The 72089-nt window shown below is 35.8% G+C and overlaps 3 protein-coding genes, 1 long non-coding RNA gene and 1 pseudogene across 5 annotated transcripts; 3 read left to right on the top strand and 2 right to left on the bottom strand.

Moving 5' to 3' along the window:
* Nucleotides 1-732: 732 nt before the first annotated feature.
* LOC130053819 (uncharacterized) lies at nucleotides 733-4344 on the bottom strand. Its single transcript, XM_056161417.1, has 2 exons — nucleotides 4012-4344; nucleotides 733-792 (listed from the first exon to the last, which is right to left on the bottom strand). The coding sequence occupies exons 1-2, from the start codon at nucleotides 4342-4344 to the stop codon at nucleotides 733-735; spliced, it is 393 nt and encodes a 130-aa protein (XP_056017392.1).
* An 8798-nt stretch (nucleotides 4345-13142) lies between these two features.
* LOC125669074 (uncharacterized) lies at nucleotides 13143-19756 on the bottom strand. Its single transcript, XM_048903520.2, has 3 exons — nucleotides 19472-19756; nucleotides 17272-17384; nucleotides 13143-14628 (listed from the first exon to the last, which is right to left on the bottom strand). The coding sequence occupies exons 1-3, from the start codon at nucleotides 19754-19756 to the stop codon at nucleotides 13143-13145; spliced, it is 1884 nt and encodes a 627-aa protein (XP_048759477.2).
* A 9301-nt stretch (nucleotides 19757-29057) lies between these two features.
* On the top strand, nucleotides 29058-31214 carry LOC125671630 (uncharacterized). The gene is made up of 3 exons (XR_008802518.1): nucleotides 29058-29615; nucleotides 30454-30557; nucleotides 30805-31214. It is a non-coding gene; the product is annotated as an uncharacterized LOC125671630 (long non-coding RNA).
* A 10194-nt stretch (nucleotides 31215-41408) lies between these two features.
* LOC130054227 (RE1-silencing transcription factor B-like) lies at nucleotides 41409-42066 on the top strand (annotated as a pseudogene).
* A 6395-nt stretch (nucleotides 42067-48461) lies between these two features.
* On the top strand, nucleotides 48462-61341 carry LOC125671622 (neurogenic locus notch homolog protein 1-like). Of its 2 annotated transcripts, XM_048907450.2 has the most exons (7): nucleotides 48462-48584; nucleotides 48753-48878; nucleotides 49207-49383; nucleotides 52425-52634; nucleotides 53020-53244; nucleotides 56424-56544; nucleotides 56649-61341. In XM_048907450.2, exons 1-7 carry the CDS (start codon nucleotides 48524-48526, stop codon nucleotides 56764-56766), a joined length of 1038 nt encoding a protein of 345 aa, XP_048763407.2. In that variant the 5' UTR covers nucleotides 48462-48523; the 3' UTR covers nucleotides 56767-61341. The 2 variants fall into 2 exon arrangements, with proteins under 2 accessions (XP_048763407.2, XP_056019220.1); XM_056163245.1 differs by lacking the exons at nucleotides 56424-56544; nucleotides 56649-61341 and having other exon boundaries at nucleotides 53020-56238.
* Nucleotides 61342-72089: the final 10748 nt, after the last annotated feature.

Raw genomic sequence — 72089 nt, 5'->3', positions numbered from 1 at the left:
TGAATTCTGTTAAATCTCGTTTGAAAAGTTGTTTAAAAGTTTGGGAAAATACTTTGGATTCAAATTTTTTTGTGAAAAATACTATTCAGTTTGATTATGCTATTCCTTTCATTATGTCTCCGCCAAAGATAATTTTAAAAAACAATAGATCGGCTCTGATTCATAGTGATTTCATGTACACAGCAGTTCATGATCTTTTGACTTTTGGGTGTGTATATGAAGTTTCTAAAGAAAAATAATTTGTAGTTAATCCGCTTACTGTGTCAGTGAACGCCACAGGTAAGAAAAGGCTGGTCTTAGATCTACGGCATGTCAATCAATTTGTGGGAAAACAAACGGTTAAATTCGAAAGGGTAAATGAAGCATTACAGTAGGTGAAGCAAGGCACACATATGATTAAATTCGATTTGAAATTGGGTTATCACCATGTTGATGTACATTCAGAATTTCATAATTATTTGGGTTTCTCGTGAAAATATGGTAACAAAACCAGCTTTTTCGAATTGAATGTATTACCATTTGGTTTGTACTCGGATGGGCACGTATTTACAAAAGTAGTGAGAGTGTTAGTAAAATTTTGGAGATCACGTGGTATACCTGTGATAATATATTTAGACGATGGCTGGGTGTGTGATACTTTTGAGAAGTGCAAGTCTACATCAGATGTGATGCAAGACAAGTTACAGAAATCGGGTTTTGTTGTACATACAGAAAGGTCTATTTTTTAACCTACTAACAGTATGATGTGGTTAAGGTTTGTATGGAATTTGAGGTGTAGAAGATTAGAGGTTCCTGAAGAGAAAATCAATAAAATCAAAATTTTACTGATCGATTTATTAGAGAAAAAGACAGTAGATCGGCTAGAAAATTGTCATCTTTTGTAGGGAAAATTATTGCATTGAAACCATCTTTTGGAAACATATGTCAATTCATGACCAGACGACTTAGTATTTCAATTTGCTGTAGAAAAGGTTGAGATTCAATTCTAACTTTAGACAATGAGATCATTCAAGAGTTGGAAGTTTGGCACCACAATATTCAACAACTTCCTTTCAAATTTTTCACATGTGTTGATAAGATGCCAGAAAAAAATATATTTTCAGATGCAAGTTCTTACGCTGGGGCGGGTTTTACGTGTGAAATAAATAAAAAGGTTATACATTACATGTGGGATGATTCTGAAAAGTGTAAAAGTTCTACTTGGAGAGAATTGAAATCACTGCATATCATTCTGTTAAGTCTGGCGGAGGTGTTGAGTGGTAGATTGGTGAAGATATTTACAGACAATCAAAATGCTGTGCGCATCGCATGTAAAGGTAGCATGGTTAACGAGCTGCTTCAGCTAGCATTGAGTATTTTTGGTGTCTGTTTGCAGTATAGTATTATACTTGAAGTACAATGGATTCCTCGAGAATACAATGTATATGCTTATAATTACAGTCGTTTTTTGGACAGTGATGTTTGGTCCGGAGCGTGTCTGATCACATTTTCAAATATTTTGACAAATCGTGGAGTCCATTTACAATAGATGGATTTGCAAACTGTAAAAATAACAAAGTAGAAAGATTTTATTCAAAATACTGGAATCCAGGTACTTCTGGTGTGAATGCGTTTGTGCATGATTGGCAAGAGAAAACTGTTGGATAGTGACACCCCCCCCCCTTCTCTCACATGCAAAGTTTTAAAACACATGTGTTTGTGTTGTGCTCACAGTACTCTGATAGTTCTTAAATTGTTGTCATCTTTTTTTTGACCAATGATATGGGAAGAAAGGGGACAAGTATACACATGTTATGTTCAGGAATTTATTGAGTATAAGCATCCAACAAAATTCTTTATGCCAAGGTCTGATAAGTCCAGTGTGTTTGTTCAAAAGATGTCTTTGAGTAATGTTTTGGTTTTACGAGTTGATTTTAGATAACAATGACAGCAAGATATGGTCTTCATTTCGGTGTATATTTACAGATGTGTGTGGCACATGGGCTGAAATCAGGAACATGGCGACAGAAGAAATATTTAAATCAGCGGATTCATCAATTTTTCATATAATGAAAAATGGAAAATGTAAAAAATACTGTCAATCAGTACGAAGCATATTTCAAAAGATTTCAACAGTGGTTTATTTCAAAAGAAGTAATCAGTTTTCGTGCAAAGTCGAGTGTGGTCGCTATATTTTTAAGTGAGCAAATTCAACAAGCTGTTTCAGAAGCAGTGTTGCGTTCATTACTCTACATCATTAAGTGGTATCATGATCTGTATTGTGCGCGCTTTAATCCCTATGACGACGGTGTTACTCATCTCCTAATGGAAGGTGGAAAAAGAACTTTAACAAAACCTATAATAAACAAAGAGCCTATTTCTTCGAAAATTTTGGGAAATATTGTCGATGCATTCGGCGTCAGAGAGAAAAATTTTAATTTGCGCAATGTGAGACTGTGGGTATGTTGTTGTTAAGTTTTGCGGGTTTTCTGCGATTCAGTGAATTAGCTAATACTAAAGTAAAGCATATAAGTTTTAACAATTTGTCCATGAATATTTACATTGAATCAAGTAAAACCGACGTTTATAGGCGTGGCAATGAAGTACCAATTGCGGAGAGTGGATGGAAACGGTGTCCCATGTCCTGCATTAAGCATTATTTGATATTGGCCGAAATTAAAGATAAATTAGATGATTATGTATTTAGAGCTGTTAGGTATTACAAGTCGAAGGGAAAATACATGTTATGCAATATCAACAAACCATTATCTTATACATGATCTCGAGAATTGTTGTTAGAGGCGTTGCATAAAGTTGGAGTGAACTCTAGAGCGTTTGATTTGCACAATCTGCGAAGCGGAGGAGCGACAGCGGCAGCCGAGAAAAGTGTGTCGGAGCGTCTTATTAAAATTCATGGTCGGTGGAAAACGGACTATTCCAGGGACAGTTACATGTATATAAAAGATTCCGTAGATAACAAATTGAAAGTGTCAAATGGTATTTTGATGTAATTATCTTCGTAGCTGTACCTGGTCTCTTTGTGGATTCTACATTCTAACGAGCAGCATTCCAAACATGGTGTTTTATGTTTTTCATATTTATACATACCAATTCAGAGTATATATATTTTTTTCATATCAGTCTTTAATTCCAAAATACATTACTATTTCGGGGTAAAGTCTCCGTAGAGACCCCCTTATAATCTTTACCTAGGGTGCCAGGGGCCCCCTGGATTAGATGTATATAGGCATAGGCATACATATACATATATATAAATTTATACATATAAATATCTACATATAGAAAACACAAACATATGTGCATACATACAAACATACACACATATAGTATACTGTTATATAACAAAATTTATTAACATGTTATGGCAAAAAAGGTTGTTATTTTTACGGAAAAACAACACAACAATATAATAATGTACATAAAGAACCTGAAACTGCCATATGCGGGGTTAACAATTCAAAAGTTCATATCACAACCCCCATGGGAGCACTATAGGAGGACAGAATTCAGAGTATATAATTCATTTATATTCGGACGAACAAAGTAAGCGAGAATATAATTAATATTCTTTTCGTTTTGGATATTGATTTTCAATGCAAAGTGCTGTGTGAGCATTCTGGTGTCACGTGGTATGATCAGATGAAGAGGAATGCGTGTTCGAATAGGTCGCTCTACAGCTCGGTTAGAACGTGAGTCGGGTATAGCAGGTATTATGGAAGCCAGTCGAATAGGTCACTCTACAGCTCGGTTAGAACGTGAGTCAGGTATAGCAGGTATTATGGAAGCCAGTTAAATTTAATATGATATATGTGTTGTTGGTGTATTTATAAGGCGGTTGGGAATGGTTTGTGTTTGATAAAAACGTTCTAACGAGTAGCATTCCAAGCATGGTGGTTTTTTTTATTTTCATATTTATACATACAAATTCAGAGTACATGTATAATTAATTTATATTCGGACGAACAAAGTGAGGGAGAATATAACGATTCCCATTGTCCTCGATCTGTTTACCTTGATGGATTTCAGAAGAAGGACGCATGCTTTCGGTCTGGCAATTTTTTCACGGTACCCTGATCCATTATTGTTGAAGACCAGCTTGTCATCTTTGATCTTTGTAATTGTTCTGAGGCGCTTGCGCTTCTCTCTCATCTCTTCGGGATAATGGTTGGAAATCCTAATAGGAACACCTTTGGCTTTGAGTTTAGGAATTTTTTTCATGATCTTCTCCTTTCGGTAAATGTCTGGAAACTGCACAAATACAGGTCTGGGAAATCTTTTACCTTTCGGATCACCCTGTCTGTACACCTTCACGATACCGACTTCGCCGATTTCGTCATCCGACATTTCCAAGTGTTTGAAAAACTCCGATATGCGCTCAGGAAGAATTTTACACTCTCTCTCTCATTTAAGCCAGTAATGATAACCGTATACACTGTTTCTTTATAAAATGATGCGTCTTGATCGTCTTATAACTTTTCCAAATGATTTAAAAACCAATCACAATGGGTTGCATATGAAATTAAATATAAAATTTGAAGCTACATGTACATGGTCAAGTCAATCGGAACCGGAAATGTAGTCCTAATGTAGGTCACGGACGGACGGGCCAATCCAACTGAAATGCAAACTGAACTTGTATTCCTTTGAGAGGAAGCTTAACTGTGTAAATTTCAGGGCAATATCTGTAACGAAAAAAAGTCCGGAAAACTGTTTGACTTACTTTTAGCCCCAAAGTAGGTCAAGGAGAGACTAATCCAGCTAAAATGTAAAATCACTCTTACAATTCTTGAGGGAGAAATTGTGACAAAATTTCAAAGTCGTACAGGCATCTATTACGGAAAAAAGTCCGGAAAACATTACCCCGAACGGACGGACAGACAGCTAGCCAGACGGACGCACCAACTGCGCCATTAAATAATGACGGGTGTATAATAAAAATGTTTTGAATATGAATTTGGTAGACGCATGGACTGTATTTTTCATTGATTTTTGCGATGGTATGCCACCTTTACGCTCCTGTCGTATAACACAAAGCAATTTTGGATCAAATTAAACGTAGTTTGGGTTTGCTTATTCATTCCTTATTTGAATGCCAGATTTTGGGACTCCTAATGAAATCATCCATTTTCTGGATCAGATGACTGTAGAAACAGTACCTGCTTCTTTCTTTTTAAATTGTGCTTTGCATTAGCCCTCTGTAAGTCATGTACATAAAACAGTTTTTAAAGGACAGTATGATATCAATATTGATATTATATAAACATGCGATTGAACAGTGAGAGAAAATTTGATCCATGTAATATACAAAGCTATAATTCAGAGCACTTTCTGTTTGCAAGGTTAACGGTTTGCACAATTCAAAGAAACTAAAGGCAAAGGAAGAAGAAAAAGTAGATATGCAGCTGACTATTTTCTCCTGGGTTGGAGAAGTGGTCGAATCACACAGAAAATCATGATTTCGGTGACAGAACACGAGTACTTAGGGACGCAGGACTTCCTCTCCCCCCTCACTGTATTTTTCATTACCTCCAGGAGTAGGTTGGAGTCAAAACAGGGGCTTAAAGTTTTACATAAATGTCTTTAAATTTCGTCATTCCCAAGGAACCTGATCCCACCTCTGATATATCCAGGGGTCCATGTTTGCCCAACTTTCTATTTGGCATTCTTCTTAGGAGTCATGAGATTGATTACTGTTCCTTATCTTCACCTTCCATCTCAACAACAGCATGTCGATGAATACAATGTAGTTATCTTAATATGGAATCATTCTCCGGTAGTTCAAATTGCATTTCGTTCAATTCAAGTCAAATTTTGAATATACAGGATATCAATGAGGAACTGGAGTCGGTTATCTTATCTTGTATTGATAGAGGGCGCCACAGGCAAATCCGGCCCTGAACAAAAAAAGATAAATGCTGAGAAGATGGGTTATCAGCAACCATTCTCGAATGCGATTTTGGAAAACACAAACACTACCTTTTACTTACGATGGTATCCAGTTATGGTCATATGACAATACCTGAACTTAGGAAAGAGTTAGAAAAGTTTGGAGGAAAGAAATCGGGAAGAAAGTGGGAACTTGTAAGAAGGTAAATAAACATTCAATGTTTTTATTTTCATCCAAGTAAAATATGATTAACGCAGTAAATAATTATCAATGGTGTTTAGATATTATCTAAATATATCATAACAACGTATAATGGAACTAGGTGTTATCAGAAAGGAATTCTTGTAAAATTTTGCAGATTTACCGAGCTAAGCTAAACTTGAATTTCCTCAGCAATTCCAACATCGTTGCTATATTGTTTCATGTTTGCAGCAAAATAGAAACATATTTCTATACTGAATGAAACGATTCAGTGTTATAATTATTTGATTATTGCCACTATGTTTTACATTATAGTGATCATCTGCTAAGTGTTATTTGATTACAGACTTAATTGAAGCATATAGAAGAAATGAACATCGTGCAAGGACCGATATTTCTGGACTTGAATTTATTATGATGTCACCCGATCCACAACCTTCATTGTGATAAGAGCTTTTCAAATTAAAAGGAATGACAAATTCATTGACGAGATGAAGAGAAATTTTAATGAATTTTATGAAAGATATTTTAAGTCTGCTCTGTTAGAGAAAACGTTTTTCAAGACATATGATGGTAAATGTACATGGAATAAATGTTGAAAAAATTAAATAAAGGTTTATTCTTTAATCACACCAATTTTTAATGGTGAATTATGCATATGACGGCACTATGCAATTCTTGAAATTGCACAACATGAAACAGACATAAATAATTTTACAGGAAAGCTTTGTTTCAGAGCTATTTATAGGTTCTGTCAGTATTTTGAAAGTTTTGGTAAGTCCAATAATTCTTTCAATGTGCACACGTTTGCTGGATATCTTTCTGTCCTCTATCACAGTAGCACAGGAGTCGTTCCTAAAAAAATGAATGAATTGTATCAATGATGCTTTTAATCAATTACTGAATTAGTAAGGGTTATGCATACTAAAATATGCTTTAGAACTTGCAGTATAATTTATCAAAGAGTAGCAAATAATATAACTACAAACATCTGCATCATTACGAAGTTAATATATATATACAAAAGGATCACATTTGTTTTTTGATTTAACTGAAAACTGTAAAATTTGTAAACAATGTTTTAAGTAGACATAAATGTCAAAATACAAAATCCCATGCTAGTAGGTATGCATAAATTATCAACAGGGTGGATACTTTTGGACATATTTTGTGATTATATAGTAGTTATGAAATTGATCACTGTTCTTTATCTTCAATTTTTCATTATGGTGTTAAGAGATAATGGGTAGTAATAAATGACCAGTAATTGCAAGTGTCAGTGAGGATTCTACATGTGACAGTGTTTGTAACCTTATCAGATTATTTTGCATGTGTAGTAAATTGCCGATCCCATTAGCGATTTTTTTCTCAGTAAATGCGATATATTTACTACACAAAATACTATATATCAACATTACATTGTACATGTATATTATAAACAAAAATTCAAGGTAAGTAATAGTTACCATGTTGAGTTTCAGTCAAAAAGTCGTCCAATATGAAATGTGCTCTGCAAACAACAGCAAAAGTTGACGGAGTCCAGCTTTGAAAACGAGTTTCACCACGTTTAATTGCGTGAATCAAGGCTTTTCTTCTTAACGAGTCTGATGGAAATACATGACGGCCACCCTATTACAACAATACGGCACACAACAGCAAGTTCCGAGCATGTTTCAAAAGGAAGTGTTTGACAGCAGATTGTTTACGTTTTTCTTCGATCGGTAACTACAGATAAAGCGTGAGGATATTCCGATCCAGGGTCGAGTTTGTCTGTGGCGCCCTCTAATGAAAAGATAACCGGAGCCGGTTCCTCATTAAACATATTCTTTTCAAGAGTAGCAAGGCCACACTAAATCATATAAAAATACAAATTTCCCATGTGTGGATTCAAGTTTTTACCTTTCAAATTATTAAGTTATTACAGGGGCATGGGCATGATTAGAGCAGACAATTTTAAAATTTTATTCTTTTTTTTATTGTTTAAAATGCTTATCTGGAGTATTTCTAATCGTCAACAAAATTTGAATATCAGTTGTTGAGTTATAAGTGAGATGCAGTAGCTGACCTGTTTTTATATTCATATGAGGCAGAATTTATTCAAAAACTTCTACGTGAGAAGAAAAAAATCTCTCGCTGTGACCTTCAATTCGACTTTTAGATATATCGATGACGTTTTGTCTATTAACAATGATAGCTTTCATTCATATGTCGATTTGATATATCCCTGTGAGCTCGAAATGAAGGACACCACAGAGTCGTCCACTTCTGCTTCATATTTAGATATTTTATTGAAAGTAGACATTAACGGCAAACTAACAACTCAACTGTATGACAAACGGGATGATTTCAGCTTCTCCATCATCAACTTCCCACATTTATGTAGCAATATTCCATTATCACCTGCATATGGTGTTTATATATCTCAACTGATTCGATATGCAAGAGCTTGTTCTGGGTATAGTCAGTTTTTAAATCTAGGTAAGCTACTGACAAACAAGTTGATGGTACAGGGATTTCAACAGTCTCGATTGAAGTCAGCATTTCGCAAATTCTATGGTCGTTATAACGATCTAGTTCGTCAATACAACCTCGCATTGGGTCAAATGCTCTCTGACGTGTTTCATACCGATTCTTAAGCCGATCTTGGCACACTGATTTTGACTGCGGATAACTCCGTTTACCTGATCAGGATATGGGGCTCACGGCGGGTGTGACCGGTCAACAGGGGATGCCTACTCCTCTTAGGCACCTGATCCCACTTCTGGTGTGTCCAGGGGTCTGTGTTTGCCCAACTCTCTATTTTGTATTGCTTGTAGGAGTTATGAGATTGATCACTGTTCGTTATCTTCACCTTGCATTCACCTATAGAAATGGCTGATGGAATAATTATAATGTTAATAGGGAAAATAGAACATGGTGGTTATGTAACGTAGATAATGGAGGCGATGAATACCATTATATTTTGCATTGTGAAAAGTTTGAAGATGAAAAAAAAATGTTTGTACCAAAATAATATCGATCATGACCAAATGCTTTCAAATTTTACATATTTTTCTCTACACACAATGATTCGTTGTTAAACAACATATTCAAATTGATAAAAATCGTAAACAAGACGGCCTAGCCTCCTGGTTAGTCAACTGTTATAATATTTGATACTTTCAATACATGTATATATAAACTCTGTCTTCTCTGCTCTGTTTGCGCATACTTATAATTGTATTTAATTATTTTTGTTTATATGTTCTCTTGTGATTTTCAACTGAGAAAAATAAACTCATTCATTCATGAATCTACGCCGTCTAAATCTAGCGTGAAAGGAGTGTACGCGCATTTCAAAGGACTATAAACACGCTTGTCATTAGCCAGGAAGTGAGAACAGGAAGATTTTTAAGAAATATATCAAAAGCGTTCACCATTTCGACATAGATTAGGTACATGCAGAAAGAAAACACAATTACAATTTTTGTTTAAAAACCTCTTTTATTTGTTTTACACCAAAGCTGTCAACTTTGGCGCCATGTTGATAGTTGAGTCGCGGAACAAATAAACATGAACAAGGTTCGTGCCTTTTTTTCAAAATATCTCAAACACATCTTTGAGTCAGCTTTGCAAATTTAGATTTGCCGCTATGGTTTACAAATATCAAATATTATCATATTATTAATCAATATTACCTTAAAAGAATTTCACAACAATTGTGTCTACGCCCCTTTAATTATGCCCCCAATGAATGGTGATTAATCTCATAAATCCCATAAGCAATACAAAATAGATAATTGGGAAATCACGGACCCCTGGACACACCAGAGGTGGGATCGGGTTCTTAGGAGTAAGCGTCACCTGTCGACCGGTCACACCCGCCGTGATATATATATATATATATATATATATATATATATATATATATATAGCTAATAAATAGTCTATTATAAGATCTGCGTAAAACTAGAGAATGTTAGCGTTCAATATCCTGAGAATTTATTGAACGCTAACTTTGCATTGCGTAAAATGTATGCGCCCGAAACATTCCGAGTATGAGCGTTCAATATTGACGTTACCGTAACGACGTAAACAAGCCAAAATGGCAGAAGACGGTCCTCTGAATCTGACAGAGCCGGTATTTGATACATGTGTATTTACTTAAGCAAAATGTTTTACTGTACATAAATTATGATGTCCCCATTTACAAAATCAGTTTGCTTCATGCATTAATGACGGGTTAAATACTGAGGGTCTCTACAGCCCAGTAGCTAAGTACTTCGCTACTAGCTTGAAAATACGGATGTATATTTAATTGCTCTTATAAAATTTAGAAATTCATTTCAAAATTAAGGATTATCTCCCTCACGCATAGCTCTTATCCTTAGACGAATTTAACTCCACTTTTTTGGCACAGTTTTCCCCTATAATAGCTCTAAAGCTTCATTGTCATTTCGGATTTCAAACATTTCGGTTGAGCATCACTGAAGGAACATTATTTGTCGAAATGCGCATCTGGTGTATCAAAATTGGTACCGTATAAGTTTTACATTATGACCCCTGGGTCGAGGCCTCTGCTGGTGGACTGTTAGTCCCCGAGGGTCTCTACAGCCCAGTAGCTAAGTACTTCGTTACTAGCTTGAAAATAAGGATGTATATTTAATTGCTGTTATAAAATTTAGAAATTCATTTCAAAATTAAGGATTATCTCCCTCATGCATAGCTCTTATCCTTGGACGAATTTGGCTCCACTTTTTGGCACGCTGTTTTTGGCTATATTTAGCTCTAAAGCTTCATAGTTATTTCGGATTTCAAACATTTCGGTTGAGCATCACTGAAGAGACATTATTTGTCGAAATGCGCATCTGGTGCATCAAAATTGGTACCGTATAAGTTTTACATTATGACCCTGGGTCGAGGCCTCTGCTGGTGGACTGTTAGTCCCCGAGGGTCTCTACAGCCCAGTAGCTAAGTACTTCGTTACTAGCTTGAAAATAAGGATGTATATTTAATTGCTGTTATAAAATTTATATAGTGAGTGCAATCTGTGGAAATAGAAAAGTCTAGTCCCATCGAGCGTCAGTGTTGCTGGATTATAGTGCTTTACATTATGTAGAAGTTTTACATTATGACCCCTGGGTCGAGGCCTCTGCTGGTGGACTGTTAGTCCCCGGGGGTCTCTACAGCCCAGTAGCTAAGTACTTCGTTACTAGCTTGAAAATAAGGATGTATATTTAATTGCTGTTATAAAATTTATATAGTGAGTGCAATGTGTGGCAATAGAAAAGTCTAGTCCCATCGAGCGTCAGTGTTGCTGGATTATAGTGCTTTACATTATGTATAAGTTTTACATTATGACCCCTGGGTCGAGGCCTCTGCTGGTGGACTGTTAGTCCCCGAGGGTCTCTACAGCCCAGTAGCTAAGTACTTCGTTACTAGCTTGAAAATAAGGATGTATATTTAATTGCTATTATAAAATTTATATAGTGAGTGCAATGTGTGGCAATAGAAAAGTCTAGTCCCATCGAGCGTCAGTGTTGCTGGATTATAGTGCTTTATATATATATATATATATATATATATATATATATATATATATATGGATTATAGTGAGTGCAATGTGTGGCAATAGAAAAGTATAGTCCCATTGAGCGTCAGTGTTGCTGGATTATAGTGCTTTATATATATATATATATATATATATATATATATATATATATAAAACACTATAATCCAGCAACACTGACGCTCGATGGGACTAGACTTTTCTATTGCCACACATTGCACTCAATAATTTTAATATGTAGACGCTTTGTTTATTATCAGCTTTTGTAGTTTAGTTTCCTTTCCTATTTAGTTTTCTTTTCTATGTTTATATTCTATCATCCTGAGGAAGGGACAAAATTTGACAATTCACGGTTGTTGGTGTCGTTGGTATTTTTTTGTGCTTTATATACCGGGGTATATATATATATATATATATATATATATATATATACATATACATATATATATATAGGGGACCGCAAAATCCGAGGTCCCGTGTCACAGCAGATGTGGCACGATCAAGATCCCTCCCTGCTCAAAGGTCATAAGCGCCAAGCATAGGCCGAAATTTTGCAGCCATTCACCGGCAGTGGTGACGTCTCCATATGAGTGAAATATTCTCGTTAAACAATATTCAATCATGGAGATGTCCTGTATTTGAAGTGATACTACACGTGTAAAAATGTGTAGAATAATTCATGACATATATCGAAAGTAGTTATGCAATATGTAGGTGTCACCGTGATTCATAGCAAATAGGCAAGTGCTAATTGCCTTCTGACGAGAAAGTGACTGATTGATAACTACCATTTCAATTCTTTTCAAATACCGTATTAAGCATTTTGGGACAAAGGGGACATCAATTGTAAATTTCAGGACTTTTGTACCCCTAGGGACTTAGGGCAAAAATTGCCACAATTGACCAATTCAAAAAGGATTCTTCTTTATAGAAACTAAATGCATAGTGATGTAGATCAGGAAAACCTCTACCACGTGTAAATTTCATGATTCGCAGGGTAGATTTTCTGACTTGGGGGGGGGGGGACGTTGCATTTAAAAAATAAACTTTAATATCTCTTTTTGGTGAGTACAGGAAATTTTTCTAGATTTCATAGGCCTTGGAACAAATGATACTTATGCATGTAGCTAATGCTTCGGTGACCGATAATGCCTGTGAGTCTCTTATTTTGAAACTTTTGAAACGCCAATTTAGTCATGGCTGTAGGACCAGAATTTTCGCGAAATCAACAATACTTTTAATAAATCTCTCCTTTATAAATAACAAGTATGACACCAATTTATGAAATGAGATTCTCAGACTCTCTCTTTCTCTCTCCCTCTACCTTCAAATGTAAATTATATCTAGAAATACTGGTTCCTGACAATTAGAACCTGTGTGCCAAGTTATAATGATATTGACGCTTAGGTGCATGTGTAAGTAAGAAAGCCAGCAAGACATTATATCAGTTTTCTAAAATCATATTACACTACTACAATGTGAATTAATAAAATTCCATACAAACTGCTAGCCACAATGAAATATTATGGCAATGTTCTCTTTTGAGATTGATGGATTGATACTTGAAATATTATAAGCACTAAGCAAAGCCTCTCCAACTGTGCTTCTGTACATGGATGGCTTGGTAGTACTTATTCGAGAAGAGCCAGAACACTTTTTATATTCAGTAGGAATTGAACGAGTACTAGAGTTGAGACAATAGGCTGTGCACATCTTCCCACACGAATCATGGGCGGTAATCAACACGTGACTGATTCTGTTGTTGTCTGGCTTTTTAACGCCTACTGCGCTTAAAGCAGATGACAAAGGGAATCGTTCATCTAGGAGAGCATGATCAGTGTAAAATCCTCGATAGTCCAGACCAAACGTCTTCACGTATACTTTAGAAATCCCAGATCCGATGTGAGAGCATCTCTCTGTTTTACTGGAACCCATCTGCTCGCTGCTCGGTTTACTTTTGATATTCAAGTCTTGCTGAAATACATCTCCAGATGAGAAATCCGGCACTCCATTTCTAATGGGAAAGGCGTCATAGTTCTGTCCATTCGATCTCTTTTTGTAAATCATCACTGGTATAAAAACCCAATTAGAAATATCCTCTTTACCATTAAGCACGAAGGAATTCTGAAAAGAGTGGTAAAAAGGACTTGTTTTTAAGTTGAACTGGTGGGTGGCATCTATATTTCTTCCCAAATGAGTGTGTTCGTAGTTACGTTTCATAGCTGGATAAGGAGTCGATAAATTAGCCAGTAACTCTCGTTTTGCTCTATGTTGAAAATGCATTCTCTCGTGCTCTTCGATTGTCAAAGGTTGACATAGTTTCCTTTCACACCGCATCAGCACTGATCGACAATCGGAATCAACATCACAGTTATATGGTGGATCATCGTACTTCACAAACAAAGACCATGTTTTGGAATATCCGATCTTATTTTTCAGGTACTTGTCTTCACCATTAGCTTCTTTTCCAATCAATAATGGCCTCATTGGTGCGTCCGGAGCGTGGCCTCCATCCACTAACGGATACCATTCTGGATCAAAGCCACGTTGAATTTGGTTCTCCCGAAATCTTTCCCATAAAGCGTCCACAAAACAATGATGCATGAAGAAAAGTGGATCAGCGGGAGAATAATTGATATCAGAGAGAGTTCCACTAACCCAGTTGTGGACAGAACCGTGGTGAAACTCAAGACTGGTATCTATTTTAGTTCTATCAATGGCAATGTCCTCAATACGATTCTGAGAAAGAAAGAGTTCAATGAATTCCCTGCTGAATAAGCTACCTGATGATCCAATGTTGCGGATTAAGACACCAGCGTGTTCGTGTTTCCAGTCGCTGAACGGACCCTCCCGAATAATCCCTGTTCCAGGACCCACGCCACTAGATGTGAAAATGGCACTGGAAGTGGGATCCTCCAAAAGATTGTCAAAGGAGGAATCCCAAAATGGAATGAACACTTCTGGCTCATATTTTTGTAATTGTCGCTCGAATCTACATATCAAAGAAAAGGAAAGGTGGATATAACGAACAGTGATCAATCTCATAACTCTTACAAGCAATACAAAACAGGCAAGCATGGACCCCTGGACACACCAGAGGTGGGATCAGGTGCCTAGGAGGAGTAAACATCCCCTGTCGACCGGTCACACCCGCCGTGAGCCCTATATCCTGATCAGGTAAATGGAGTTATCCGTAGTTAAAATCAGTATGCAAAGAACGGCCTAACAATCGGTATTGACCATGTCAGACAGCATTTGACCATTAACTATTACTATAGAATGTATACTGTGACTACATAAATCATATGGACCGCCGTAAAATGGCTGAAATATTGCCAGAACGGCGTAAAACCACAATCAATCAATAAATCATATGGATAAATTCCTACACGTATAACATACATATATAAAAACACATTCGTATGCAAGCAGTGCAAATGTTTGTAAAATTAATCGCCATGGACTAGTAGCATGGTTATTTCTTGTTTTCTCGACATTGTGATATATGACGTGGTAGTGAGATTCTAACATTTAAATTCAAAGTAGAAAAATCATACAGGAAAATGAACAATTACTGACAGGTTTAATGATAATTAAAGAATAACAAAAGAACGTTTCTTAAGGTAACTCCATACTCGCAGTTTTATCTGATACAAGTTTAAATTGTGTATTCATTTCCATTCATTAGAGTTAAAACTAACAAATTATCAAATAAAATACATAGGTCAACACACTTTTTAAGATATGAGACGTACATAATCAGAATCATATATCACCGTCAGAAAATTGCAATTTTTATTAAACAGCGTTATCAAAATCTCATAAAAACTGGTTATGATGATATAGTAGCATTCATAACAATTTCATGAAACTGTATCTTCACAAAAATATACAAAATGTATGTAAAAAATAAAGGAAATCATCGCATAATAGACTTGATAAAGAAATCAATAGAAACAGAGTTATTGCCCTTGGATTCAATATTTTGAAACGTATCATTGATTATTCATCTATAACTTAGACTTTTGAAATATTTTATTTTTAACAAGATTTTTTACAATAACTATAGGAAAAGACTCCAACAAAATTTATGTTCCTATCATGCATAAATCTAAATAAATCATTGATTTTGCAAAATCTGATGACATCACAGGAGGGTGGAATTACTTTAAGTGAAGACAATACTCGAATACATAATCTCGATGAATACAAGTAACGTACACACATGGGTATATATATATATATATATATATATCCAAATTGTGTTTTTAAAAAAAATCACAGTGTCCGGTATAAAATATTAAAAGAAATAGAATAAACAGTACACAAAGTTAAAAATTTAACGCAAGCGCTTTCATTTTATAATCCTCAGGCGTTACATTTTAAAATAGTTTTGAAATGGTTTGACGTCATAAAGGCGTCCTAACATTTCACGTACATAACGACGTCATAAACGAATGAAGGGAAAAGGATTTTACGTTAAGCATATTATGACGTCATAGATAATAACAGTAAACATATTTTACAGTAAGCTATTGAGAGCCGGTTTTAAAGTCTTAATAAAGTGTCTTTCTTTTTCTCGTCGGGAAATAGTATTTTCTGTATACAGTTTATAAAACGGAAATACACTAAATTGTCCGTGGCCACACACATCTATATGTTCACTAACTTTAATTTTTCTGTATTCGGGTGCTGAAATGTGTTGTTTATGAACTCGTATACGAGTTCGCAGAGTAGTTCCAGTTTCACCGATATAATGTTTTCCACAGCCAGCACATGTTATAACATAAATTAAATTTTTGGTGGAGCACGTCATATCTGAATTTACCGTAAATTCCTTGTTGTTAAATTCGAACGAACTTCCTTCCCTTAAGTATGGGCACGTTCCGCATCGCCGATCGTCACATTTGGTAAAGTATTTTCCCTTCATTCGTTTATGACGTCGTTATGTACGTGAAATGTTAGGACGCCTTTATGACGTCAAACCATTTCAAAACTATTTTAAAATGTAACGCCTGAGGATTATAAAATGAAAGCGCTTGCGTTAAATTTTTAACTTTGTGTACTGTTTATTCTATTTCTTTTAATATATATATATATATATATATATATATATATATATATAATTTAAATTGTTGCATTTTAATACTATGTATGTTATTTTAAAAATAGACTTGCAGTTATTGTTCTTTTATTCACAGTTGAGGTAAAAGTTGGTGTATATATGATATTAACCCAAGGAGAAAAATGTAGGAAAAGCTCGAATGTTTTCAATATCTGACTTTGTCATACCTGGTGTTACATTGTTATTTTCTTTCTAGTATTTTGCGATCGCACTAACTAAAACTTTCTAAAGTTTGATAGTACCAGCTTATACCAGTGTGTTTAGTACGGTATCTGTCTTGTAAATCTGGAGCCTTCGTCATACTTTCACAACAATTAGCGAAAATAATTTTTCAAAAAAATCATTTGGTTTGATGTGACGTCTATGTTGTGAAAAAATTTAAACCTAATCAATCCTATCAACTTCCATTGCAATATCTAATTAAAACACACAGAAGCTGATTATATGGCGAATTATTTGAATGTTTTTGCAGATAATATGATTTCTTTTAACTTGACAGTTTTCACTTACAAAAAAAGGTAGGTCCGATGAAACCCAAGGAAGGCGGGTCCAAAATGAGCACTGGGTGCAACAGCAGCCGGATGCAAGTTCACAAACCAGTCATAAGCATTGGGCTGTCTGTTCTGAAATATTCAAAATATATTGTTGTTGAACAATCATTTTAATTAGTTCACCTCAGTCACTCAGGTGACCTATTGCTAATAGTCCGCGTCCATCGTCCTATAACAACTTCTTCCCAGAAACTACTTGGTCAATCTTGGCCAAATTTGATAGGTAGCATCGGTAGATGAAGGAGGCGGGGATTGTAAATTTCATGACACTCCAGTATAAGGGGCCTTGATTTTGGGGTAAAAATTGTAAAATTTATGTATTTCTTTAAAAATCTTATTCTTTACTCCTTGACATCTAGCAGAGAAAGTGAGTATATAGTAATGATAAGCAAGGAAGCTTCTAGAAAAACTAAATGCATACTGATGTAGAGCAGGAAGGCCTCGACCAAAATTGTAAATTTCCACCAATGCTTCTGACCCCAGGGCAGAGCCAAGCTTACTATATAGTGATTATTTGTAAAACACTTAAATAACATCTTCTTAAGTGTTGTTGATACTAAATTAAAACTACATGGATATTTAGAAAGAGCAGGTAGTCCTTTACAAAAATTGAAAATTTGATGATTTCTGGAGTAGGGGTTCTGACCCCATGGTGGGGCAAAACTTAGTATATAGTATTTATCTGTAAGTTTCCTGATACTGTATAAAATTGGGATGCATACCTAGGAATAGCAGAAAAGGATGTACAAAAAATGGTGAATTTCACAACCCAGGCTTTTGACTCTAGAATGGTTGCAAATTAGTCATATATTTTAATGTTTTAATGTCAACCTATTATATTATGCAAAGCCTTTCATCGGTGTATGCACTTTTGAGGACAGTGACGTTTTAAGAACACATCTTGATTCTGAACATTAGAATTAAGCTTAGATATTCAGAACAGGAATTTGTTTCTAAATTCCATAGCCTCTGGCTCTGGGAGTAGTGATGCTTTTTCACTTGTACTCAGGAGATCGATAAGGCCTTTGGGCCTCTTGTTGATTTATTATTATAACCAAAAATTGATTTGACTAAATACTAAAGGCAATCTATCAGTGCAACAATAAGCATCTGTACCCACCTCATGTGTATAAAGACGTATTTTGCGTCTCGATTTGCGTAAGAGTTAAACAAATGGAAACAACTATTGCGCAACTCGGAAATTGTGTATAATGTAAACATTTAAAAAACCCAAATATGAATAACTTCATATTAATAATTAGTTTATTGTTGCAGAATTCTAACGCTTTGGAAAAAGAACTCACAACTTCGCAAAGTTCGTTTGTTGATGTCGCCGAGTTAATTTGCCAGTGAATTCAAACCCCTTTGATTTCCATACTCAAACGCTTCTATATTTTCTCTCTCTATTTAGAAACGAAACTGTTCATGTCAACTAATTTCCCCACCAATATTTTATCTAAATATTTTGGACGAAATGTGTCCAGTCCGGTTAAAAAGAATCGTCCAAATAGGTTTGGATATAGGATTTTATCCATAGTTTTGATTTGTCTGGTCCGTTTTTATACTTTTCTATTAAAAAGGGATTGGTGGACTCGGGGATCCAACTAGGCTTTCATAACCTACTAGGATTACTTTTCAATAGTTAAGAGCTGATTAATTATTCGTGTTTATGATAAATGAAGACCGAATATCTACATGTACCATTTATCGGGATTATGAATTAATACAATAATTAACGGAGTTCGAATTGGCTGGGAACTTCACATGGCTACGTCAACAACGAAATTATATGAAGCTGTGATTTGTCGGTTCACAAAGGGTTGTAATTAATTAATTATTTGCAAGAATAGAGTAATAACAGATTTCAATCGTGCGTAGAAAACTGACGCTGTACCATGATGGGTTTTTCTAAGGAGTGGGTCTGTAACACGCTTGGTATGCCCTATCCCCCCCCCCCCGTAGAACTCATTTCTGCAGCTCATTGGTTTACTGCCAGGGGGATTTGTGTCTTTTACATTCTCTAATATAAAGGTATAAGTTCAAATTTCAAAACCATCCGAATGTTTTTAATACATAAAAGTTTCAAATAATAGAAAAGTGTATTTGTATCAGATAAATACACAAGATTCATATCCAAATTCTGAAGATGAAAAAAATACCCTGTCACTGGTGTCAGCCTTCATTGCTTGCAGTGCTCGGTGAAATCGTTCTCTTTCATTGCGGGTCAAGTGTCGATATTCTTTTCTCACAATAGGTGTTGCTCTTTTCATTTTCTTGACGGGATTTGATTCCTCAACATCAAATAGTTCAAATATATCAGAGAACTGTTGTAAACTGTTGATGTTGATCTTCGGAACACCATCTTGGTTCCACGTCTCGTCGGCACGTTGCACTAGATATTGGTTTTGGCAATAGTAATGTATTGATTCTTCTCTCTGGTCCATCAGAACTTTTGTATTTAGTTTTGTTTTGCATCTGCTTATACAGTTCTGTATAGTCGGTGGTAAAAGGTATTCGCACACTTTACTGAAAATGGGACCCAGCATAATCATAAAGATTACAAGATGATTCCATCGTCTATACAAGGTAAGCTTGTATGTCATCTGGAAGGAAAATGTCCATTAATACATAATATAATAATATAATGTACATCAGGGGAAAAGTTCTTAACCAGTACATACATACTCGCATAATATGTACATGTAGTATGCATGCCTACACAAAACTCGAGTTACGTACGTTTGCGTGCTGTGAAAACCATGCATCATGGATTTCGTGCAAAAAGTGTGTAGGATATGCTATCTGTCGCCATCAAACATGATTATGATCTTTTAAGATTCAGATGTATTTATTTAATAATTGCCGATTTGCTACCTATCACCGAGTTTGACATTCTATACAATATACTATACAATTAACACGGCTCGCTCTTTCTCTCGTTGAAAATCAAAAACGTTTCAGATAATAGTGAGTTGTATCAATTATTTAAGAGTTCAGATCCTTTCTTACCTTGTTGCTTTAAACTTGATTGTATAACCCTCATTCATCGATGTCTTATGTTTAAAAGAGTGCATGTGCCTGTATTTAAATCGCAGAAATCACATTCATCATTTCGCCCATCCATGTTTTACTATCGACATCTAATTATGCAATTAGAAATGAAGGAGTGGATATTGATTATTCAGTACTCTGAAGGGAATTCCTGACCCTTCACTAAAACTGTGTCATCTGTATTGAAAATTTGCACGTCTGTAACTTAGAAGAAAAGACAAACCTAATTTGTAAATTATACATATATGACATTATATCAACGTTTTCGTGTTTTATACAACGTATTTGTTTTTAATGTATAAGAAATACATGATGTTATCAATTCTTTCTATCCTATGGATATCCTGACGTGATTCATAACATTTGTTAAGCCGTTCTTGGCACACTGATTTTGACTGCGGATAACTCCGTTTACCTGATCAGGATATAGGGCTCACGGCGGGTGTGACCGGTCGTCAGTGGATGCTTACTCCTCCTAGGCACCTGATCCCACCTCTGGTGTGTCCAGGGGTCCGTCTTTGTCCAACTATCTATATTGTATTGATTGTATTAGTTACGAGATTAAACACTGTTCGTTATATTCACCTTTCATATGATAAAGCATGGTAAATTTGATAGATATAGCAATTTAACAATTTAGCGAGTTTTCTTTGAAATTACAGAAAACAAAGTGACATTGGCTAGTTTTACTGGTGATATAGTTATTTCGTGGATTCAATGTTATCAGTTTATACTTACGTTACGAACCAACGAATGTCACTTTATAAAACAGCATCGAATGCATCTGCTTCACGAATTTACATCCTCTGAAAGCTTTATGAGTTGGCTCCTTGCGTACTACCACAGGGACTCCAAAACTGGTCCATGAATTTCATCAGTTTGTCGTCGATATATGGCTGAAATATCACAAAGTCAGTGGAAAGAATTATGTATTTCTGTGGAAAAATAATTTAAAATATTTGATCAATTTAAATGATAAATGAAAAGAATCAAGATAAGTGCGAATAATGTTAGGATATGTCGATTTATATATATATATATTGTATACAGCTCCTATTTTATTTCTAGCGTTTTGTGAATAATAAAGTATATTGTTTCAATGTTTAAAGATTTTGTTTCTCAATGAAAGCACTGTTCTCTGAAAGTGGCACAAAGCTTTTTGTAACAAGATATCAATATAAAGAATAAATGTATTGGTAGCGTAACTGTTCCATACTTAGTTTAATTATCCTGCGGTTCCATTATTTGTATACCGCTATAAAAGAACCTAGACTTTTATTCCTCAAATGTAGGTAATAATGGACACCTCAGCATATCAAGATAAATCGGTATAGTATCTTCACAATGAATCAAACCGCGCCTCACCGGAGTAGTAATTGTAAACATGTTGAATTACCATATAGCAGATGTTAAAAAAAAACAAACAACAAACTTGGTACTCTGTTGAATTTATATAAGTCTATGTACTAGTACTACTATTTACTACTATTTGTTGACGACAATGACTTTTCAGTTCTGATCCATTCAACAACAAAAATCGTGATCTTGTGTATGGGCAACATATGGAGAGTAAATCACGACTATGCACTCCATCTTGTATCGGCTGTTAAATTCTACTCAAACGGGAAGTAACTTCCGGAAGAAATCTTATAAACCTTTCGGAAAATGTTGTCATAATCTGATGACGTGGATGAATAATTGACAGTAATTAGTGCATAAGTCATGGTCCATTGAGATCTGTTAGATGCATTTCCAATATAAACGTGCATTAATTTTATGTTAATTTCATTGGAAATTTCAGGTGTTGAGAATAGTGTGAAAATTTCACAGGTGTTACACTGCATTGATAGATTGCTCTGCTGCTATATTTCCATTTCATGTTATAAAAATTAGCTGATAGTGAGAAAAGATGTTTTACTATCAGAATGAACATTGCATTGTATTCCTAGTACTGGAATGACATATTCTCCCTATATTCTATGTAAAATAGGAGTTTCCCATCTCACTTAGAAATGCCCCATCATAAGTACTCATATTGGACTACAGAAATCTCACCCTATGCAGTCTGCCCATTAGAACTGTTCAATTCTTACTTTATGTTCCCTAGGTGTAATCCAAGAAATAAATGTCATTTTTCAAATACATGATGGCATGAACTCCGACGCTTCACGCCGCCATACTTCATGAAGCATGTTAGCGCTGTAGATCATTATGGCGTGAAACGTTGTAATTCATACCCTAATGTATTTTAGCTGATCTGAATTGAAAGCTCAAGTGAGGTTTTCTAATCGCCTGTTGTCCGTCGTCTATCCGTAAAGTTTTCACATTTTCGACTTCTTATCCAGATCCACTAAGCCATTTTCAACCAAACTTGGCAATAAACATCCTTGTGTAAAGGGCTTTCAAGTATATTCAAATGAAGAGTCATGCCCCCTTCAAAAGGGAGATAATAACAAAAATGCAAAAAAGGGTTGGGTCATTTAAAAAATCTTCTTCTCGAGAACCATTGGGCTAGAAGTGCTGACATTTACCCGACAGCTTCCTGACATAATGCAAATTCAAGATTGTTAAAATCATGACCCCGGGGGTAGGATTGGGCAACAATAGGGGGTCAAAGTTTTACATACAAATGTATAGAAAATATCTTTAAAAATATTCCTCCGAAGAACCACTGGGCTAGGAGAGTACAAATTTCTATGAAAGTTTCCTGATATAGTGCAGATTCAAGTTTGTTTAAATCATTACCCCTCGGGTAGGATAGGGTCACAATAAGTGATTAACGTTTTACATACAAATATATAGGGAAAAACATTAAAATCTTGTAATGAAGAATCACTGGACCAGAAAAGTTAACATTTACATGAAAGCTTCCTGACAGTGCAGATTCAAGTTTGTTAAAATCATGTAGAATGGGACTACAATAGGGGATCAAAGTTTTACATATAAATATATAGATACAATCTTCAAAAAATCTATTTTTGAAGAACCATAAGGCCAAAGAAGTTTACATTAACATGATGCTTCCTGGCATAATGCAGATTCAAGTTTATAAAAATCATGGGGATAAGTTGAGGCCACAATAGGTAATAAAGTTTTACATGCGAATATATAGGGAAAATCTTTAAATATGGGCGAAGGTGACTCAGGTGAGGGATGTGGCCCATGGGTCCGTTGTTAAAACTGAATTTGTTTCTAATTTTTACATTTTACTTTCATTTTCTGTCGGAATTCCCAGCCGTTAAAATATACGTCTATAAATAACAAGATCCATACGCATTTTGTTCACAGCTGCACCGCATTGATAACAAAATATCTATCATTACAATAGGTAAAGATATCGAAGGCAAATATAAATGTAAATATATGTGTATGAATTAAAAAAAATTAAAAAGTGAAGCATTATCAGGGAATGTTACATCACACAACCTTTATTTCAGTTTGTATATGTACTTTGCATACAGTTCTTGAATCCCTAGATACATATAATGAAGAGCAGGATATTATCATAAGACATTTTATTTAAAAGTAGTCTGACGAGTGGAACGTTTTAATACGTTCTCAATAAATGAAACAAACTTTAAAAATCGTTTATAAATATTTTAAGCTATCATATATCTATCAGGTGTTAACGGAAATTGAAACCTACCAGTATGCATTTAGTTTAGGAGACTCATTTGTGGTTCTCACTCCTTTAAGAGAGATTGTGTCACATTTGCAGTTCTTTGTGTAAGATATGGACAATGAATGATTAGTGTGTAATCCATATCGTATCAGCAGCTAAGTTCTCATGAACGAAAGAAACTTCTTTGGTTTATTGTATTTGAATTTCACTTTCTCAGGATTGTTTCAAAATATCAAAACAATATGTAAATCTGATTAGAAATTTTGGTTGAGGAGAGTGTAATTTCTGAGATATCATTCAGTATTCTATTGAATTATTGGGTGGACACAAGCTGTTTGCGTATACTATAGACAGGTCACATATATTTGAGTGATAATGCAAGGGGAAGATAACAAACAGTGATCAATCTCATCACTCCTACAAGCAATACAAAATAAACAGTTGGGCAAACACGGACCCCTGGACACACCAGAGGTGGGATCAGGTGCCTAGGAGGAGTTAGCATCCCCTATTGACCGGTCACACCCGCCGTGAGCCCCATATCCTGATCAGGTAAACGGAGTTATTCGCAGTCCAAATCAGCGTGCCAAGAACGGCTTAACAATCGGTATGAAACACGTCAGACAGCATTTGACCCAATGCGAGGTTGTATTGACGAACTAGATCGTTATAACGACCATAGAATTTGCGAAATGCTGACTTCAATCGAGACTGTTGAAATCCCTGTACCATCAACTTGTTTGTCAGTAGCTTACCTCGATTTAAAAACTAATACAAGTTATTAAAGCGTGAATTGTTTATAATATATTAGCCGGTAGTATCTATTAATTGACAATATCAGGAAGAAATTGTTTGAATTTGGCCATGGAATTATAGGGGTATGGAAACGATTGAGCTAGAGATTTTATGTTTTCATTTTTAATATTTACAATGCTTAGCTATAAAGTACTTCTAATGGTCACCAAAATGTGAATATTAGTTTTTGAGTTACAAGTGAGATGCAGCTCTCAAAGTTCTTCGTTAAGTAAACAAGGTCCGTGCTATGTCTTGTTTACATATAGATTGCTTAATAGAAAATAACATGTTTAAAACAAAATGAGATGTACTAAAGAATAGACACTATCAAATAATGTTCATAATTAACTTGTAAATTAAAAAAATCTGCTTGAATCGACTTTTTACAAGTATATTTAGCCTATATGTAAACAATAACATGGCACGAGCTTTGTGAGCTCTCTCCTATATACATTGACAACTGACATTCAAATTTTTGCTGACCATCAGAAATACCTTAGTTAAGCATTCTAAAAATTAAAAGATAAAACTTCAAAATTTTCACCTCAAATCGTGTTCATACCATTTCCTCTTCGACGCAATCGACACTTTTAAGAAAGGAAGCTGGTGAATATCCAGTTTTGTTTGGGTTATTTTATTCTCAAACGTTCATACACTTTCTAAATTTTTGTTTTCCTGTGGTCCGGGTGTTTGCATAATAGCTGGCATTCATCATTTAAGCAATATAGGAACGCAGCGATAAGCATTCGCGTCTTTCATCGTAAGTAAGAGTTCAACAAAGGAAAATAACTTAAAGACAATTCGGAAATTGCGTATAACAATTATCACCGTTGATGGACGACTGTGGAGCTATGTTTGCTTTTAATGTTACGAAAATTTTACTATAAGAATGAACAAGATTGCATAGCATTTCTAGTAATGGGACTTCATACTAACCCATGACTACATATGTACCCATATGATTTAGGAGAAACACACTCAATTGGTGACAAAACATGCTCGGCAATGTTTACGATAAATATAGATTTTATACCTGCTAAATGTCTTACGTTTGATGCAGCAACGGGATCAAGAATTGAAAGGTTGCAAAGCGAGCGGCCTAGTCACTAGGCTTTGGCGAGCGATTATTATCTCCTTGCAATTCAAGGGGATATAAATACCGAACCGTTCATGTATGGGTGAGTATGTACAAATCTAAGCACACTCTACAGGCCACATGTTTCGCTCGATTGATTTGATACTTCACATTTAGCTTTGTTATCAAGAGAGGAAAAATACAATGTATTATGGGGTTCAAAGGTTAACGACACCACGGGACGTCACAAAAAAGTTTATAGGTACTTTACCGGCCACATTGAATATTTTATTAAACATAGATAATAACGGCAAACTAGAGACTCAACTTTATGACAAATGTGATTACTTCAGCTTCTCCATCGTAAACTTCTCACATTTATGTACCAAAACATTCCATTATCGCCTGCATATGGTGTTAATGTGCGTATTATTAGTGTTTAAACCGCGGTAGGCTACTTAACAGTCTCGTTTCAAGTAAGCATTTCGCAATTTCTATGGTTGTTATAATGATATAGTTTGCCAATACAACCTATCATTAGTTTAAATGCTGTCTGATATGTTTCATACCAATTGTTAGACCGTTTTTGGTACACTGATTTTGGCTACGAATTGCTCCGTTTACCTGATCGAGATATAGGGCTCACGGTGGGTGTCACAGGGGATGTTTACTCCTCCTATACTCCTGATCCCATCTATGGTATCTCTAGCGGTCGATGTTGGCCCTACTATTAATTTTGATTTCTCTATAGTAATTTTGACATTGATCACTGTTCGTTACTGTCGTCATCTCATCGTTTGCTCAATTAATTTGATACTTCACAGGTGGCTCTGTTATGAAAAGAGGAAGAATCCTATTGATTTGGGGGGCAAAATTGAAAGGTCACTACAAGATGTCATAGAAAAGAAAGTTACGATTACTGATTGCCTATATTTTGAGGTGATGCCTCGCTTTCTGGAGCTCTTGTTCACTAAAGTAATAGATTTTACACTAGTTTTGATAATAGTAAAGTGAAGTCTACTGTAAAAGAAAAGTATGATACACGGAGTATGCCAAAGTACTTGATAGTATGTTGGTAAAATTTCATAATTGAACTAATTTGTTTATTTATATGTATACCACTTTATTATAAATTATATTGCAATATCAAGTGTTTGTCTAAAGTATTTGTTTTCAGCGATATTTTGACCAGAAAACAACATTCAATTTATTGAAGATTTATGGTATTTATGAGTTATGCTAAAATCTATGGTCGTTATAACGGTTTATTTTGCCAATACAACCTGTCGTTGGGTAAAAAGCTTCACACTGATTTTGACGGTGGATTGCTCTGTTTACCTAATCAAGATACAGAGCTCACGGTGGATATGACCGATCGACAGGGGATGTTTAATCCTCCTAGGCACCTGATCCCCACAGAGATTGAAGACTGTTCGTTATCTTCACTTTTCATTAAATTAAACTAAAACTATCTACATAGGCGGTTTAATTGCATTAAATGGGAAAAAATCTAGCGTACAACTAAGGACGGATTTGTGAAATTATTACTGAACATAAATTCAAACACCAACTAAAAAGCAAATTATATAAAAAGTGTTAAAGAACTATACAGGCTTATTGCCCACTGAGTTCTTAGGCGTTTACGATATAAATCAAACTTTAGGACCCTTGAGGACAGGGTTAAGGAGAGGCTTTCACTAAACATTTTGTAATTCATAAACTATTATTCCCGTGGGAATCCGGGTTAGAATAGGTTTTCAGTACCCCTTGGTTGTAAGAGGTGACTAAATAGGGCAGCCCTTCGGATTAGACCGCAAAAACCGAGGTCCGTATCAGAACAGATGTGGCACGATAAAGATCACTTCCTGCTCAAAGTGCGTGAGCGCCGAACATAGGTCTACATTTTACAGCCCTTGATCGGCAATGGTAAGGTCTCCATATGAGTGAAAATATCTTGAAAGGGACGTTCAACAATAATCAATCTATCAAGGAATCATAGATTATTACAAAGCATGCAAAGTTTTTCTAACAGTGATGTAAAACAGTCAATTCCCAATCTTGTTTTACCTAACATAATACAGCTCACTGCAGCTTGAGTTTTGCTCAGTCCAAATTGTACAGGGTCTGGGGTTATAACACTTAGACGAGGTCACTTTTGATCTCAATCTCACTATGTGTTACTGCTTGGTTAAGTTTATATAAGTGTATAGGACAGATACATATCTAACAAAACACTGCATGCGATTGAAAATAGGATATTTCCGATGTAGAAGTGAAATCAACGACCAAAAATCAAGACGGAAATCGGGAGATGACTCAGGATAAACGCCCAAGTTAAAATCTAATTTCCCACAGGTCTATATCTAAAAGTATTTAAGATATGTACAATAATAAAAGATCACAAAATGGCGTATGAATATCACCAGAAAGCATGTAAAGAATATACCTGTCGTTGTATAACAATACATACAAATATAAACTTGCAGAAAAAGGCTTACGAATAAAGCGGCTCACAAAAGAACAATGATGACAACATAATAATTTTACATGTGCCGTAAAGTGGTAATAGATTATAGCAAAGTTTGGAAGTGGGTAAAAAGAATCAAAATGGAGTTCAATGACGGATAAAAATAGAAAGATGTAAGGATTCAGAGCATGAAATATATAAACTCAAGGGAGCATAAAGAAGATGGATCAAGGGATTCAGAGGATAGTGCAAATAGACCCAAGGGATTCAGAGCATAAAGTAGATAGAATCAACATAAATCATATCATATAGGCACCTGATCCCACCTCTGGTATATGCAGTGGTCCGTGTTTACCCAACTCTCTATTTTGTATTGTTTATAGGAGTTACGAGGTTGATCATTGTTCGTTATCTCAACCTTTCATCCATAATTAATGTAGTTATTAATTCAGGACAGGTTTTGCTAGTATGTCATAGTTTATTCAGAGTATGAGACACTGTGATCTCTATAGGCAATATAAAATTGACAAACTTATGCAGATCTCCTAAAAAGACGGTCTCCCCATCTAGAAAAATAATATGGCAGTTATCTACAACATAATAACGGGTGATGGGTGAATATATAACACAAGATCAGTTTGATTGCAAACTTAAAGTGTCCCGGAAGTCAAATATACATTTTGGTTTGTCTTGTGTATTTTTAAAAATAAATACCGATAGCAAAATTATTTCAGTTATTTTTTAATCAATAAACGATATAATGGGCAAAAACAACCTTCTTCGTAAATTCACACCTTTACGATACCGAAAACGAGACTGAAAATGTAATACCGGATCTGACGTCACAACCCATCATTGGCGGTTTCTTCACAACAAGACGAGAGTATAAAAGAAGAAAATATTCGAAGAGAAATGGCAAGTAAGAGTAAGGGACGCATGTGTGTAGTTGTAGGAAGCAACAACAGGCCCTCGGACACCATTTCCGTCCATGTTTTCCCGAAGGACGAGCGACAGAGAGCAGCATAGACTCGATTTGTGAGACTGACCCGTGCAGACTGGACAGGATCGTCCCAGTATACTGTTGTTTGTAGTGGACATTTCACGGACGGATGTTTCCAGGCTCAGTTTTCACTGATGAGAGAATTTGTAATTCCTGCGAAAAAACGCCTCTGCTCTGGTGTGATTCTATCGATTTATTCTAAGAGGAAAGTGGACGACCTCAACCTTGCCCTCCTCTCTTCGCCCGAGCCTAAACCCAAGCGCCAGGCTGCCGTCAAGCTGGAGAAAAATAGGGTAGGTCGTGTGTAACTTTATTATGAAGATTCCATCGGTAAGAAAGTTGATAATTTTTATTGTAGTCTGTGACGTTTATAAACTTTTTTCACTTTATAAATTACAATACACGTACCATATGACGAGTTTCTAACATGCCCCCATCTGATCAGGACCCTGGATTAGATTGCCGTTTAAACATATTCTGTCATATAGATCCACTGACCTATCTTAGTAATGTTATCAAGAACTTTGCATAATTTAAATATACATAGACTTCTATTACTCTTTTAGTGGGCAATATTATTTTTCCAACACGATTAAATGTTAATATTGCAAAGATACCAATTCTGATCAATCAAGTGAAGGCTGAGGGGTGTAGAGTGGGTGGCCTGTAACCCCTGTTATAACTCCTACATGTACATCCTTTGGATTTATACGTTAATGAAAATTAAATTAAATTATTTCCAAAAATGACATGTGATGAAAACCTCTCTTCACTAATTTAATTTACACAAATCGTGGGCGGATCCAGGAATTTTGGAAAGGGAGGGGGGTTATACCATTATTAAATTTTAGTTGTTAAAGGGGGGGGGGGTTCCACCATCTATATGTGTGGGTGTTTTTTAGCAATATTTTCTGATGAAAGGGGAGGGTTCCGACCTTCGGGATACCCCCCCCCCCCTCTGAATGATCAGGATCCCCCCCACTGCAAATTATTTCAATATTTACATGGGGACATTTTATTTCAAAATAATAAAAGAATAACAGTAAATACATTATATAGTACTATCGTAACAATTATTTTATCCTTTTTTATTGGGAAAGGTTGATGATTACTGTTCTATCTTTTAATGAGAATTCCTCAAGGCTGCATGACATAACGAAGGAGGGGGACCAACAATTTAAAATCAGCTTCCCGAAGTTCAAGTGTTCGTAGGAAGCCTGTTGATCCACCAATTAGTAAGAATGTACTTCTAAAGATAATCCACTATCATAATTCATATCAAAATTAATTGGCATGGCATTTTTACTATTTTTGCATTTGTCACTTTTCTTTCAATCAAGTTTAAAACAGCAATAACAAAGTTAATATGAGAATTTTTATTACAAATGTATTTATCAAAATGCAATACATATAGTAAATAGCAATTGATATATAAGGATATAAAGCATACATAAAATTTTAAATAGTGTCCATTTATTCCAGCCCATCAGTCCTGATGAAGGAGACTTATTTGGTTTTTCAAGGGTCATCAGAACCATTACCATGCTCATTGCCAGCTCAACCACCTCCACTGTGCAGTGAATTTTTCCATCCTGATAAAGAAGACGCAGTGCTACATTTTGCATTGAGGACAAAACGTAATACTAGCTATTTGGACATTCTAGCAAAGCAGATAAAAAATATGTTGGTCAAACAGATGTGCTCTATTTTAATCTTGTTTAAAAATGTTAAATCATTGTGAAACACTTTTATCTTTGCTTTTGTTTAAATTTGAACCAAAGTCATATAGAGTAGTAGGTTGTGAAAACAAATTGTGTTATTTTTTACAAATAAAAAAAGACTGGGAACAACCATGATATAGGGTCTGACCGTTGGGTAACAATCTGTTTGGTCTTGCATGCAACAGTATATTTTTGCAAATAATTTATAGAATGAAATATTATCATAGTATATGTAGTAATAGCTTTACAGTATATATAATAGTTGTAAGAGTTAAACAATGGGAACATGAAAGCAGGGTCCTCGTCCCGTTCCTGGGTGCGGACACATTTTATTTGAAATATGTTTGTATAGCTGATGCTTTCTAGAAAATTGATGTATTATTTTTTGGCCATTTCTGTTAGAATGTTGTGCTTGAATTTTTTTTGTATGCATCATGTATGAATCGTACATTTGTTTTAAAAAAAAAGTTGCTTCAACTAAATCATAGCATCACTCAGGTGCATTGAATCCTTGATACTCCTCAGAGGCAAAGGAATTTCGTCACAGCACATGAGGGTAGAGGGACTCGCACCTTGTGCCCTAGGTATCCTTAACACCATCAAACAAATTGCCTGTGTGTTATGTATCTGTTACGCCTGTAATTCCGGGAAATGTTTGGAATTATTCACTAATGATAAACTAGCAATCGGACCCAATGGCCATGTGAATTTTGTATTGATTAAATCAATAAAAAAAATTGACTTGCTCTTCAATTGTTGCCCTCATTTCTCCATACTGGGTATTGGTATTATGCCATCTCGAGCTCATGCACATCTAAACACACTGATGAAAACCCAGGGTGTTCAGTAAAGCAGGCCAGTTCCTTATTGAATGACTCCCCTCTTCTCATCAACCCTTGGCAATTCGGTGCAGCATACACTTTCCTTGGCAGCTGACATATGGGAATAGAATCCACATTGACACCTAAAGTGATTTGTAAACCATGTGAATTTGTGAAAGAATAGAGAACTCAATAATGGGGAAAAGATAAGACAATTCTCCTCTAGATGATAATTTTTAAAAATTATTAGAAAAATTGTAAGTACAGATATAACAGTATAAAGTGGGTGTCACATGAGAGGATAGAAAAATCAATGTTATTTTTCAGCTCTTTCCCAATGAAGTAATGAGCGAAAATACACCACAGGATCAAATAATTTTGTCTGTAAAAATAGTAGGCCTATTGATAATTGAGGGTATATACCATACCACTCCCTAATTACTAAGGGGTGGTATGGTACACACCAGTGCGACCACTAACATTGTTATTGCAAACAAAATGACATATTCCTGTGAGTACGACGCGGACAGGCGTAATATGGTGATTAGACATCTGTAATTTTATCATTAAAGTAATTAAGAATGATGTACAGTTAAAAATTATTGATCAATTTCGTATTTCCCAAAATTTATTTTATAAACAGTCTAACGGCGCCTTACCATTTCGTGCTTCCGAGGCGAAGTTCAAGTTGTTCACGTTCAGCACTCTCTCCATTTAACTCGTCGAAATAATGGGAATCCATTGCAGCTGACTCTTATTGGTAAGGGCCGATGTCCTGTACGTCCTCGTTACGATAATCTTAAAAGGAAGACGCTGCAAATGATATGTGGAGGTCGATTTCGTCCACAGAAACAGAGGTATCGCTCGCATTTGTCATACTGGTCTGTTTGAGACTGATGGGTTGTGACGTCACACGTCATTATGGCTTAATATAGTAAAACCGGAAGTTCAGCTGATTGGTTTCGGGCAGGTGCAAAAATAGCTAACTTTGACGGGGAATATCTCGGTATTGAATGCACGCACGATCATAATTTTTTATTCTTATATTTTCGAATGTATTTCTAAACCAATTTACCATTTTTGCACCCATGACTTCCGGGGCACTTTAAGCAACTATTTGGCAAGGATGGATGCCATGTTTTTGATATTGGCAATATTGATTTCTTAACTAATGTCCAAGGCACGATTGAATATATCTGTTATAGGAAGGCAACGCACCTCCCCTTCATGATATGCACAAGACTGTATTTTTCAATGTGTTTAAATGCTCTGGTTAGCAGTGACCTCGGAGGTGAGGTACCGCCGTCGTTATAAAAGTATTTAGCATTATATTGATGACTGTTCCTAACACTACTCACTCACTAGTCACGTGAACGTTGCATCCTACCTAGAAGAGAAGGGATCATACACATACTGATGAACAATTTGCTAACTTGTATGGTATTTTATGTGTGCTATATAAAAACTTTAACTTATTGTGTAAATACTTTGATTTTATGCCCCGTCATGAATAGTGTTTGTCATGCCCGTCTTCCGTCCTTCCGTCACACTTTGCGTTTAGCTCATTTTCAAAGAAACTACTCAAGATATTTTTTCCAAACATTATATGCTGATACATATTGATGACATCTATGAAACTGGATCAATATTATGACCTTGACATTTCCTTTGAACTGGGCCTCCCTTTTCCCTATTTGGGGCTTAGCTTAGTTTCAAAGCAACTACTGTCAACATTTTTATGAAAACTCTTACACTGATACATATATTAGTGGTAGCTATTCAACTGTGGCATTATTTTTTCACCTTGACGTTCCCTGTGACGTTTCTACATTTGTGATGTCCGTGTATATAAATGAGGATCTACATTTCATGTGAGTATACATTGGGTTTTTTTTCTTTTGTCATAGGCAATTTTTGATCATTCATAACCTTTTTTATAGCTAGGCAAAGTTTAACCAATGCAAAATTGCTATTTGACTTTATTGCAATTTTCTTCGAATTTTGGCAAATTTGAATAATATTCAGAGTGAAATGAATGGGTGATACTTTAGTCAAAAAGTTTAAAGATAAAACAAAACATTAAAATGGGTGACATTTTGAATTTAGAACACTTTAAAATCTTTGCCATAGATACAGTGCATGTCGTTATAATGATCTAGTTTGGCCATATAATCTATTGTTGGGTAAAATGCAGTTTGACGTGTTTCATACCGATTCTTTGGCCGTTCGTGGTACACTGATTTTAATTACAGCTTACTCCGTTTATATTTTTTTTTCTGTGTGAGAACTTTTAACTTTTTGTTTAAATAGTTTGATATTTTTTATAACGATTGCTTTCTTGTAGAAGCTGACATGAATTAATAAATATAGTATAATTCTATATGTCCACCATATTTCTTGGCTAATCCGCCATATTAGTTGGATATTCTATTGTTATATGTATCAGGATTCGCATGGTATATAAGGGGACGAGTTTTGCTACACTTCACTTCACATCACTATACAAAAACGCGGAGAAATATTTCATCTATTATCTATTGATAAAATAGAATAAGCAAAGGGTATAAAATCTATACCATTCACACTTACTTCAAGCAAAATGCAAATATATAAATACTAATGTACTTATGCACATGACATGTGTGCTCGCCATGAAAACGCATCGAATGTGGACGACTATTTACCTGGATTTACTCGTAATATCTGTAAAGCAATGCAGATGTACGTGTACACTTGTCGAAAATAATCTAAGTAGTAGTAAAACTCCCTTTATTTGCATAATCCATGAAACAAAACGATAAGCTCCATTTGTATTCCAACAGTAAATACCATTGTACAGACTGCGACACACTTAGCCCGTGCCGATCAGCTATCTTCAATCAGGGGAAGTATCAGAGTATAATATTTACCCTGTATTGTGCATGAATCCTTATACCGTGTGATTTACTGGTCAGAGTATTGCAGATTTATAAATCAGGAAATCATTTATAGGTACATAAATTGTTCATACATATATAATTTGTATATACAACACTGCACGAGTGTATGGGGTGAGAGAGAGAGAGAGAGAGAGAGAGAGAGAGAGAGAGAGAGAGAGAGAGAGAGAGAGAGATGGTGTGAGTGAAAATAAATGAACTTGAGAGGAGAGGGGGGATTCAAACGATGATCTTGTGATGATCTTCTAATAATCGCGCTCTTATTAAGACAAATGATATCGTTAATTCATTTAAAGGAGAATAGTAACTCAATATTGCTCTCATTAATTGATAATACAGATTTATTTGATTCATTTAAAGCACACAATAATTAAAAATTAAACATATTTTTAAATAATGTTATTTTCAATTACTTCATTTTATGATAATTTGACATTCAATAGATCTTATATATCTATGACATTTTGCGTTATTACATTCTGCATTGAACTCGATGCAAATTGTACTAATGCAAAATGTAATAATTGAGTTTATCATATTATGCGTCTTAATCAAGTACATAGAATCAAGGGGAGGGGACAAGAGTGTCTGCCCCCCACTTTTAATAACAAAATCCATATTTGTTATTTTGTAATGCAAATAAAAGATATATTGGGTGACAATCCCCCTTCCCCCACTTGACCCCAGCTTGAAAGTTTTGATATAATAGCAGAAGACACTGTAATGATTTCATGTTTTTCAATGTTGCAAGAGGCCTACAGAAACGGTGATCTAGAAACTTAACTATGGCTGATACACAATTAGCTAGCAGCGGGTGATCTAGAAACTGTTGCTGATCATGTGACCCACAGAGGGTATATATACAGCTGCAGCCAGTCAGTAAGGTTCTTTTAAGTCAAGCGGAGGAAGAAGAAGCATTATAACGGTTAGTTTGGTCAGGTGGATTGCCTAATATTGGAGGCTTGCCACAGGTGGATTGCCTTATATAAATATTGGAGGCTTGCCACACTTCTTTGTTTTATAGGACCATTTGTTTGGAGTCTGACCACAGTAGTGGCTAGCATTTTAGAGGTTGACCTCCTGGAGGTTCGCCTATTTATTTGTCATTCTTCCTCGGTTAGGGAAGGTGTAAGGCTTCAGAGGTTAGCAGTTCACTGTCCGTCCTGAATAAGGCATTAACACAGTAACTGCTGATTCTGGAGTTGGACCACCTTTATTCGGCTAGGGCTTACCTCTTAGATAGTTGTTACTGCCTGAATAAGACATATCTCTATCTAGAGGTGTATAAACTCATAAAGTAGTAATATAGGCCGACCAAGTGTGATTTTCCCCTAAGTAAGGGAAGGGTCTTATTTGTATATATTTGCAGACCAGTAGTTATATATATTGGAATCACTTTAGAGAGGAAAACTGTATCATTTTGTTCAATCATTTTTACAGAGGAAAATTATTTACTTGTTGAATTAATTCAAAACCCCAGATCCTGGAATCAACCGGGTACGAACCCCCTTGACACGTTACAAAATTTGGTGGCAGCGGTGGGATCTGGGCAACTTTTTGTTGGTTTAATTCATTGATTTTTGTCCCTCTTTTGTAATTCGGAGCTAATTCATATATTTTATCATTGTGTAAATCCTTAAAATATTATGATGTCAGCGGTAGAAAAAGAATTAAAGAAATTACAAGATAGCTTAGGATTGTCAGATACAGTCAGGAAGACAAGCGCCAGAGATTCAGGCATACCTGAAAGCAGGCATACCACAATAGGTGACAAGTCATTAGAGGGAACTGGAGCGAAACCTAAAAAGGGAAGGAAGGCCACTAGTTTTCTTGAAGATGACGAGCCTAGTTTTGTAGTAAAGGACAATCCGTTAAGCTCTGATCAGAGTCGATTATCAAGCACGCCGTACATTGACACTGCAGCCTTTGATGAGGTTTATGGAGATAATGTTACACGCCGGCGCCAGAAGAAGACTGAGCACGAGGCCGTCCGTTCTGGAGTGAAGACTGACAAATATGATGGCAGTACATCTTGGGTAGATTTTAAATCTCATTTTGAAATATGCACTACCCTGAATAAATGGTCAGTAGCAGAAATGGGCATGCATCTGGTGGTATCCTTAAGAGGACAAGCCCAGGGTGTCTTAGGTAATTTACCTGAGGGAGAAAAGTGTAACTACAGATTGTTGTGTAAGGCACTGGAGGAGAGGTTTTTACCCACCAACCAGACTGAACTCTACAGAGCACAGCTCAGAGAGAGACGGCAGAAAGCCACAGAGACATTACCCGAACTGGGACAAGAGATTCGGCGGTTAACAAATCTGGCTTACCCCACAGCTCCCGTAGAGGTAAGGGAAACCCTTGCGAAGGAACAGTTTATAGATGCTTTAAGGGACAGAGACATGCGTCTGAGAGTGATACAAGCGAGACCTGCCGACTTGAATGACGCTGTCAGACACGCAGTAGAGTTGGATGCATTCCAGGCAGCTGACCAGCGTATGCATGAAAGCCCAACTTACGCTAGATCCACACATAATGAAGACGAAAAACTGGACCCCATTTCAATATTGACCAAGGCAGTGGTTGATCTCAAGGAGGAAATAAAGGTCCTTAAAGATGAGAAGAGGCATACTGAAAGCCTTCAGTCTGTACAGAGAAGAAGTGGACAAAAGCCTAAAGTTGTATGCCACTTTTGTAAGAAACAAGGTCATGTTAAAGCAAACTGTTTTAAGTACTTAAAGTCCTTGGGTAAAGCAGCCAGCAAATACGACTCTTCAGGCAGAGAGGGTTATCCTGCTTTCCGGAACAGCCGTGATAAAACAAATACAGGCAATAAGGAAGCAGGTAAATCAGGGGTTACCTGTAAAGTTGGTGAGGCAGGAATGTTTATACATGCTGAGATTAAGGGCAAAGTCGTGAAGTTTTTGGTAGATTCGGGTGCAACATTGAGTATAATATCTCCTGACATTGTTAACTCTGTTGTAGGTGTTGCTTCAAACTTCGCTAAGTTAGATAGACCTATAGTGACTGCTAACGGCTCACGCCTGAAGACAGACGGTTTAGTCACCATCACATTTAAGTTAGGAAATGAAAATTTTGTGCAAGCTTTTGCTGTTGCTGAGATAGGTGTTGATGGCATACTAGGTTTGGATTTCTTACGAGATCAGATGTGTAATTTAGATATGTCTTCTATAACACTAAGAGTCAGAAACAAACTTTTTAATTTGCACCTTGAGGGTAAAATTGGTTGTTGTAGAGTTACCCTGGCTGACAATGTTTGCATACCACCAGGTAGTGAAATTGTTACAATGTGCAATGTTTTACCTCCATTGTTTGATAAGGTCCCGGAGGTAGGTCTTATAGAGCCTTCTTGTCGATTTGTGGATACTGATCGTGCTTTGGTAGCTAGAGCCGTTGTATGTGGAGGCAAAGTAGCACCAATTAGAATGATGAACTTGTCAGATCAAGCTCATACGATCTATAAGGGGACATTAGTGGCTAACTTGACACCTGTTGACAGTGTTTGTGCTGGGGTACAAGAAAATAAGAATTTTGTCAAATTCCAAAGGTTGCCCGATCATATAAAAAACCTGTATGAAAGAACTGTAGAAGGGATGGACTCCAAGAATGCCAAAATGGTGTACAAACTGTTATTACAGTATTCGAATTTGTTTGCCGCAACTGATGCAGACCTAGGCCAGACACGTGTAATTGAACACAAAATAGATACTGGAAGTGCACCTCCCATCAAGCAGCATGCAAGACGTCTTCCTGTCCACATGCAAGCAGAAGTTGATGAGCATGTGGATGACATGCTTAAAAGAAATGTCATTGAAGAATCAACAAGTCCGTGGTCTTCGCCTGTCGTCCTTGCTAAAAAGAAAGATGGTACAACTAGATTTTGCGTTGACTATCGTAAGTTGAACGACGTTACGGTAAAGGATGCCTACCCGCTACCAAGGATAGACGACTCGATAGATCAACTGAGTGGAGTTAAGTGGTTTTCTACACTTGATTTAAACTCCGGTTACTGGCAGGTGGGAATGACTCCAGATGATCGAAGCAAGACCTCATTTGTAACACGACGAGGCTTGTATCAATTTAAGGTGATGCCATTCGGGCTTTGCAATGCCCCGGCTACCTTTGAGCGTCTGATGGAAACAGTGTTAAGAAACCTACAGTGGCGTATCTGTCTAGTTTACCTAGATGATATAATTGTGGTAGGGAAAAGCATAGAAGATATGATTCAGAATTTGACTCAAGTGTTTGATTGTTTATTAGCTGCCGGTCTAAAGCTAAAAGCACGCAAGTGTACCTTATTTGCAAGGAAAGTGGAATATTTGGGGCATATCATATCAGAGAAGGGTATAGCTACAAGTCCTGATAAAGTAAAGGCAGTTAAAAATTGGCCAGTACCAACCAACCTCACTGAGCTGAGATCGTTTATTGGTTTCTGCAGTTACTATCGAAGATTTGTGCTAAATTTTGCCATGATTGCGAAACCCCTGCATGATCTTACAAAGAAAAATGCAAAATATATTTGGACTGACAACTGCCAAAATGCCTTTGACAGATTGAGGACAGAATTATCGACAGCCCCTGTCTTAGCTCATCCAGATTTTGAACAAGAATTCATCCTCGATACAGATGCCAGCAATGAGGCAATCGGCGCAGTACTATATCAAGTACAAAAGGGAATGGAAAGACCAATAGCATTTGCCAGTAAAAGTTTATCGAATTCCAAAAGAAAGTACTGCGTTACAAGAAAAGAACTCCTAGCTGTTGTAACTTTTGTAAAGTATTTTCGTCAGTACTTATATGGAAGAAAATTTAAAGTAAGGACAGACCATAGTTCGTTGAGATGGTTGATGAACTTTAAGGATCCCGAGGGGCAGTTGGCCCGATGGAATGAGGTATTGTCCTGCTATGACTTTTACATTGAGCACAGACCAGGAAGATTACACAAGAATGCTGATAGTTTAAGTAGGATCCCATGTAAACAGTGCAAGAGCGACCACCAGCATACCTGCTCAAGTCTGATACCAGAATCAGACGCAGTTGTAAATAGTATTACCGACTACTCTGACACACCACTGAGTGAAATGCAAGATTCTGATAGGGACATTAGTAAAGTTAAAAAGTGGATTGCCGCACAGAAGAGACCTGAATACAATGATATATCAGGAGAGTCAGTGACAGTAAAATCCTTATGGTCTCAATGGAATAGATTAGTTTTGCAAAATGATGTCCTCTGTAGGAAATGGGAGGATTTGGTTACAAAAAGTCAGAAATTACAAGCAGTTATTCCTAGTGCAGAAAGGAGAGTAATACTTAAATTTTGTCATGATGATAGGACAGCTGGTCATTTAGGCATGCATAAAACCTTGTCAAGGATAAGACAGTCCTATTACTGGCCAGGCTTACAAAAAGATGTGCGTCAATACATATTGGGTTGTGAAATATGCACAAAGAGAAAGGCATCAAGTATGTCAAACAAAGCTCCTATGCAATTGGTAGGTTCAGGGTATCCCATGGAAAGGATAGCCACTGATATTCTTGGCGAGTTACCTGAGACTGACAAAGGCAATAGGTATATCTTAGTCGTTGCAGACTACTTTACCAAGTGGACAGAGTGTTTTGCTCTGCCCAATATTGAAGCCAAGACAATAGCCTCCGTGATTGTGGAAGAGGTAATTACACGCTTTGGTGTTCCTGATACAATACACTCGGATCAAGGTCGCCAATATGAAAGCGAGCTCTTTCAAGAAACATGCAAGCTCCTGGACATTCAGAAGACCCATACTACTCCCTACCATCCGCAATCAGATGGTATGGTCGAGCGTTTCAACAGGACATTGACCACCATGCTTAGTGCCTTCGTAAATGAGCATCACTCAGACTGGGATGTTCATTTACCTTACGTAATGATGGCTTACCGGTCTTCCATACAAGAAACTACTGGCATGACACCAAATATGCTGATGTTAGGGCGCGAGACGAAAACTCCCGTAGACATTATGTATGAACCACCACGTAATGTTAAAAAGGCACCATCACACAAGTGGGTGTGGGAACTTCAAGAGCGCCTAGAAATTGCCCATAATACAGTCAGGAATAATATTGGCCAAGCAATGGTGCGACAAAAGCACTATCATGACCGAAAGCTAAAGTGGAAAACATTTCAAAATGGTGAAGAAATATATGTATTCTTCCCCCGAAGAAGGCCTGGTACATCTCCAAAATTTACGAGCTTTTGGCAGGGTCCCTATAAGATTATCAGAAAGATGTCTGATTTGACCTACATGGTTAACTGTGGACCCCGAGGAGGTGAGCAAGTAATACATGTGGATCGCATGCGGAAGAAACATCCACAAATACTTGCTGGTGAAGAAGTTCAGGAAACAGAAGAAACTGTGTTGCCAGAGAGAGACACTGCACATGATACAGTCCCAGATCAAGAAAATTCAAGAAACAATTACAATGATCGCCCTGTTAGAAATAGAAAGCCACCTACATGGCTACATGACTATTATGTTGATAAATAGTCTATGTGATCAAAATTATTTATTAGTATTAATGATCATTTATGTAATCTCTGTGTATTGTAGATGGCAAAGACAAAGACAACTCCAAACTATGAGTTTCGGCGCTGCCCCATGTGTTCATACTCAGCTAAGAGTGAGGAGGACTACAGGGAGCATGTTTTCAAATGCGCAATGAGGACTTTTCAATGTCCAAGTTGTGACTTTTCTAATAACAAAGAAGCTAACCTGAAGAGACATGTAAAGAGATGTCACCCAGGATTGGCACAGGAAGATTTGATTAAGCTTGGGGTAAAAGAAAATAGAAGTGAAGAGGTAAATGAGCCGGAGGGTGATCACGAATGGTTGTCTCAAGATCCGGGAGACCTCATTGGGGACGTTTCGGACAATGGGAGTGATGAAGATGAAGATTCATCAAGTCAGAATACAGATTGCTCCCCTAAGGATGATGACTGTCTTATGGAAGGAAGACTATTCCGTAAACCAACAAAGCCTTCCTTACCAGTGTCTCTCAAACGTAAAGGGATGTAGTGCCTCCAGTCCCTGAAAAGAAAACAAAAGATCAGGCGGTCCCGGTCAATGCTATAGAGAGGAAAAGAGACATGGGAACCCAGACAGATCCTGTCCGGAGAATCGTTAAAACCAAGACTGTAAAGAAATTCAGAGAAGGGAGCGTAGATACTAAGATTATTTCTGAAGAAAAAGTCGTGTATAATTAGTAATATGTGGTTGAATCATGAGCTTTTGTTAAATTATTGTATGTAAAGAAAAATTCTTTTGTTACTACAGGGATAAGTAACCCTGTAGTGTAGAATGTACAATAAATCCTACCCTGTGATTTACATCATGATTTTCATTTACATGCGGGTCGCATGTCATCGAAGGCGTGGGTAGTGTAATGATTTCATGTTTTTCAATGTTGCAAGAGGCCTACAGAAACGGTGATCTAGAAACTTAACTATGGCTGATACACAATTAGCTAGCAGCGGGTGATCTAGAAACTGTTGCTGATCATGTGACCCACAGAGGGTATATATACAGCTGCAGCCAGTCAGTAAGGTTCTTTTAAGTCAAGCGGAGGAAGAAGAAGCATTATAACGGTTAGTTTGGTCAGGTGGATTGCCTAATATTGGAGGCTTGCCACAGGTGGATTGCCTTATATAAATATTGGAGGCTTGCCACACTTCTTTGTTTTATAGGACCATTTGTTTGGAGTCTGACCACAGTAGTGGCTAGCATTTTAGAGGTTGACCTCCTGGAGGTTCGCCTATTTATTTGTCATTCTTCCTCGGTTAGGGAAGGTGTAAGGCTTCAGAGGTTAGCAGTTCACTGTCCGTCCTGAATAAGGCATTAACACAGTAACTGCTGATTCTGGAGTTGGACCACCTTTATTCGGCTAGGGCTTACCTCTTAGATAGTTGTTACTGCCTGAATAAGACATATCTCTATCTAGAGGTGTATAAACTCATAAAGTAGTAATATAGGCCGACCAAGTGTGATTTTCCCCTAAGTAAGGGAAGGGTCTTATTTGTATATATTTGCAGACCAGTAGTTATATATATTGGAATCACTTTAGAGAGGAAAACTGTATCATTTTGTTCAATCATTTTTACAGAGAAAAATTATTTACTTGTTGAATTAATTCAAAACCCCAGATCCTGGAATCAACCGGGTACGAACCCCCTTGACACGTTACAACACACACCACCACCAATTAAGAAAATGAAGATATTATGAGGCACTCATAGTAGCTAGAGGACTCTAACCATCCCATCCCACCCCAACGATTGAAGAAAATGAAGTGTAGGGAGAAATTATTGAGGCAGTCAAAGTAAAAGACTCCTTAACCCTTTACCCCCACATTAGGTCTTTGAACATCGGACAAAACATCTTGGTTTGTTTGGGTTTTTTTGTTTTATTTTATTGCTGTTTTCGTTCATCTTTTTTGATTATTATTTTGAAAGGCAAGAAATTTTGAAGAATCCAATTCTCCATTTTTTTCTTCCTGTTGTACCCCCCCCCCCCTCCATGAAAAATGACGATACATGTCTGGTTATTAGATGTACATTTTGCTTTGCAACACATGCATGCATACTAATTGTATGGTGTATAATTGCATCCTTTACCAAGTTTTCCTTCATTTACACAGTGTAAGGAATGGTAAACCAAAATCACAAAACAAAACGCATAAAGACCAAGATATTTTTAAGCGTTGTAAGTTCATTCACGAATACATAAATACATGTATTCAGAAAAATCGCATGCATGCATTGCAGGACTAAATTATATATGTGTTTTAACGTTTCTGTAACATGCCATAATGATTACTTTCAGGCCTGAGTGTAATTTATTCATAAATATTTTCATTTCGTAGATCTGGCGCAATGAATCTGATGCTCAGTGTATATGATAAGATTCCCAATTTCTATAAACTGCGAAACCTCGACCAGACAAGCATTCAATACAGGAAAATTTTTCGACTCTGACATCTCCCCTGATTGAAGACACCCTGTTTGGCACGGGTGAAGTGTGTCGCAGTCTGTATAATGGAATGACAACGTGTTGTAAAGTTCTAACGAGATACAAATGAAGTTTTATCATTTTGTTTCGTGAATTTATCAGAATAAAGAGAATCTAATATTTTCGGTAAGTGCACATCTCCGATACCTGTTGAGTAGACGTCCGTATTTGATACGTGTTTTTTTTTTTGTTTTGGCGAATATGCCATGTGCATTACATATTATGCATATGGCATGCACAGGGTCTGTATTTTGCAAGAATTGATATAAATAATAGATTTTAAGTAAGTAATTGGCAAATGATTTCTCCGCATTTATTTCATAAGAAACTGCAAATACTTGCATGCACTTGCAAGTATGCAAGAAAAGCTTCTTTTTTTTTTTTTGCATATTTGTCTAAATTATCCAAACTTTCAGAATGTTTCATTGGTAAACAATAAATGTTTTGTAGTTTTAAGCAAAGTATAATGTTTAAAATGTGATTTTATTTGTTTCTCATTCCCTATATATTACTATCGGAGATGTGCACTGGTCGAGTCCACCTAGAAAAATCGCTCAGGTGTGACAATCACATTTTGGGTATATACGGGTAGAGTAAATTAGGCTTCCTGAGAGAAATATGGCGGATAAGATGAGAAAGGTGTTCATATTTATTAATTCATGTCAGCTTTAAGGTCTTCCGTAACAACGGAAGACCTACTGATTGTGCTGGTTAAGATTATTCTTATTATTCTTATTATTTTTTTCCCCCTTCTTTTTCCTAGACGCTAACTTTGAAGCTTCATATCTCGCTCATTTCTGCATGGATTTTGCTCAAATTTTCAGGGTTTATAAACTTTACAGAACAATTTTAAAATCATGTTTTACATTTCAGAAATTCCCTTCTGTTCACGAGTTATTCCCCTTTGAATGAAATTTTTAGGGGCTTTGGTTTCCAGACAAAGGCTCCGAGACTATATACGCTTGAACAAAAAATGCATTGAAAATGAAAAGTAGGAGCATTGTAGTTGTGCACATCGTATTTTGTTTTTTGATTACAGCGTTCGAAATGGTGGTTGACAGGGTTAAAAAATTAGGACTTCCAAAGGAGCAAAAAATTACACATATTTTCCTTTGTATCTTTTAAACTAAAAATATTTTGTTAAGACGTGTAGAACAAAAGTTGTGCAAAATGTTAAGATCTTTCTTTTCATATCCCTAAAAAGGGGCTGGTCCCTTCAATTAGGGATCTGGGAATCTTCAAAGTTTTCGCTTTATAACTCAAAAACGGTAAATATTTCGATATGGCTTTCGCAGGAAAAGTTGTTCTATAACATCTTATTGATCTCATAAACATAATATTTTGCTCGATTATTGTGATATATATGAGTAAAAAGCTTGACCTGCAAACAGGTAACCGTATCATTAGGTAGGTGAAGGGGGGGGGATATGCGTATAACTTAAATAAACTTGCTTTAATTGATAAATCTGACTTCATGAAATGCTAATATTCTTTTAAAATAAGGTATTAACGTGATCTATGGTTCCTTTAAAAATCATCTATCGACAACTTTCTGTTTTTATTATTTAATAGCTTTAATATAAACAATTGTTCCAAAGAAAAAAAGAGGAAAAGGTTATCTCTTCTACGTTTGTTATTAAAACAACGATATATTTAATTGAAGAAACAAACCTTCAAGCATAGAATAACTCAGTTATTAACTACACGCATCTTAAATACACCGCGGGGTTTGTTTTTGTTTACAATTACGTAACCGCCTCGAGGAACCATCGCGTGTGAACCCAGGGCAAATACACAAAGTACACATTGTCGTCCTAAATATAACACAGAATGTTATGTTTTTGATCTTATTGGATTTTTCGAATAATTCAGTCTATCCGGGGATGTATATACTTGTTTATACGTCCCTGGTCTTACGTTTGATTTGTTTTTAATTCAAAACTCTAGAGCATTGAGTCAGGCATCAATTTTAAAATCTGCAATTTAATATACAGTTCGTTTCTCAATCATGTCTTATTGAATGTGTGTTTAATATCGGAGATTCATCGCTGCTGGACTAGCGATCTGTGATTTCACACTACTTTAACTGAACACACAAGCATTACTCAAATTCTTCGTTGCAGAAGTTACATGATTTGGACCAGGAGTTCTGAATCAATGTTTAATCAAAGTAATTGTTTTTAAACAATAAAACAACAAATCATTTGAAATGAGACTGGTCGGCCATGGGTTTCTGAATATCTTATACGCATGTTTAGATTTGGTTTAATCAAGATTACAAACTATTGATTTCAAAACATGTTCAGAAATAATTCGTTATGTTTGTAAAATGTATCCCTTTTCTTTTTCACAACGAAGAATTTGAGTAAAGCTTGTGTGTTGTATGATAAAATATTTGTAACAGCTATAAACCTTTATTGTATATCCTGAGCCATAAATTTCAGAACTCAACCCCCCCCCCCAAAAAAAAACCCCAGGAGGATAAGGTGATGTGACTCGAAGCATCGAAGTATGGTCTGAAATAAACTAATATTAGTCCTCTCTCTCTGACCACTCTTCCCGGCTCTGTATCTTTGGATGTTATGGGAAAGCAGGATAACCATTTTTGTCGAGGGGAGGGGGGATGATGTGACATATTTCCACACAAGGATGAAAAACATCATCAGTTACAATTTTCAGCATTTTATCGGTCCAAAACAGGCATTGCAATTTAATGGAAAATCGTCACCCTTATTGCCCATTGCCCCTTACGGAAAAGCAATGTTTTTATGACATATACAATATAAAACACTACTTTTTATAAAACCTTCCCATTAATATCTGACAATCTAACAAAAGAGACTGCCTCTTCGAGTTGGAAGAACAGAAAACAATATTACCAAACACTAATTATAGCCCCAGGAAATAAAGTTTGAGATATCGTCAAATCTGTTTTTCCGTGCAAATGTGCGCAGACCACAACTTTTAAAAATACACCGTAAGCTCATCCTCCACATAAAGATTATTAATTACCATAACATGAATATTCTTGATGTAAGGTCATTTGCACCATTTCTAAAGGTCTAAAAATTAAAAATTGATTAGAGTCTTAATATATCTTACTTATGGCAAAATTTTGTAATTAATACTGATAAAAAGTTTCAATATGATCAAAGAATATGTCCTGGCCTTGACCCATGGTCACATTGTCAAGTTCACTTTTTAGAAAACACAAACCCTGTCCTGGCCATATCAAGTAATGAAGAAACATTTAGATTTCATACTTACAACAGATTTTCATGTTAACTGAGGCTGCATTAGGACCTGACCCAAGGACATATGGTCAAGTTCAAGGTTTTTTATGTCACACAGCTCCGACGGAAGACCTTTCGTTGCTTTGCAACGAGCTTTGCTCTAGTTTCTATTTGTATTTTGAATGTTTGCTGGTGACGTTCTGACAATTAGATTCCATAGCCTGTGCGCAGTCTATATATTGGATTGTTACATACAAATCATATTTTAGTCCCCTAAAGACGTAGTCGAAGGGGACTTTATGTTTGCACTCCCGTCCGTTTGTCTATCCGTTAGTCCCGCAAAAATCATTTTCCACATTTTGCTTTGTTCTTGCAGATATTTATTTCATATTTAGTACATGGCTTTGAAATAACAAGTTATGGTCCATGGGCTTAGAGAAATAGCATAAATTATCAGTGTTCCGGACTTTATTTGATGTGCTTGTGGATATTTATTTGATATCTGGAATATTGCTTGTGGATATTTGATATCTGGTATATTGCTTTGTGGATATTTATTTGATATCTGGTATATTACTTGTGGATATTTATTTGATATCTGGTATATTGCGTGTGGATATTTATTTGATATCTGGTATATTGCTTTGCCATAGCATGGTACAGATAGTAGTTGATTTCCAAACATTCTTTGCTATAACAAGCTATAGATCGAAGTTCGAATTTCTTTTCGGTCCAGAGATTTTTCACTAAGATAAGCCCTTCGGCTTAGAAGAATGGCATACATTATCAGTTTTCCGGATTTATTTTGTTGTGCTTACAGAAATTCATTTCATATTTGGTATAATGCTTTGCCATAGCATGTTACAGATAGTAGTTCATTACCAACCATTCCTATCCTGGTTCCCCAATTTATCATAACCTACATGATGAACTTCGAATATTGTTGCAGTCCAATAATTTTTGCGACCGGTAGGGGACTATGTATTGTTACGCAATACTCTCAGTATGCTTGTTATGCTAGCAATATTGCCGTTTTGTTGGGGTGGAGGAATGCTCTGTGGTAACCCGCTAAGACTACACCAAAGTCGGAATCGCCACTGAATAGGATACACGTGTAATTCTCTTTATCATTAAATCACATGGACTTATATTTTAATTGATCTATCATTAAAATTTCAGAATGCTTTTATGAAATTTTAGTGACATCACGCGTAATCTGAATATGCACTGTGTATGGAAAATATTTCTCAATCTAGAATTCGCGTATATCAGAGGTAACAGTTATTGGTACACGGACAACGTGCTAGTTTGAGTTTGTATAAGAGGAGTCAAGATATTATTTATACATCCCGTACACGTGAATGTTCTCCAACAAGGAAGGAAACCTTTTTGTAAGATATAATTTTGTCTTCTTGGTTATCATCCACAATGTACAGACGGTGGATATATATGTGCCTTGTATTCTACCTTACTTTGGAAACTTCTTATTGTAAGTACATGTACACGTATATTAACCTGTACCAATTTACCCATCAATATTAATTAAAGTGACATTTCTATGTACATTTGCAAAACAACTGTATAATATAACATGTATGTAAGACACTACATACAAATGTAACCAATAATCAATAATAGATTCGTTATTATATTACAGCACAGTGTTATGACGACAAAACCTGTGAATGTCACTGCAATTGTTGTTCAAACTGCCTTGGATTTTATTGTACCTCGTGCAACAGAGAAGGCTGGAGTGGTTTAACTGCCAACGGATGTCAGAGAAGTATGTAGAAGAACAGAATTCTTACTAAAACAAACACAAATATTGGAATAATAGATTTTAATTTCAGATACTTTGCATTTTACATTTTGACATTTTATCATGAAATGTGAAGATAACCAACAGTGATCAATCCCACAAGTCCTATAAGCAATGCAAAATAAAGAGTTGGGCAAACACGGACTCCTGGATACACAAGAGGTGTGATCAGGTGCCTGGGAGGAGTAAGCATCCCCTGTCGACCGGTCACATCCGCCGTGAGCCCTATATCTTGATCAGGTAAATGGAGTTATGAGTATATTTGATGTTGATTTTATTATTTTTTCCCCAGAGAATATAGCTTATAATCAGACAACATATCAAAAATCCACAAATACGGATTCAAGCAATGCAGTAGATGAAAAAATCTCAACATACTCTAGGACTGAAGTTCAGAAAAATCCTTGGATAAAAGTGAAGTTTGATAAAATCCAAAGAGTGAAACACATGTTCATAACACTTTCGGCGGGTAAGGAGAATATATATGAACAAGTAAATATAACGAACAGAGATCAATCTCACAGATCAAATCAAATTAAAGCTAGGACTTTGTATTGTTTCTGATTCTCTCCCGTAACCATGTCTTCTAAAACAGTCATGGATTTAACGCAACGCCCTTAATGGTTGACTCGCTTGAATTTGATTTGTTAAGTGATAAATATAATGTAAATTGTTCGTTATCTTCACAGGTTCAATTAAAACTTACTCCAGTGTGTATCATTTTCTTTTCCCTTGCTTATATAAGTTTGGTTGAGAAAAAAAATCAAAAAGTTTTTACGACAATAATTTCCGTCGAGACTGAAAAGAATCATACAGTGTCAGTCATCCCGTTATAGCCAGCGAAGCTCTCGTCGCAAAGCGAGGCGATGAGCTCGCTCCAATCATTACACATTTGAGTTACGTGATTTGCTCTTCATCAGCTGAATAATGATGAGTATTACCCGGAATGCGTCTGCAAAAATGCCGTCACTGCGGTATACTTCATGGACAACCCCGTATATAAAATAAATAAATAAATCGGAAAGTATCACAAACGTTACTAAATTCCAGACAAGTTTTGTCATGCCTTCGTACGGTTTGTTATTGATTGGTTTGAACGAAAGGAAAAGGAAATATCGCAGCTAATATGACGTCACAATGCATCTTTACAATGACCAAGTTATATTTCCCGCGTGAAATGAAAAGTCAAAAAGTCGTGTTGTAAGATATCATGGGTCTTCGCTCGTTTCAACGGTCACACCATAAAACATATTATGAGAGAGATAACCAAGGAATATGACTACACTTCAATCCACAAAACACTTCCCACTGCTACATGTATCTCAAAAACAAAAATCTTCACATATTCAGTCCAAAAACGTAAACGGTACAGCTTTGATAAACTATGGGCCATATGGAAGAATATTTCTGACTTAATCCTTACAAACAACTTTTACCTTTTGTTTTGTTCGTTATATGGGTTTTTCATCTATATTTCGTGCAGGAAGTAACCATGGGTTCAATGAATAAAATAATCAATGTTATGAGAGAGGTATATGTGTTACTCAATAATTCTGGTCATATTTATGTACAGAGTGTATGTATTTATATATGTTTGTTTCAAAAAAAATCTTTACATATTAAGTCTAGTGAATCTTGTCATTCTCAGTTTTTGGTGAAGAGATAAAGACAACGGATAAACTCCACCCTACGCGCAATCCACTCAAACTCACATGGGCCTAGAACGAATGTTAGTACTGTAGAAATTATACAATTTGTATGATGTTTCAATGCGCGGAATCTATTTCCACGTAATCAGTCCACATGAAACTTTAAAATATTGACAATCCACGAACATTAACCCGCAATAATATACATGATTCCACAGTATCGATACACCTTACAATTTAACTCATCGGGATTTTGTTTGCTGTGCCATGTACATGTATCATCTTCTAATATCTTTGGTTTAAATACATTTAACCTTTTTGATGAAAGATATCGGGGACATTCTCAAAACAATATTGGTGGAAATGAACACCAGTTTATTGGCACTTTATACCTCATAGATATGTACATTTACTATTCTAATATTCTCACATTGCAAAGTACAGACTATTTTTAACTTTTAACATAAAACTCTGTAGTACACATGGTCGTGGTAAATGGACCATAGAAGATACTTCAACCATGAATAACTTGTATCTCCAGTACGAACTTTTTTGGGCAATGTCATTACACATGTTACTTTCTCCCATTCCACAATTTTTCACTCATGTCGAACTATACCACCATTAAGCAGTTAAGTGATGACTTATGCATGGTGCGTGCGCCATCTGTATTGTTTAAATGTCTACAGTAACATGCGTTCTCTGTTTTAATTGGTGTTGCGGAAACGCGGAACGGAAAACTGAACGGAAGAGAAATTTAAAAACTAGAAATGTAGCTAAGATAACACCAAAACAAAAATCAGGCAAATATGGTTTATTTTTATTAAATTCAAAATGAGACTTTATTTACAATCGATAAAAGAATTCATAAATCTCATAATTCTGCATGATAAATTGATTAAGCATATGGAAAGTTGAAGATAACAAACAGTGATCAACCTCATAACCAAGTTGAATGTTAGCGAGCAGCGACACCTATAAGTATAGAATAGAAAAAACGCAGTCTGACTCAGGGTGTATAATTATACCCCCTTCAAAACATCTTTAACGCACATATATATTCATATAATACAGTGTATGTGTGTACTTACATTCTTCGTGTTACAACAGGAAGTATGGTATGTGAAGGTGATAAACAACGATAATCCATAATTTTATTAAACCAACAAGTTGAACATCTTGTGTTTGATTTATTATTTTCTAACTAACAGCGACTGATGACCGTAGCACTCCAATCCTACATTTTAACAGATAGGCGAGAACTTCTGGAAATTTATTTCTAATCCAACTATTGATATCTTAATATTAATATGACGTCCATTTCATCCAATCCATATGTAAATTATCTGTTAGCCGTTTACCTATTTCATATATTATGAAATACAGCTGTTAATGCCTCTTATATGTACTAAAGTCATAAACTTCATCTTAGTTTATTTTGATTCTGTTTCATTCGTTTTCCCCCACTGTTTCTCTTCGAGTCCACCTTTCCACAGAATACCGGTAAATCTACGAAATTTCACTTTACATTATGTCAATAATGATAATATCCTTTTTATGGAGCAAAGTATATTACTTAATGACCTATTAGAAAATCAAATGATAAGCAGTTGCATGCCATATAATTATAATGAAGAAACTTTATAATTCCATATAAAGAAAACAATACATGATTGGAAAGGGCGTATCGTTCCCCTGGAAGTATACGTACTATATATGAAGTCTAACGTGAACATACTTGCAAAATAATTGAGCAGATTTTTTTTAAATGAACAGTTACACGGACGCATGAGCAAAGGTTTGCCCCTTTGAATCAAATATCGTATAATGTATAGTTTCTGTATTATTTTTTTTTTGGTAGGAATTGGAAGTTACTTTGTCTATGTGAAGAATTCGTCAAATGAGAATTTAGATAGAGAATCTTTGTGTGCCAGAATACAGAATAATGAACGTCAGTCATTGAAATGGAACATTACATGTAAAAATGACCAAGCAATTACCGGTGATCAAATTGTCATTTTGAGGGAAACAACAAGAGGAAGTTTGATCGTGTATGATATCAAAGTGTTTCGTAAGTATTCTAGATTTCCTCACCTTTATCAAACCCTCCGGCTGACTAATTATCATGATAATTTTCCTGCATCTATGCGTGCTTAGAGGAAGATACAGGGATTCTGGGAGGACATGAAGTCATTCCATAGAAGTTAGGCGACATACTTTTATGCAACGATTTATCTGTTACCAAGAAAGGTTCTTCCTGATTGGTCCATTGAGCCTGACGTTAAAATCTTGTATTTTGAATAAAAATGACTTCCACATATTTCTCAGAAGCTAAACTTGTATCAAAGGGGATATTGGATTTTAATTATAAGTGGTATAATTTGTTGAATTCATTTGATTTTCTTTTATATTTTTGTCTAGCTTTACAAATGAATGCATGTATGATTGTTCTATAGAATGCAGCACAGGAACATATGGGTACTTGTGTGACAAGACGTGTGTAAAGTGTATGGACAATCAATGTGACGGATTCACGGGAGTTTGCATAAAAGGCTGCAAGAGTGGTTGGTATGGAGACAGGTGTGACGTAGAATGCCCCTCTGATTGTGAAAGTGGTTCCTGTGCCAGTGGTAACAACTGTACACGATGTTTACCGGGATATCACGGGATATTTTGTAATGGTAATTGTTTCAAAAACTGTTACAACTGTACTTCAGGTTCATATGATTGTGAAGCATGTAAACCTGGATTTTATGGAAGTTACTGTCAGTACGATTGTTCTTCTAAATGCCTTACCTGTGACTCGGCAGATTCATGTACTTCCTGTAGAGAAAGCTGGTCAGGTAGCTCTTGTCAGTGTAATTCAAAATGTGCTGATGGATGTGGAAACAATGGAAAATGTTGGAATGGATGTAACGGTTCATTCTATGGTGACTATTATGACATCCCTTGTCCTTCGGATAGCTGTGAGAAATGTGATCAAAAGTTAGGAAACTGTACAGAATGCACGAAAGGGCGATACGGAATCCATTGCGATATGGATTGTATCGGAAGTGTTGTCTTATTTCGAATTCACTGGAATATATCGATTCGACATACATGTATAAATAAAATAAGTATTGTTAATATAATAAACGTCGTCGATATCTCTAAATCTCTAGTTGAAGACCAGCAGCAAGATATTTTTTCTTCTCATGTAGAAACTTGACAATAAATTCTGCCTCATAAGAATACAAAAACAAGTCAGTTAATAAAGAAGCACAATTCGTGGCCATGGGAATTCCAACAGACCGTTGGAAGACCAGGTTACAAAAACGTTTTAGATCACTAATCACTAGATAGAAATCTTCCCATACCATATTTATTGAAGTTCTAGTTTAAATACATTTTGTAGATTTAGAGAAGGTTTCCTGCTAGTTTTTTTGTACATTGTTTCCTATGTGAAATACAATATCTATATCTCTGATTCTGTTGTTAACACACTATTAAAGGTATATAGTTAGATAGCAGGTTGTGCCCTAAATAAAATTTTATAAAAATAATTTTTACCATTTTTGTGAGCATAAGAGAGAGAATGGTTACAATGTTATGGCGACAAAATATATAAAAACTACCATGATACAAAAATATTACAATCATAGAATTTTAACCATGATGCACTTAATAAATGTTTCTATGCCGGATATCGAAAATCATCAACTTTCATCGTTTTTAAATTACAAGGCCAAAAAATTGATGAAGTTCAAATACATCAATTGGTCTGTATCAAAATAAAAAGAAAATCAAAAATGTTTCTTGAAATAGTCCCGTGGGAATCCGAGTTAGAATATGTCCCCAGTACTCCTTGCTTGTTGTAAGAGGCGACTAATTGGGGAGGTCCTTCGGATGAGACAGCAAAAACCGAGGTCCCGTGTCAAAGCAGGTGTGACCTCTCAAAGGCTGTGAGAGCCGAGCATACAGTACCTGGCCATGACACAGTACGCAAAATGGCCGCCGTAAATAAAAGAAATTACACCGAGGTGGTTTCTTTCTCAATTTTGATATGCGGTCAAAAATTATGACAGTTACATGTATCCATACATGAGCGTCATATCTGACGTCATGGATTATAATGATAATGATACCATATTTATATAGCACCCTTTTCATACACTATGTTAATGTACGCTCAAAGGTGCTTTACAATGCATATATACCTTACAACAGAATGTTATACACATAACACATAGAAAATAAATAAAACATTAAAAGCTGTACCTATTATAAGTTGCTTGTATCTATTATTAGCAGTAAAACATACGTCAAATAAAATGGCTCCGAGAAGAAAAGACCTGTCAACAGAGCAAAAGTAGACGATAATTAAATTGACCGAGAGCGGTTTTAGTAGCCGGAAATTTTCAGATATTATTGGAATAAGTGGAAACTCTGTCCAGAAGGTCGTAAGACGAAATGCTGAAAGACGTTGTGTGGAAAACAAAGATTGATTGATTGATTATGGTTTTACGCCGTTTTTGGCAATATTTGAGCCATTTTACAGCGGGGAAAACAGAAAAGACCAGGCAGAAAACGATTGGTGGACAAAAAAGGTGATCGCATCCTGTCAAGGTTGGTGAAAAAAAATCGCTGTCAGACCCTGTCAGGCTTACCTGAAAAGTGTCTAATAGAACAGTAAGAAAAAGGTTGAAGGAGCAGAAGTACAAGTGGTGCTCAGTTACAAAGAAAATAACAATTTCGAAACTCAATCGTCAAAACTGTGTTTCATGATGTCGATCAAAGTTAGGGTGGACAGTGGAAGAAAACTGGAATCAGGTCATATTTGGTGATGAGATGAATGTTGTTTTAGGCAAGGACAGAAAAATTTACGTCTGGAGAATGCCCGGAGAAAGATTTCAACCCGCCTGTCTTGGAATGTACAGCAACCATTCGCCCCACTCCGGCATATCGGCTATGTTCTGGGGATGTTTATCTTTTAATGGTGTTGGAACTTTGACCAAAGTGAAGGGAAATATAAACTTTGAAAAGTATGTTTCAGTTCTAGATGATAATTTGTGGTCCCTTGTCGCGAAGGAGTTCCCTGCAAGTCACTGGATACTGCAGGAGGGTATTTGTCCAGTGCATCAATCTAGACAGTTGAATGGAAAACAATGAATATATATACCTACACTTACCTGGTCCAGTCGATCACCTGATATTAATATCACTGAAAATGTATGGAAAACAACCAAGATTCGAAATCACAAATTGTTATGACCTTATTCGTGTAGTGAAGGAAATAAGGACTTCTATTGATTCAGAGACGTTTTAAAAAACTATACAAATCCATACCCACACAATTACGGGCTGTAATAAAGGCAAAGGGTTACATAACCAGGTACTAGTAAGGTAGGATACATTTTAATTCACCTTAATGGGAAAAAACAAGCAATACGTCAGGTATATCAGTAGGATTTATTCACGGCGACCATTTTGCGTACTGCATTATGCCCAGGTACTGTAGGTCTAAAGTTTGCAGTCCTTCACCGGCAATGGTGACGTCTCCATATGAGTGAAAAATTCTCGAGAGGGACACTAAACAATATAAAATCCATCAATCAATTATGCATGTAATATTAATCTACATATTTCCATGCATACTATGAAAACGTCAATTAAGGCGGATTATCCAGGAATGAGAGAATAGGAACTACCATTCAATGTGTCAAACATTAACAACAAACCACCGTCAATTCTTCTCAAACCACGAAAATCTGACATCATGGTACAGTATTATACAGACGAACATGTAGTGGACTTGTCTATTGTAAATAGGGTCATTTGGATGACATTTTCACTGCTTTTACAATTTTCATTCTAATTTTAGAATTAATACCGTCAAATAGTACGTCATCAACAACGCCTTATGTCTACGTTGTCGCCGTCCTTGGAGGTCTGTTACTGGTACTGACAATTACACTGGTTACATTCTTTGTGAAACGAAAAAGGTATTGAAAATTTATTTGATCGAGCCTCTCTCTATGTTTTATTCAACACTCCATCGTATTTCTCATTATTATAAAATGGTTATTGAAAGGTCTATAAATTTCAGGGAGCGAGAAAGAACGATTCGGATGACTTATCAAACTGTCCAAGTCGGCTGCCAAAAAACTGACCATGACTACGAATGTGTTAGCATTGAACATGATTATGGAACTATCGATTCCTGAGAGCTGTGTCACAAATGAAGGAGTTAAAGACAAAAATATACATAAAGGAACATGTAAAATTTCGTTCCATTACTATTTTACTACGTGATTCAAATACATACAAGTCAGACTCTCTCTCTCTCTCTCTCTCTCTCTCTCTCTCTCTCTCTCTCTCTGTGTGTGTGTGTGTGTGTGTGTGTGTGTGTGTGTGTGTGTGTGTGTGTTACTGTTAATGTTATACAACTCTTCCTTGTGATCAGTATATTTGTTACGGTATGTGTGTATCCGATGTTTTGTAAGATTTACTGAGTCAAACAAAGTGTTTCCTGCAACACTGTAGTTCTTCTAAAAATGTTGGACCTACCAGAAAATCTTCAATATGCAGTATTTTTTTCCTGGGCGCCATTGGCATCTTATATCGTGTATTTTTGTATCGTTGTCTCAAAATTTTATATCAAATCATTTCTAAGATATGTTCCCACAACACTTGTGCAAATCTAAAACTCGCAGGTTAAAATATTTTTTGTTTGTTAACGAAGTCATGTAATGAATACTTCCTGCAAATTATCCATTTCAAACTATGTTACTTGGATGCGTCAAAACAAATGAAGTGCTTTTTATGTGGAAAAAAGAAATATACGTTTAAAATAGAAACAAAAAACAATTAAGTTGGGGATGGGTTAGGAGTATCAACTTCTTATACCAAACTTAATGCTATGCCAGGTCACTGGGTTCCAAGGCAATCGGTCAAGTCCTCCGGGTCCCCCCTCTCTCTCTCTCTATCTGTGTGTGTGTGTGTGTTAAATTGCGATGGGTAATTCGGCGGAAATTATCATGAATAAATTGAGAATTCAAACTTTCTAAAATTAAAATGTCGGTGCTTCATGATCAGCAAATGAATGTATTTTATATATCCATATCAGTTAACGTTAAGGATAATAATATGAGCTATTTTAGGATGTTATAAGGAGATAATTTTAAAGATTTTTGTGTCATTACTCCTCCCAAATGCGAAAGAGTATAAATATTGCGATAATTTATCACTTCATCGTACCATTTCTTGCTACTGGACTGGTAGGCTGCGTTATTTCAAGTGCCAATCCATTAAATATTACCTATTTTTACACGAAGTGTTGTATATATATGTCGTATTTTGATTTTCGCTTTGTTTTAAACATCTCCAAATTGTTTTATTCGGAACACCTTTGCACATGCAATTTCCGAAGGTATTTAGCGTCAAAGTGTCACAAAGAAAAGAAAGAAAACTTATCTAATATTGACATAAACGTCAAATTAGGCTACAGCGTCTTGGTAACCCTCAAGACTATTTTACAAACATACGATGTAAAGCAAAACATTTATAAACCTTCACCTTATACATGTATATATCAAAGCTTATTTTTTCCTTAAAGGAAAAGTAACTTAAGGATCTTGTTCACATTTCAGGTCGTATTATACTGCCATTAAATAGCTTTTTTTTGTAATTCATTTTTTTTAATTTATTCATTTTGTGTTTGTTTTCACAATAAATAAACATTTACATATCCACAACACATGATAATATAGTATACACATATTTCAAGCAACTACAAACGTGTGTATATTTAGATATGTATATAGTGTGAAAAGTTTTTAACAAAATTAAATAGCTTTCATCTCCAAAGTAAAACATAATAAGTCGTCTGTAGAATATGATATTTGCATTTATGAATTTCTTTTTAAATTGTGCTTTGCATTAGCCCTCTGTAAGTCATGTACATAAAATAGTTTTAAAGGACAGTATGATATCAATATTGATATTATATAAAGATGTGATTGAACAGTTATCAATACGTGAGTGAAAATTTGGTCCATGTAATACACAATAGCTATAATTCAGAATACACTCTGTTTGCAATCTTAACGGTTTGCACAATGAAAGGTAAAGATAACAAACAGTGATCAATCTCATTACTCCTATAAGCAATACAAAATAAAGAGTTGGGCAAACACGGAACCCTGGATATACTAGAGGTGGGATTAGGTGCCTACGAGGAATAAGCATCCCCTGTCGACCGGTCACACCCGTCGTAAGCCCTATATATCGATCAGATAAACAGAGTAATCTGTGGTCAAAATCAGTGTGCCAAGAACGATCTAATAATCGGCAAGAAACACGTCAGACAATATTGAACCAAATGATACATGTAGGTTGTATTGGCAAATTAGATCGTTATAACTGTCATAGAATTTGCAAAATGCTGACCTTAAACGAGACGAAACCCTGCGCCATCAACTTGTTTGTCAGTAGCCTGCCTCGATTTAAAAACTGATCATACGCAGGACACCTTGCGTATATCGAATCAGTTGAGAGATATAAACACTATCTACAGATAATACTAGAATATTGCTACATAAATATGGGAAGTTGACGATGGATAAGCTGAAATCATCCCGTTTGTCATAAAGATGGGTGGTTAGTTTGCCGTTAGTATCGATTTCCAATAAAATATCTAACTATGAAGCAAAACTGGACGACTCTGGGGTGTCTTTTATTTCGAATTCACGGGTATTTTGATTGATTGATTTTGATCTTGCGTCGTTTCCTCAATATTTCAGTCATTTTACGGCGGTTAACTAGTTGAAATATGTTTGGTTGTGGGTGTTTGATTTTCTCTGACCGCATCCAGTGAGTCTCCTCTTTTTCAAAAATCGGGGAAACGATCTTTTGTGTGCCAAGGGGGTTGTGATCCTTGACACGGGACACCGTTTAACGTCTCATCCGACGGACATTTAACGGGGATATATCGATTCGACATATGAATGAAAATTATCATTGTTTATAGATAAAACATCGTTGATATATCTAAATGTCGAATTCAAGACCACAGCAAGAATTTTTTTCTTCTCACGTAAAAGTTTTGTAATAACTTCTGCTTCATAGGAATATAAAACCAGGTCAGCTAACAAAGGAGCACAATTCGTGCCCATGGGAATTCTAACAGACTGTTGGAAGACCTGATCACCAAAGACTACGAAGATATTGTCAATGAGGAACTGCAGCATATTTTTTATTTCAACTTCAGAGTACTCGTGCATGGAACCAGAGTGGTGTTTAACAAAGTAATCTTTCGGATGATTGATCACTAGATATGAATATTTGCGTTTTCCATTTTTGTTGAACATGCAACTGTTAATGACGTCAAATAGTCTAGTCTTTAATTAATTTATGTTGTTGATTTGAAAAAAGTCTTGCGATTTCAAGTTTACTAAAAGTTCTTTAGAGTTTTTTAGAATTCACATTTGATTTACACCACTTCTGGCATAATTATGTAGTCGCACAGTAAGTTTGAAGTTTCTCTTTCACAGTTGTTAATATTTTCGTGAGGAGCAAAGATAGAGGCTTCGTAGAGCACTTACTGGATCCAGCAGTGTATCTTTGATTGTAAGGGTCCAAAAGAAACTAAAAGCAAAGGAAGAAAAGAAAGTACATATCCAGCTGAATATTTTCTCCTGCGTTGGAGAAATGGTCGAATCACAGCAAAAGTCATGATTTCGGTTACAGAACACTAGTACTTAGGGACGCAGGACTTTCTCTCCCCCTCCCTGTATTTTTATTACCTCCAGGAGTAGGTTGGAGTCATAATAGAGGATTTTAGCTTTTCATAAATGTCTTTAAAATTCTTCATCCCCTAGGCACCTGATCCCACCTCTGATATATCAAGGGGTCCGTGTTTGTTCAACTTTCTATTTTGCATTCTTTATAGGAGTTATGAGATTGATTACTGTTCCTTATCTTCACCTTTCATCTCAACAACAGCAGGTCGATGAATACAATGTAGTTATCTTAATATGGAATCATTCTCCGGTAGTTCAAATTGAATTTCGTTCAATTCAAGTCAGATTTGGAATATACAGGATATCAATTAAAACAAATTCTTTTCAAAACTAGCAGGGCCACACTAATCATATTAAAAACAAATGTCCCTATTTTGAATGAATTCAAGTTTGTTTTTTTTCTTCAAATCATTAAGTTATTGAAAGGACATAGGCACGATTTGAGCTGAAAATTAAGATTTTTTTTTTTCATTTTTATTGTTTAAAATGCTGAACTAAATTATTTCTAATCGTCAACAAAATTTGAATATCAGTTGTTGAGTTATAAGTGAGATACATCATTCACCGACAGAAACTGGACGATGGAATAATTATAATGTTAATAGGGAAAATAGAACATGCTGTTTATGTAACGTAGATAATGTAGGTGATGAATACATTATATTATGCATTGGGAAAAGTTTGAACATGAAAGAAAAGCATTTGTACCAAAATATTATTGATCATGACCAAATGCTTTCAAATTTTACAATGTTTTCTCTACACAGAACGATTTGTTGTTAAACACTATATTCAAATTTATAAAAACCGTAAACGAGACGGTCTATCCTCCTGGTTAGTCAACTGTTATGGTATTTGATACTTGCAATACATGTATATATAAACACTGTCTTCTCTGCTCTGTTTACGCATACTTATAATTGTATTAAATTGTTTTTGTTTATATGTTCTATATGTTGTGACTTTCAACTGAGAAAAATAAACTCATTCATTCATGAATCTACGCCGTCTAAATACAGCGTGAAAGGAGTGTACGCGCATTTCAAAGGACTGTAAACACGCTTGTCATTAGCCAGGAAGTGAGAAGAGGAAGATTTTAAAGAAATATATCAAAAGCGTTCAACATTTCAACATAGATTAGGTACATGTACAAAGAAAACACATTTACAATATTTTGTTTAAAAACCTCTTTTATTTTTTACACCGAAGCCGTCAACTTTGGCGCCATGTTGATAGTTGAGTCGCGGACCAAGTAAACATGAACAAGGTTCGTGCATTTTTTTCAAAATATCTCAAACACACCTTTGAGTCAGCTTTGCAAATTTAGGTTTGCCGCTATGGTTTACACATATCAAATACTATAATGTTATTAATCAATATTACCTATAAAGCATTTCACAAAAAAATGTGTCTATGCCCCTTTAATTATGCCCCGTCTACGCCCCTTTAGTTATGCCCCAATGAAAGGTGAAGATATCTAACAGTGATTAATCTCATAAATCCCATACGCAATAAAAATGGATAATTGGGAAAACACGGACCCCTGGACACACCAGAGGTGGGATCAGGTGCCTAGGAGAAGCAACCATCGCCTGTCGACCGGTCACACTCGCCGTGAACCCTATAACTTGATCAGGCAAAGGGAGTTATCGGTAATCAAAATCAGTGTGCCACGAACGGTCTAGCAATCGGTATGAAACACGTCAGACAGGATGTGACCCAATGATAGGTTATATTGACAAACTAGATCGTTATACGACCATAGTATTTGCGAAATGCTGATTTTAAACGAGACTGTTGAAACCCATGTACCATCAACTTGTTTGTCAGTAGCCTGCCTCGATTGAAAAACTTACCATAGGCAGAACAAGCTCTTGCGCATTGAATCAGATGAGATATATAAACACCATATGTAGGTGACAATGGAATAATGCTACATAAATATGGAAAATTGACGATGGAGAAGCTGAAATCCTCCTGTTTGTCAAAAGATGAAATTCTTCAAAACCAAGCTTCAGTTTTAGACACATTTCATATCCCAATCGGTGGGTCGAATGAATACGAGGTACCGTAGCTATACTGGATTCTTAAACTACATAAAAACCCTTACAAACAAAGGTACACCACTGGATCCAGTAAGTGCTCTATCAAGCCCCTATCTTTGCTGCTCACGAAAATATTAACAGCTGTGAATGAGAAACTCCTAACTTACTGTGAAACTGCATGTGCCAAACGTGGTGTAAATCAAATGTAGATTCTAAAAAATTCTAAAGAACTTTTGGTAAATTTGAAATCGCAAAACTTTTCTCAGATCAACAACATGAAAACCTATGACTTTTCAACACTTTACACGAGCATTCCTCACGATAAATTTAAGACTAGACTTTTTGACATCATAGACAGTTGCTTCTTCAACAAAAATGGAAAACGGAAATATCCATATCTAGTCATCAGTCATCCAAAAAATTTGTGAAAAAACACTTGTCCTGAAGAAGGGACGGGTCGTATATATATATATATATATATATATATATATATAAGCACTAAAGTTCCAACAACACCCGATACCTCAGAGTGTCGGATCCACAACATGGATACAAGTTCAGATACAAAAAATTATACAAAGCAGTAAAATGACCAACGACACGAACAATAAGACTGTCAAATTTTCAGGACGACCCGTCCCTTCTTCAGGACAAACGAAAACAATTACATAATGTGGCCAATATCAACAGAGAATAATAACAAAAACTACATATAAATACATCTAGCACTACAACTACACTAATCTACAAACGTATTTACAACGCAGACTACATGTTTTTGGTCTTCAGGCTTGCCAATCAATGTTAAAAGTTGAGCGAATTAGGACATGCCTTATTCGTCCAAAGAGATGATCCAAAATGTCCGAAATGAAAAACAATAAACTTAATTAATCTCAAGTGGAACGAGTTAACCCAATTACGTTGACAAATAGTAAAGCTAACTGGTACCCAGAGAGGTTCTATTTTAACCATGTATAATTTATAAAAGATAATAAGTAACAAATACAAAAAAAAAATTAATCAAATGAAAATAAGCTATGTAAACGAAGTAAAAAATAAACAAAATTTCAGAGAAAGATAATGTAAACAACAAGTTTGAATAAGTTAACAAAATGGACCAACTCCAAACAAAAACAAAGAATAAGCCGCCCAGGAAATTGAATCAACATCAGACAATCCCGTACTGATCATGTCTAGGGTAGATGTGCAAAAAACAGAATCACGGAAACTACATGTAAGCAATCGGTTATGAAGTTCAAAGTATATATATATATATATATATATATAAAACTTATACGGTACCAATATATATATATATATATATATATATATATATATATATGATACCGCAAAAACCGAGGTCCCGTGTCACAGCAGATGCGGTACGATCAAGATCCCTCCCTGCTCAAAGGTCATAAGCGCCAAGCATAGGCCGAAATTTTGCATCCCTTCACCGGCAGTGGTGACGTCTCCATATGAGTGAAATATTCTCGAGTGGGACGTTAAACAATATTCAATCAATATTCAATCAATCAATCTTTAAGTGTCAGATCTAAAGTGATACTAGGCTAAACTGTTTATAAAAGCTCTGTAAAAGCCACGACATTGTTGGTTATTTCAACCTAAAATTTTCGACCGGCGTCTTTATCAAGAGACATATAATACATAAAGAAATATCACACACCGCACACAACGAAAAAACGACAACCATTATTGTCACATATTTACAGTGATGCTAGAAGATAACCATTATTAATCTACATTGTAAGGAGAATGATGCTGTCCGAACTGTTTAATTGTTAGGCTGTTTGTGGTACGTTGATTTTGACCACGGATAACTCCGTTTACCTGATCAAGATATAGGGCTCACGGCTGGTGTGATCGTTCGACAGGGGATGCGTACTCCTCCTAGGTACTTCACCCCACCTCTGGATGGATGGATGTATATTGTTTAATGTTTCGCTTAAGAATTTTTCACTTTTATGGAGACGTCACCAATGCCGGCGAAGGGCTGCAAAATTTAGGCCTATGCTCGACGCTTATGGCCTTTCAACCTATATCGTGCCACACCTGCCCTGACACGGGTCCTTGTTTTTTTTGCTGTCTCATCCGAAGGACCGTTCCATTTAGACGTCTCTTACGACAAGCAAGGGGTACTAATGACCAATTCTAACCCGGATCCCCATGGTAATTCCACCTCTGGTTTATTTAGGGGTCTGTGTTTGCCTAACTCTCTAATTTGCATTGCTTGATCACCGTTTATTTTATTCCCCTTTCATGATACACTGCACACTGAATTGTTGAAAAATGGTTGTTTCCGTTCCAAGCGCGTCAACAGACGATGGTGTAAAGAATTTCTACGATCGGGTTGGGATGAAAATAGATTTTTTTTTCCAAAAAAATTATAGAAACCAGACAAAGTTAGAGATAGCTTCCAAACAACGTAATTGTGAAATAAAATGTTGGGAGTATAATTATTGGAGTGATTAAGTTTATCTTTAACTTAATCACTCCAAATCATTATAGACGTCTTCCCCTCTAACTTCGTCAAGAAACAAAACATGAATATTACGTACTTGTACAAATTAGTATTGACAGAGGTGTAAAATAGCAGGGTATGATTTCGAACTACAGGCCTGGTCAACTTTCTTTAGAAATGGAAATGGCCTGTATTTGAAGTGATAATTCACGTGTAAAAATGTGTAGAATAATTTATGACATATCTAGAAAGTAGCTGAGTGCTAAATGGAAACAATTATATGCAACATGTAGGTGTCACCGTGATTCCTAGCAAATAGGCAAGTGCAAATTGCCTTCTGACGAGAAAGTGACTGATTGATAACTATCATTTCAATTCTTTTCAAATACCGTATAACATTTTGGGACAAAGAGGATATCAATTGTAAATTTCAGGACTCTTCCACCCCTGGGGCCTTAGGTCAAAAATTGCCACAATTGACCAATTTAGGATTCTTCTTTATAACTAGATGCATAGTGATGTAGATCAGGAAAACCTCTACCACGTGTAAATTTCATGCTTCCCAGGGTAGATGTTTTGACTTGGGGGGAGTGCATTTAAATAACTTTAATATCTCTTTTTGGTGAATACAGGAATTTTTTCTAGATTTCATAGGCCTTGGAACAAATGATACGTATGCATGTAACTAATGCTTCAGTGACCGATAATGGCTGTGGGTGTCTTGTTTTGAAACGCCAATTTAGTGATGGCTGTAGGACCAGAATTTTTATAAAATAAATATTTAATAAATCCCTCTTTTATAAATAACAAGTATGACATCAATTTATGAAATAAGATTCTCAGACTCTCTCTCTCTCTCTCTCTCTCTCTCTCTCTCTCTCTCCTTTAGATTTAAGGTAGCTCCGTCCTCATGTGACTTATCAATATTAATGGTTAAAAGTGGAAATTTTTTATTAATTTCCACTCAGTATAGTTTGATTTGATTAATAACCAAAGAAAATGTATATCTTGCCAACTTTTTAAAGATGTCAGACATACAAAAAAGGAAGCATACATCAACACCAGAAAATCACACATTTTCGTCAAACGGAATAATAAAAATAGACAAAAACTTGTTGAAATGGCAACATTTAAATTTCAACAGTTTTTAAAAAAAAACAACCTGCGAATTCATAAATATGTATAGATTAATTGTGGCTATTAGGGAAACCAATGTATAATAGACCTCCTGTAGAGGAAATTCAAGCATAGGAGTTATTGCTCTTGACAACATTTTTATATCATAATTGTTTATCTATGGAAAATATAAACTTTGTCAGTATTAATGATCTACCAGATTTTTTTTTATTATATCCAGTGAATAAAATTCCTCAGAAAAATATATTTCTATCATGTGCAAAGTTTAATCTATTAAGATTTTTGCAAAAACCTATGACATCACATGAGGATCGATCAACCTTAAATGATTTCTAGAAATACTGGTTCATGACAATTAGAACCTGTGTGCCAAGTTATAATGATATAAACGCTTAGGTGCATGTGTAAGTAAGAAAGCCAGCAAGACATATAAGTTTTCTAGACTCATATTACACTACTACGATGTGATTTAATAAAATTCCATACAAACTGCTAGACACAATGAAATATTATGGCAATATTCTCTTTTGAGATTGATGGATTGATACTTGAAAAATTATAAGCACTAAGCAACGCCTCTCCTAATGTGCTTCTGTACATGGATGGATTGGTAGTACTTATTCGAGAAGAGCCAGTACACGTTTTATATTCAGTAGGAATTGAACGAGTACTAGAGTTGAGACAATAGGCTGTGCACATCTTCCCACACGAATCATGGGCGGTAATCAACACGTGACTGCTTCTGTTGTTGTCTGGCTTTTTAACGCCTACTGTGCTTAATGCAGAAGACAAAGGGAATCGTTCATCTAGGAGAGCATGATCAGTGTAAAATCCTCGATAGTCCAGACCAAATGTTTTCACGTATACTTTAGAAATCCCAGATCCGATGTGAGAGCATCTCTCGGTTTTAATGGAACCCATCTGCTTGCTCCTCGGTTTACTTTCGATATTCAAGTCTTGCTCAAATACATCTCCAGATGAGAAATCCGGCACTCCATTTCTAATTGGAAAGACGTCATAGTTCTGTCCATTCTGTCTCGTTTTGTAAATCATCACCGGTATAAAAACCCAATTAGAAATATCCTCTTTACCATTGAGCACGAAGGAATTCTGAAAAGAGTGGTAAAAAGGACCTGTTTTTAAGTTGAACTGGTGGGTGGAATTTATATTTCTTCCCAAATGAGTGTGTTCGTAGTTACGTTTCATAGCTCGATAAGGAGTCGATAAATTAGCCAGTAACTCTCGTTTTGCTCTATGTTGAAAATTCATTCTCTCGTTCTCTTCGATTGTCAAAGGTTGACATAATTTCCTTTCACACCGCATCAGCACTGATCGACAATCGGAATCAACATCACAGTTATATGGTGGATCATCGTACTTCACAAAGACCATGTTTTGGAATATCCGATCTTATTTTTCAGGTACTTGTCTTCACCATTAGCTTCTTTTCCAATCAACAATGGCCTCATTGGTGCGTCCGGAGCGTGGCCTCCATCAACTAATGGATACCATTCTGGATCAAAGCCACGTTGAATTTGGTTCTCCCGAAATCTTTCCCATAAAGCGTCCACAAAACAATGATGCATGAAAAAAAGTGGATCAGCGGGAGAATAATTGATATCAGAGAGAGTTCCACTAACCCAGTTGTGGACAGAACCGTGGTGAAACTAAGGACTGGTATCTATTTTAGTTCTATCAATGGAAATGTCCTCAATACGATTCTGAGAAAGAAGAGTTCAATGAATTCCCTGCTGAATAAGCTACCTGATGATCCAATGTTGCGGATTAATACGCCAGCGTGTTCGTGTTTCCAGTCGCTGAACGGACCCTCCCGTATAATCCCTGATCCAGGACCCGCCACTAGATGTGAAAATGGCACTGGAAGTGGGATCCTCCAAAAGATTGTCAAAGGAAGAATCCCAAAATGGAATGAACACTTCTGGCTCGTATTTTTGTAATTGTCGTTCCAATCTACACATCAAAAGTAATAATTAACTATAATTGACTACATATATCATATGAACCGCCGTAAAATAGCTGAAATATTGCCAGAACGGCGTAAAACCACAATCAATCAATAAATCATATGGACAAATTTCTACATGTATAACATACATGTATAAAAAACACATTTGTATGCAAGCAGTGCAAATGTTTTGAAAATTAATCGCCATTGACGATTGGTTTTCTTGTTTTCTCGACATGTATATGGCGTGGCAGTGAGATTCTAACATTTAGATTCAAAATAGGAACATGAACAATTACTGACAGGTTTAATGATGATTGAAGAATAACAAAATAACGTTTCTTGAGTGAATATCATACTCGAATACATAATCTCAATGTATACAATGTAAAACTTATACGGTACCAATTTTGATGCACGAGATGCGCATTTCGACAAATAATGTCTCTTCAGTGATGCTCAACCGAAATGTTTGAAATCCGAAATAACTATGAAGCTTAGAGCTAAATATAGCCAAAAACAGCGTGTCAAAAAAGTGGAGCCAAATTCGTCCAATGATAAGAGCTATGCATGAGGGAGATAATCCTTAATTTTGAAATGAATTTCTAAATTTTATAACAGCAATTAAATATACATCCGTATTTTCAAGCTAGTAACGAAGTACTTAGCTACTGGGCTGTAGAGACCCTCGGGGACTAACAGTCCACCAGCAGAGGCCTCGACCCAGGGGTCATAATGTAAAACTTATACGGTACCAATTTTGATGCACGAGATGCGCATTTCGACAAATAATGTCTCTTCAGTGATGCTCAACCGAAATGTTTGAAATCCGAAATAACTATGAAGCTTTAGACCTAAATACAAGTAACGCACCCACGTATATATATGTAATTTAAATTATTGCATTTTGATACAATGTATGTTATTCAAAAATATATATATAAAATCTGGCAATTATTGTTCTTTGATTGATAGTTGGGATAAAACGTGCTGTATATATGATGTTAACCAAAGAGAAAAAATGTAGGAAAAGCTCAAATGTTTTCAATATCTGACTTTGGCATACCTGATGTTACATTGTTTATTTTCTTTCTAGTATTTTGCGATCAGACTAACTAAAACTTTCTGAAGTTTGATAATACCAGCTTACACCAGTGCATTTATAAATATTTAATGCGATATCTGTCTTGCAAATCAGGAACCTTCGTAATAATTTCAAAACAATTGGGGAAAATATTCTTTTTAAAGGTCATTCGTTTTGATGCGACGTCTATGTTGTGAAAAAATTAACCCAACCCATCCTATAAACTTTGATTGCAATGTCCAACTAAAACACATAGTAGCTGATTATATAACGAAATGTTAAAATGTTTTTTAATATAATATGATTTCTTTTAACTTGACAGATTTCACTTACAAAAAAAGGTAGGTCCGATGAAATCCAAGGAAGGCTGGTCCAAAATGAGCACTGGGTGCGACAGAAGCCGGATGCAAGTTCACAAACCAATCATAAACATTGGGCTGTCTGTTCTGAAATATTCAAAATATATTCTTTTTGAACAAACATTTCAATCAATTTACTACTGTACCCATAGAATTGGTTTGACTAAAAAATAAAAACAATATATTAGTTTCTTGGGTGGCGCAGCAATTTTACATGCAACTTGTTCGCATGTTTTATTGCTTTGTGGCCTTTTTTGTGCGCCAGCTGTTTTATATTATTAGTGTTTTTATATGTATATTGACTGGGATTGATTTGTGTAATTTATATGTTTATTTGTTCATTTGCAAACCTAGTCACTAGTAAACGGTTGTTTGCATTAAGTTGTTCCAGCCAATTAATTATGTATATTTTGGTGGATTACATCATTTTGTTTTAACTTGTTTTATTACGTCATTTGTTTGATCATGATAATAAATGACATGTGTTTTTCATTAGACATTTCATTGATTATCCAAGCATAAAAACTGAGCTACGGAATGCCCGAGTATTTTGCTTGTATACGGGTTTTTCTATTTCAAAATCGCGGAATATAAGTATATCAGTGCAGCGATAAGCATTTGTACCCACCTCATGTGGATGAAGACGTATTTTGCGTCAAACTTTGCTGAAAATGGGACCCATCATAATCATAAAGATTACAAGATGATTCCATCGTCTAGACAAGGTAAAGTTGTATGTCATCTGGAAGGAAAATGTCCATTAATACATAATATAATAATATAATGTACATCAGGGGGAAAGTTCTTAACCAGTACATACATACTCGCATAACATGTACATGTAGTATGCATTCCGTCACGAAACTCGAGTTACGTACGTTTGCGTGCTGTGAAAAGCATGCATCATGGATTTCGTGCAAAAAGTGTGTAGGATATGCTATCTGTCGCCATCAAACATGATTATGATCTTTTGAGATTCAGATGTATTTATTTGATAATTGCCGATTTGCTACCTATCACCGAGTTTGACATTCTATTCAATATACTATACAATTAACACGGCTCGCCCTTTCTTTCGTTGAAAATCAAAAAGCGTTTCAGATAATAGTGAGTTGTATCAATTATTTAAGAGTTCAGATCCTTTCTTACCTTGTTGCTTTAAACTTGATTGTATAGCCCTCGTTCATCGATGTCTTATGTTTTAAAAGAGTGCATGTGCCTGTATTTAAATCGCAGAAATGACATTCATCATTTCGCCCATCCATGTTTTACTATCGACATCTAATTATGCAATTAGAAATGAAGGAGTGGATATTGATTATTCAGTACTCTGCTGGGAATTCTTGATCCTTCACTAAAACTGTATCATCTGTATTAAAAATTTGCATGTCTGTAACTTAGAAGAAAAGACAAACCTAGTTTGTAAATTATAGATATATGACATTATATTAACGTTTTCGTGTTTTATACAACGTATTTGTTTTTAATGTATAAGAAATACATGATGTTATCAATTCTTTCTATCCTATGGATATCCTGACGTGTTTCATAACAATTGTTAAGCCGTTCTTGGCACACTGATTTTGACTGCGGATAACTCCGTTTACCTGATCAGGATATAGGGCTCACGGCGGGTGTGACCGGTTGACAGGGGATGTTTACTCCTCCTAGGCACCAGGGCACCTATTCACAAAATATCTTACGACTAAGATCAAAATTTACAAACACTGTAATTTCCTTATTTTTCATTTCTTGTAGACTTTCTTAATTAATGCAAGGTGAAGATAACGAACAGTGATCAATCTCATAACTCCTACAAGCAATACAAATTAGATAGTTGGGCAAACACAGACCCCTGGACACACCAGAGGTGGGATCAGGTGCCTAGGAGGAGTAAGCATCCCCTGTTGACCGGTCACACCCGCCGTGAGCCCCATATCCTGATCAGGTAAACGGAGTTATCCGCAGTCAAAATCAGTGTGCCAAGAACGGCTTAACAATCGGTATGAAACACGTCAGACAGCATTTAACCCAATGCGAGGTTGTATTGACGAACTAGATCGTTATAACGACCATAGAATTTGCGAAATGCTGACTTCAATCGAGACTGTTGAAATCCCTGTACCATCAACTTGTTTGTCAGTAGCTTACCTCGATTTAAAAACTGACTATACCCAGAACAAGCTCTTGCATATCGAATCAGTTGAGATATATAAACACCATATGCAGGTGATAATGGAATATTGCTACATAAATGTGGGAAGTTGACGATGGAGAAGCTGAAATCATCCCGTTTGTCATACAGTTGAGTTGTTAGTTTGCCGTTAATGTCTGCTTTCAATAAAATATCCAAGTATGAAGCAGAAGTGGACGACTCTGTGGTGTCCTTTATTTCGAGCTCACAGGGATATATCAAATCGACATATGAATGAAAGCTATCATTGTTAATAGACAAAACGTCATCGATATATCTAAAAGTCGAATTGAAGGTCACAGCGAGAGATTTTTTCTTCTCACGTAGAAGTTTTTGAATATGTAAAATACATCCATGGTTTATAAAAGTTGAATACATACTTATGGCCTTGTGATCGGTATTTGATTATCAAACAGAATTCTTTTTTCCATCTTAGTCGTAAGATATTTTGTGAATAAGGGCCCTGATCCCTCATCTGGTGTG

Source organism: Ostrea edulis, chromosome 4 (genome assembly GCF_947568905.1).
Source record: "Ostrea edulis chromosome 4, xbOstEdul1.1, whole genome shotgun sequence".
Lineage (NCBI taxonomy): Eukaryota > Metazoa > Mollusca > Bivalvia > Ostreida > Ostreidae > Ostrea > Ostrea edulis.
This window is presented reverse-complemented; position numbering and strand designations above follow the sequence as displayed.

Bases quoted from the DNA above. Each gene is read 5' to 3' on its own strand.
- LOC130053819 (XM_056161417.1), bottom strand. From the start codon at position 4,344: ATGTCGGATGACGAAATCGGCGAAGTCGGTATCGTGAAGGTGTACAGA. The intron at 793-4,011 runs GTAAACAGATCG...TTTTCTCTTCAG, and splicing joins TTCTTCTGAAATCCATCAAG to GAACCTCTAATCTTCTACAC.
- LOC125669074 (XM_048903520.2), bottom strand. From the start codon at position 19,756: ATGGACCAGAGAGAAGAATCAATACATTACTATTGCCAAAACCAATAT. The intron at 17,385-19,471 runs GTATTTTTTTCA...TGAATATTTCAG, and splicing joins AGGCTGACACCAGTGACAGG to AACAGACAGCCCAATGCTTA. The intron at 14,629-17,271 runs GTAAGTGAAAAC...TTTGATATGTAG, and splicing joins CATCGGACCTACCTTTTTTT to ATTCGAGCGACAATTACAAA.
- LOC125671622 (XM_056163245.1), top strand. From the start codon at position 48,524: ATGTACAGACGGTGGATATATATGTGCCTTGTATTCTACCTTACTTTG. The intron at 48,879-49,206 runs GTATGTAGAAGA...TTTTTTCCCCAG, and splicing joins TGCCAACGGATGTCAGAGAA to AGAATATAGCTTATAATCAG. The intron at 49,384-52,424 runs GTAAGGAGAATA...TTTTTTTGGTAG, and splicing joins GTTCATAACACTTTCGGCGG to GAATTGGAAGTTACTTTGTC.